The 72,089-nt window shown below is 38.7% G+C and overlaps 2 protein-coding genes and 1 long non-coding RNA gene across 4 annotated transcripts in view; 2 read left to right on the top strand and 1 right to left on the bottom strand.

Moving 5' to 3' along the window:
• Window positions 1-1,281, top strand: part of LOC148416340 (uncharacterized) — a 7,046-nt gene extending 5,765 nt beyond the window's left edge. The window contains exon 4 of the mRNA XM_088428409.1: window positions 1,143-1,281. Coding sequence (XP_088284535.1) covers window positions 1,143-1,147 — 5 coding nt within the window. The 3' untranslated portion in view covers window positions 1,148-1,281. The remainder of the gene's footprint in view (window positions 1-1,142) is intronic.
• An 18,136-nt stretch (window positions 1,282-19,417) lies between these two features.
• On the top strand, window positions 19,418-52,147 carry LOC148416339 (protein c-ets-1-B). The gene is made up of 8 exons (XM_088428407.1): window positions 19,418-19,713; window positions 33,264-33,383; window positions 34,412-34,612; window positions 34,864-34,941; window positions 37,652-37,891; window positions 44,590-44,850; window positions 49,309-49,427; window positions 51,768-52,147. Exons 1-8 carry the CDS (start codon window positions 19,647-19,649, stop codon window positions 51,981-51,983), a joined length of 1,302 nt encoding a protein of 433 aa, XP_088284533.1. The 5' UTR covers window positions 19,418-19,646; the 3' UTR covers window positions 51,984-52,147.
• A 623-nt stretch (window positions 52,148-52,770) lies between these two features.
• Window positions 52,771-58,863, bottom strand: LOC148416338 (uncharacterized). Of its 2 annotated transcripts, XR_015867116.1 has the most exons (4): window positions 58,818-58,847; window positions 58,451-58,497; window positions 55,481-55,604; window positions 52,771-52,887 (listed from the first exon to the last, which is right to left on the bottom strand). It is a non-coding gene; the product is annotated as an uncharacterized LOC148416338 (long non-coding RNA). The 2 variants fall into 2 exon arrangements; XR_015867117.1 differs by lacking the exon at window positions 55,481-55,604 and having other exon boundaries at window positions 58,818-58,863.
• Between the last annotated feature and the right edge of the window lie 13,226 nt (window positions 58,864-72,089).

Genomic DNA, 72,089 nt, shown 5'->3' with positions numbered 1-72,089 from the left:
CCTGGTCCCTTTGCAGAAAAACAGCCCCAAAGCATGATGTTTCCACCCCCATGTTTCACAGTGGGTATGGTGTTCTTGGGATGCAATTCCGTATTCTTTCTCCTCCAAACACGAGAACCTGCATTTCTACCAAAAAGTTCTATTTTGGTTTCATCTGACCATAACACATTCTCCCAGTCCTCTTCTGGATCATCCAAATGCTCTCTAGCGAACCTCAGACGGGCCTGGACGTGTACTGGCTTCAGCAGGGGAACATGTCTGGCAGTGCAGGATTTGAGTCCCTGGCAGCGCATTGTGTTACTGATAGTAGCCTTTGTTACTGTGGTCCCAGCTCTCTGTAGGTCACTCACTAGGTCTCTGGGATTTTTGCTCACCGTTCTTGTTATCATTTTGACGCCACGGGGTGAGAACTTGCATGGAGCCCCAGATCGAGGGAGATTATCAGTGGTCTTGTATGTCTTCCATTTTCTAATAATTGCTACCACAGTTGATTTTTTTACACCAAGCGTTTTACCTATTGCAGATTCAGTCTTCCCAGACAGGTGCAGGTCTACAATTTTGTCTTGTCCTTCGACAGCTCTTTGGTCTTGGCCATAGTGTAGTTTGGAGTGTGACTGACTTGACTTGACTGACTGGTTGTGGACAGGTGTTTTTTATACCGATAATGAGTTAAAACAGGTGCCATTAATACAGGTAACAAGTGAAGCATCATTAGACCTTGTTAGACCTCATTAGAAGAAGTTAGCCCTCTTTCACAGCCATGAATCCTGCTTGTTTGTTGGTGACTAAATACATATTTTCCACCACAATTTGCAAATAAATTCTTTAAAAATCAAACAATGTGACTTTCTGTTTTTTTTTCCACATTCTGTCTCTCATGGTTGAGGTTTACCTATGTTGTCAATTTCAGGCTCTAATCTTTCCAAGTTGGAGAACTTGCACAATCAGTGGTTGACTAAATACTTATTTGCCCCACTTGTATTTGGTGGTACTGATCTGCAGGGCCATGACTTTACTCAAAAACACACATCGCCAACCTCCTCCTCAACCCTATCATTTTTCTGTGTTTTTCCATGTCTTTTTCGTCTTTTGTAATGGCCGTTTTATTTTAAACTGGAACATTTTTCTTTCGCTCATGTGAGGCTGACCTCTTCTCATCTTCAACCATGATTGATGCTGGCAGTCTGGGACACATACCACAGCATCATTGGAGAGCCGCTGGGGTGCTTTCTCCTGTTGCCTCCCCTGGCTAGATGCAGGGGGTAAGACAGAGGAGGGAAGGGAATTTACAGTGGGCTGGGCAAAGGGTGGCCATCTCTTTCCCAAGCCTCTGTTCCGGTCTCTTGAGAGGTGCATGCATGTTTTTGTGTTTGTATGAAAGGCCATCAGGATTTGATGGGATTTGCTCATGTTTGTTGCCAGACACACACTTCTTTGCAGCCTTCACTTCATTGCTCCCAGCACTAAAGTGTTGACATAAACATTGCCAAGTGGAAAAAAATGACCCCGCTGTGAGCTTTTTTTTCTCTCTTTTACTCTTTTTGTTTTTCATCCTGCTCCTAAATCCGCTATCATGTCCGCAGCATATTGAAGAGCTATCTAGCCCCTTGGAGATATAGACTTCTGGTTTTTGGACCAACACTCATTAAATAAGTATTGGGCAAAGTACTACCAAACTGCAATATACTACATATTTCCCGGGAGTTCCTAAGAACATTATCTATATAGTGTAAGATCACTGTCTCTGACTGTCATGTTCTCATGTAGTATGTCCCAAAAATGCTAACTTGACACCAAGTTCAACCTGAGCCAATGAAAACAATGGTGATGCAAGGCATTGCTTCTTCAGTGTTTCACCGTAGATAGCATGTGATTGTGGTCAGAGCATAAACGTGTCAGCCGTGTGTTAGCAATCTATGTGGAAAAGTCCCAAACAGGGAGTGACATTGTGGATATGACATAATTGGGGACAACATCAGTACAATTTTGCTAACAAATTAAACTTTGCATAGTATGTATGCAGTACTATTTTTCTCTTATAATAACTTTTATAAGAGGAAAACCCCTTTCTAGAACAAATATGTAAAAAATATGAACTTTTGCTCTCAGGGAAACACGAACTATTTTAAACAACAGCAACAGTAGAAAATATGGATGCAATAACAACTGCTTATGATTTCTTCAATAGTTACTCATGATCATAAAATGAGTAAAAAGGCTATTAAAATTTGACTGGTAAAATTCAATGATTGCCATCCCCTTGTCATCACCAATATTTTATACTCATTGAAACTCACATATAATCGTTACCTGTCACCAGTCATACTCGGAGTTTGTAGCAGAGGTATGAATATTGGCTGAACAAATGATGCAGAGGCTAAGGGTTCCCCTGGCAATGGGCATCCACATTGCACCCCGCTGACATAAATTTTCAATGCTAGTCCACCAGCAGTTCCAGCATTGTTTCATAGAAACAAGGTCATCCACTTTTGATAGGAGTCTAAAGCTAAAATATCTCCCATTTGCACAAAAACATTTCAGCGCAAACCACACATTTCCCCACTCTTTATGAATACGCATTGAGGATCAATTTTCCCCTATGGTTTTACTCATTGATACTGTAGATCAGGGGTAGGCAACTCCGGTTCTTCGAGAGTTGTCTCATTTCAACACAGCTGATTCAAACTATCAGGATAGTAAACAAGCTTCTAGAGAAACTGCTGATCAGCTGATCATTTGAGTCTGGTGTGTTTTCAAGAACGAGACATCGAAAGCAGGCAGGATGTGGCTTTTGAGATACTGGGGTTCCCTATTCCTTGCTCCCTAAAAAAACATGCCAAAATTGGATATCCTGAAATAAAACCTGCCACACTCATACTTTGTCAGTATTCTACATCAGCTTAGAATATAGAAATGAAACACATGAAAATGTATTTAACATACACAAAATGTTCAAGCTGTTAGAAACCATTCATAATTGGTAAGAAAGATGGTTGGCTATTCCACATTTCCACCACCAGAGACGGCATTAATATTGCACATTACGTTTTTAGAAAATAACATGACTTATACAACCTTCATGCAATGTTCAGGTGGCAGACATCAAGTTGAAGTTACATTATGTAGTAGTACCTGGTTGTAAAAGTGTTTCTTTGCGGTAAGTGAAGAATGGCAGCTACAATACCCTGTTTTTGTCCATTCTCATGCTTTGACATGCACGGCAAGAAAATGTGAAAGTGCTGTAATTTATTTAGTTTTGCTCCCATAGGGCTTTTAATTTTACATTAATGTGATTGACAACAATATACATTAAAATATTGGCTCAGTTTTACAGCAAAGGCTAGTGTACTTCTGATGTGTGAACAAAAATGTGTCACCACTATTCTAAAAGTGAGTGTGGTTAAGTGCCACATTTGCATTACAAAAGTGTTGACTTGAACAATATCAACATACACAGCAAAAAGCAAAGGTTTAAAATTTAACTTCCTAGTGCAGTAGAGAAAAATGTAAAGAGGGGTGAGGTATAATTTCCCGCCAAACTAAATGAGAACCTGTTAACCTGTCATGTTGATTGTATGAGAAAGAGCCCAGAACAGATGTTGGCTGTGTGAGGACAATTGTACATGTTTGGCCCAGAGCCCAATGTCACACACTGTACTTCTTGACAGCCTACAGCCGTGCCATGGTAAGGTTTATACTGGCCCGGTACCATAACACACACTATCAGTGATTTGTGCTCCTGGAAACTTTTCTTGTAAAAGCTCTCAGGGTGAGAGTCACAAAAGGATAGCACCCCCCCCCCCCCCAAAAAAAAATACATTGCCCAAGAAAACAAAAAAAAGTCAAAAAAAGTAAAACACCATTATCTTAAAATTAAAAAAAAAAAAAAAGAACTTCTAGCTTGCATTTCCTGGCTAAGAGCCAATCGGAGTGATATTGTCTCTTTGCCATGTGGTTACTTGATTACTTGAATGTCATCACCTCCCAGGCATTCCAGAACAATGTGCAAGCGATTTAAACATTCAAAATGTATTGACTAAGCAGTAAAACAAAAAAGTATACAAAAAAAATCTTTTACAACTTAATTCTAAACATTGCTTTGAGTATGCATTGCGCAAAATTGTGTACAGTATGCATTTTAGTTCATGAAACCATGACTCTGAAACACAGTGCAAACATTGGCTTTCCAGTCGCGCTGGTTACCTCAATGAAGAGAAAGTGTTGCTCAGTGCAATACATTAAAGAAATTTTTCTCTCTTAATACTAGCTGCTGCGTACTTAAGGCCCAACAGTTATTCCTGGGTGCATGCATGTACTGCATACGTACTGAGTGTTAAGACTTTCGTGCTCCCAAGTATGTCTCGGTTTAAATATTTGTGAGAATTTTTAAAGATTTACCTAGTTGAGGTCAGGTGACATAGGTGATGATTAGTACAATGATGATTAAAATGACAAAATCTACCATTCCGTCGTACTCGATTCCGGCAATTTTAAAATGTTTTTGTCCGTCGACAAAACTTTGGTCTGTAGGTGCTGACGAATCACCCAGTTCTGGCCATCAGCTTTCACAAACGTGTCAGTGAATGGACATACTGTACATACAGTGAACCCTCGCTACTTGGCGCCTCACCTATCACGCCCTCAGAGCGTCATGGATTTTTTTTTTCATTTAAAAAAAATAAAAAAAACTATATTGCAAAGAGACGCATGCATGACCATCATGCTAAAGCTAAAATATCTCAATGATAACGTTCCCTGCACGCCAGATAGACGAGTTAACTGTAAACGCACATGCCACGGCCACTCCCTGGATGCCAACTTACTGCAGTACATATATTTACTTAAATCTTAAATTATTTATCCTTATACATTAACTGTACTATTATCCCTCCTGTTTCCATCCCTTGGCTGGAGTCCCATGGAGAGCCGCAGTTGGCCTTGCATTAGTGGTGACACATTTTTGTTCACACATTAGCCTTTGCTGTAAAACTGAGCTAATAACTTAATATGAAAATAGAGTGAAGCCTGTATCAGACCAAACATGGTAACAAGTGGAGGTTTCATTTGAAATTCAAATTTATTACTAAATACATCTAGGTAAGAGATGACCACCGCTCTGCTGCTGTGCTGCTCTCCCTTTGTGTGTCCTCAACAGTGTTTGTGAGTTTCATGAGGGAGACTGTATAGCTGCTAATCTCTCAATCACATCAGTTCGCGGAAACTCCTACAAGACATGTGATTCACTCCCGGCGTAACTATTGACCAATGAGGGCAAGAGTAGATACAACTAGGCGGGAGTGGATTACAACTCCTGTCATCCCAAGGAGTCTTTGTACTAACTGCAGACATTTGACGCTAAACATGAGAAGACCAGGGATCAATACGTTACAGTAGTGAAGGTGGGACATTACAAAAACATGAAATAAGGTCTTTGCAACACAGTGACTTTCACAGGTACGCTTTTTGTGATGTCAGACTCTTGAATAAATATCCCTCATGTGCACACGTACGGGACTACACAGGCTATTTTCGGAAGCTTTTAAACGTCAATAAACCAGCATCAGCCATTAAAACTTGTCATTAAAAGTGATGCTATCAAAATTTTAAAAAAGTAACAATTCAAAATAAATTTCCACAAAATGTTATGGTCCAAATTATAATTCAGTTTAATATGAGAAAAATATTGTTTTATTTCTTTACTATTAGTTGAATATGAACGAAATAAAACAACACAAACATATTAAAGATGAAAGAAAAACTTAAAGAAAAGGTTTGCACTCACCAAAACAAACGGCGGTCACAATCAATCAGTCTTTTCAATATCTCCCGATTTTTTTCTTGACCTCTTCAATACTCTCTTGGCACTGAGATCGACAGTGTATCCACTCGGGTGTTCCCAAAAGTTTTTTAAAAGCACCATAGTGCATTGAAGAGCTCTCTTCACCGTCGAAGTGAAATGTACAATACTGTATATCCACTGGAGTGTCCCAAGAAGTTTTTAAAAACATGTAGAGCGTGTATCCAGCCGTGCTTTGGTGTCTCGTTGCTGCCTTGGTTAAACAATTGAAGTTGGCAAATCCAGTGTAGCTCCAAACACCTAATCGATCCTCTGCAAACAAAAGGCATTCCAAGCAGAACTATTTGCCAGGGTTAGCTCACACCCCTGGTAGCCCAGTCAGAAATATGGCCAGGTTAGCGAATAGATACGCTACGCCTCTGAGGCAATCAGCCAAAGCCAACAGCGCATAGCTTGGTTGTTGAGCATTTCACCGCCTTCATGTAGTGAGCATCCACTTAGGTTCAACATGAGGCTTCTAGATGGTGGTGTTATGACTCATTTGTTTATTACAGCTGTCTAATAAGTATACGGGTCGCTCACATATCCATCTGCACGTGTGCAGAACCTCGCAACTGTTGAAGCGAATGCCCTAGCGCCTCCGGGAGCAGGCAGTTTACATACAGCCTGGTGACACAAGTTAGTTGAATTCTAATTGACTTAAAACTCCAACTTAAAACTACAACACTAGAAGGAGCATAACGAAATGTAAATAAAATGAATAGAATATGGACAGTAATTTTATAAATTAAAAAATATATATATAATTTATATATTTATTGAAAAATAATTTCAAATGAAATTGGCTGTCATTATAGTAATTTTAATTATTATAGTTTATTACAGTTATGGTAAATATGTCAGGTTATGTTAGGCCAGCAGAGAAGGCCTTGCTGGCCCTGGCCCCTGGCACTGATGCATTATTAGGAGATAGAATAGGGGGAACCTTAGTGATATTGCGAAGGTGAAACAATGCAGTTCTTGTTATGTCATTTATTTCCCCTTGAAGATACTGCTTTAATGATATGTCAATTCTTATTTAATATAAATAACAGTACATGCCCACCACATTAACAGTGCACGTTTCTCACCTACAGCCTGAGTTTTCAGAATTTCATCCTGAAAATTGTTCTAGATATGAACTGGAAGGTAATCTTGCCACTGGTTAATGATAAACGAAAAAAACAATCGCAAGGTGTACATTGGTACTTCGTTGTCTCAATTTGAACACTTCTCATTTCCAATTTTCACTTCCTTCTCATCACCACATTATTTAGGCATCACCCTGCCTTGGCTGGGAGATGTTTTTTAATTTTTTTCCCTTTTTTTTTTATTTTTTTATCCATAAATATTCTAAAATAATCTGTGTTGTGAAACCGCAAAACCTGAGCCACAATGCAGTAATGAATCACAGTATATGAGAAACAGAAAGACTTCGCCCAAAATCACTCTAATTAGTATTAAAAGACAGACATTTTTGCAATGAATGTGACATCAAGTTGTTTGACAGGACCATACCTTGCCCACCTGGGTGATATGCCAGATCGTTGTTGTCATTGCTACGTCTTTTTGAGCCAGAAAAGGTCTTCGATTCAGAATGCAGCAACGATAATGACAGGACTGATTTGTCACGGGAAGAAAATGCATTGAAAGGACGGAGCAGAGCAGAGATGGAGGCTGCTGCCTCTATCAAATTTCAAGGAATGATATTGACTGCTTTTCGTGCCATCAACACCAATTTATAGTGGATAAAATCCAAGAAAATGGACTAAAAAGCTTAACCTTGGAGACATATTTACCCACATATGTCATCCACAAACCACTGGTTTGATCAACAAGTGCGCACATGCTGCTCTCAATCAGCTATCTAATTGTTAAGTTTTTCAACATGATAGGAGACTGTTCTTTCCTGTTGTAAAAATAATACAGACATTGATTGATTGCCCTGCTATTTTGCTTTTCTTCCACTTTAACGCGGTCCAAGCCAGACTTGTGTGATGAGTTAAATCACTCACAAATCGGCAGAGCCCCCCTTTAATGCAATACCCCTGCTATCTTAGCATGGTTGGCTCTCTAACCAATAAAGTTTTCGACAGCACAGAAAATGTTTCTTGTTCTTCAGGCGTGGCCCCTCAGGCTCCCCCTCTGTCTCCGCTAGTGCCTGCATTTGATGCACAGTCAACATAGATTCATTCATTAAATTTTCACCATGTATTGTATTGGGTATTGTATTACAACATCCTCCTTTTCAGCAAAGCACACCCACATTAACTCCTTAGCACCTCTCACTTCTGTGTACATTCAAACATGCCCTTCCATTTAGTCCGCACAGCTGTGATCTGGCACTCAGGGACCATTGGCCTGTGTTTTATTTGATGTGGTTTGACAGCTGGACACTTGTAAGGGCAGGCAGGGGGGTGGGAGTTGGTGGCTTGGGAAAGGGAGCGGGGGTAGGCGTCACATGGTGGGAAGTAAAACATGAGTGGGCGGGATGAAGGTTTGGAGCAAAGACAGATAAGAGGAAGGAAAGTCACAGGAGCGGGATCGGCACTCATGGTGGGAGAAGAGCAGTGAAACGGGCGAATAGCGGGGGGGGGGGCTCGATGTGTGGAGCACTGTGGTGGAAGATTGGGGGGGGGGGGGGGGGGGGCTTTTGAAGCACGTCCACACGGTGCAGGCCTATTTCTTATTTTTCCAAGTAAACAAGGGGCCTGCGGGGGTCTTGTGGGGTTATGGGAAAGAAGGAAACCATGATGCTAATCAGGCCGGAGCACACTTCCCCCCTTCAACAATAAAACAAAACATGAATGCAAACATGGAAAAAAAAGACAGACAAATGTGGAGGAATGTGCTACATACCGGTAGCTGTTGTGCTCCCTGATTATCACTGGTCAGAGGTCACAGGTGTTAAACCAGAAAACACACATAATGTTGCAGGCTAACTGTACTCTGTGCATTGACAAACTGTACCATGAGTGGTGCAATGGCTTGGGGTGGGACCCTCAATTATATGGCTTATGTGCCTTTGTTACATTTACAGCTTGAAAACATACAATACATGCAGTAGATTACTCCTCTGAGTCTCATTACTCCTGTGCATTTGTGAGCTAGACAGAGTTGGACTCAACTGACTTTACTGTATGTGCAATAATTGTGAATAAATGTGAAAATTATTCTTAATCAATATTTTACAAGAACGAACTCACACTGTTATGATTTTTAATTTATTTATTTAGTTATTTATTCATCCATCTTTTAGAATTCATAAGAGTTCAAGATTAGAGTCTGAGTGAAGAAACAAAGAATTTATTTGTTTGGAAAATAAAGTGATGTCATTAAAAACGGGAGAGAAAAAGCCAACATTTCAGGAAATTACGGTATATTGTATTTGCCATTATTCAAGATTTTACAAGAAACCCACATTTAATCATTTTATAAATAGGTTCATTTTGTAAGGTCTTGAAAAATCCTTCTTAATTTTACAATTAATTTTACACTTCAGCATTCATTTAAAATGAAAACAAAATGAATTGATAAAAAAAATGATCCTTTTATAGGAATAAAGTAAAAAATACAATTACTATATTCGCATAACATGTTGACTGTTTGGCTTCTGTGGCTATGTTTGTCTTTACAGTGTAACAGCAATGATCTGATCTATTTAGGGGCATTTTTCAATGTTCATTTTGGTTAAAGTTCAAAATCATTAATATGAGGCAGGATGGTCATGTTTCTCCCTGACAGTCAGTAACAGAAAAAGAAAAAAAAGTAATGACATGACAATGTCTACGTGATAAGTACTTGTAAAATGAGTAAACATTGCATGAAACTGTATAGTAATTGATGCCAATAACTGAGGGTCAGGAGTCAAATTTTTAACTCACGAGGAGTGTCAACCAAAGCGTCGGCCAAATGGCCACTGTTTGAACTTTTCTTTCTTTGAGGTCTGCGGTTTGAATTTAATGAAACGTTTGTCAGATCCTCTTAATAACACAAAGGCTACAGTGCATTGTGCTAAACATTGATTTCTCCATGAAGTAAACTAACAGGGCAAAACAGAAATGCTCCAAAAAGGCTCATTTGGGAGTGTGTGTGTGTGTGTGTGTGTGTGTGTGTGTGGGGGGGGGGGGGGGGGGGGGGGGGGGGGCATCACTTTGTTACTCCGGTGAGTGACATGAATATAATTTTTTTATTGTTGGCAGTAGAAAGTAAGAAGGGAAAATGATGTCTTTTTTGCATCCTGACGTATTGAGAAATGCTATTTCGATTCCTTTGTATGTTAAGCACATGTGAAGAAATTGACAATAAACTTGACTTTGACTTTGACTTTGACTTTGTATTGTGTCCATCCCTTCGCCTGATGCGTCATCGCATGAACTCCATTGACTACAATCCAAAACCGTCCGCTTATACGCCTCAACGCGCTCCATCTGAACGCGGCATTAGGGATAAGGTCACGACCAATCACGGCTCACCTGTTTTCTGAATTTGGTCATGTGAGTGTTTGCAAGCTGAGTTGTGGTGGGTCATTTCTGAAGCAACAATGATGTAATTTTTAATGAACAACTCGTGACCGCTTCAAGATGGGTGGATTTTGCTGCTTAATTTATCTTGTCCATGTTTAGAATAGTGGGACTACATAGTACATAATAATGTTAAGACAATATTGGTGCCAACTCCCCTTGAAATGAAAAAAGTAACAATGATGCAAGTACAAAGTTGGAGTCAAGGATAAATCATTGATTTTACAAAAGAGAAATCATTGCATGGACATGAACTCATTTCATTAAGGAATAAAAACATCTCATAAGAAAAAAAACTACAAGAAATTAATTGGACTGTCTTAAGAAAACAGCAATGAAGTCCAAATATGATGTGAAGCAAATGTCAAGTAACTAACTGAGCACAGACATATAGCTGCTTGACTGTTAGGAATCTTGTCATGAGCTTCTCTCCATTGATCTACCTAGTCTTTGCAAACCAATAAGTGCTTGGAAGAAAAATAGAAATCCAGCTCACAATCCAATGATACTTTTGAAAAGTGTCTTTGTGGTTAAAAGCACATTCTGATCAAAAGATTATTTTTTTTATCGTGTAGCGTTTTCAGCAAGGACTGATAAATACAGCTGGAGCTGCTGTTTTCGTCTTGCATGTGTCTTTTCCCTCCGATCTGCAACCTTCATTCATTCAATGCGAACCAAATTAGAGCCACAGATGATGCATTTTCCCTTCAGCTGCGCCGGCAGAGCTTTATCTGAGAGCATGTCGGCAACATTATGGGCTGGGCGCGGGGAGGGAGAAGGGCAAGACAGCGAGAGGGAGGTCTGGGAGGCAAAAAGACTCAGAGGGAGGTGGGGATAATTGAATTATCTGCACAATGAAGTGATGCAGGACACGTGGTGCCACTAATGGAGGAAGAGATGTCCTTTTTAGCGAAGCTAATTGTTCAGAAAAGCTTCCATTCAGGGGGGCTCCTCTATTTTCCCAGTGCACTTACATTGTGCACACATGTACTCTAACTATGCAATGCTCAGGCACAAGGGAAAGAGGCACAAGAGTGCATTAAACACCATTGGAAAGTCACACATGCACACACAAATAAACCCACTTTAAGTTATGCTGTGAGTCAGCCCGTCAAGCCTTAGATCCCAGTGGGGGGTTGCCTGTGGCACCTTCAGACATCATGAACCACTGATAGAGCTGCCACAGAGCCACTAGACAGCCGCCACAAAGATCCTACTGTTTTAATGTTCCACTGTCTGCGCCATGCGTGTGTTCCTGTATAGCTATACTTGTGAGAACCGTTTTCTACAGACATAGTTAGCACATTTTGGAGGCAAGGACACTAAAGCCGGTCGTCATTTGTTCTTTTTGAGGGTCAGACTTGTTTTGCATAGGTTTGAATTGGGCTAAGGTTAAGATTAGAGTTAGAGGCAACCATTAACCATTTCTGATGGTTAATCTTAGGGTTAGGGGCTAGGAAATGCATTATGTCAAAGTACGTCCTCACAATTATAGACATATAAACGTGTGTATGTGTTTTGTGTTCATGTGTGTCTATCAACCAACTATGCCCGTGTTAAGCTGCCTGGGAATGAGTTACTGATTGATTGCATGCTGAACGGCTATTCACACAAAGTTCACATTGTCACATACGTTTTACGCATCATTTTTTGCGGGGGAGCCATCATCTCAAGATTTCTATGATGAATGCAGACAAAAGCATGCACAGTGTTGCTATAAAATTAAATAAATAAGCGACCCAAGTCAGGCAGGCAGTATTCGTCTGAGACTGCAGGAAAAACATTCAGTCGCCAGCTACATTGCCACAAATTGAATAACCTTTCACTAACGTCTAGGAAACCAGCAGGTGATCCATTTGAAGAATTTAGACATACAGGAGACACAGATGTACTGGAGAAATTGCCACATCAGTGCTGGGGTACATCGTCAATCAACTGTCAAAACCATCCCGACAGCTATAAGCAGGTGAAGAAGAACTTGAACAGTGAACTTTTCAGGTTATTTATAGTGTTGGCCAACTTACAATACCTTTGTCAAAGCAGGATATGACACCATATATTTCAACAATGGCGGTTTCTTCTTTTTTTTTTTTTTTTTACTGTGCTGTTCAATGTTTGACGCTGTTGCTGCAGCTTATAATGTCACTGAATATTTGTTGTTGATCAAATTTCATGGTTATCTTTAACATCATGTGACAATATTCTTTTCATAAAAACAAGCTGGACAGAAGCCATCATTGTCCACATCAGCCATTTTGTAAAACGACCTAGCAGAATAGTTTGGTTACAATCCCCATAGTACAGTTTAATGCTGTTAGCTGCGTGTCAGCAGTGCACGGTTTTGGCCTGTTTTCATCAAACCATGTTAATGAGTAAAGTTTCGGATTATATGTGCGAAGGCTAAGGCCGGGTGACAGTATTCATTGTGTGCTTCTATATGTAACAAATTTAATTAAAAAGGAACGAAAACACACACTTTGTGGGCTGTACCCCATTTCATTTATTCTTTTGCTTTAATTGCATAATTATGAACTGTCTCACAGGTATGCGGTGATGCCACACCATTTAGACACATGCATGCCTACATACCCGCATTTAGGTGTGTAGGCAAGTCTGATCAAGTTATCCGTCTAATCTGTACTGAACTACACAGCTTGGTCAAAACACAATAGTATAGTAACAAGACATAATGCACCAATGAATTTAGCAAAGTAGAGATGCATATTTGAAATTCCTTGGTCTTGACATGAGTTGATTTATTGCAAGACCAAAAATAGATAATAACATGGTTGTCCCTTGTCACCCAAAAAACAGACAATGCTTTTCTGTTTAGCTCCACATCCTAGTTGTACAGCAACAGCTGGAACCCAAAATTAATTCTGTAATTAGTTTTTCTGAGACATTTCACACCAAATTCACCCCAAACTACCCTGATTTTCACTTATGTTCATGTATGTTTTATTCATTTTTTGAATAGATAAAACAAGATAAGATATAATAAGGGAAACAAATAGAGCTATGCCAGTTTTTAGTCGTATTAGTCCAGGTATTAGTCAGCAGCATCGTAAAAATGCAAATTGCCACCCTAAGGCACCAAATGATGTGGGCTGTCTTTTTAAAAGCAGACACAAGGGCGTTCATTTACAAAAAACAAAGATATCCACTCAAAAAGACTCAAAGATAAGGTATCTCCATCCAATCTCATCTCCCAGCCTGTACTCCACCCTCTTTTTCCTCCTGCTGAAGCAGCTCCCCTCACCACAGAACCCACCAGCACCCTTCCCAAACAAGGCTCCTATCAGGGCAGTGAAACCTGACCCAGGCACGCTAATGGAACCGGTGAAGTAGCGCTGGTTTGAAAATCCATCGGTGATCGATACCCACGGCTCCTCTGCTTCCATCTATATCATCACATTTAGAAACACAACACATGCATGCATTGCTTGAAGTGTTCTATTGATGTTCATATGCCTTACAACAAAGTATGAACAAGGCTGTTAATGTTGAGGGGTTTATTTTCAGGGAAGATGTGTTCATGCTATACCACCAGTGTATCAAGACAAAAGATTTTGGTCACAGCACACGAACGAAAAACAGTTTTATTCCATAATCTTTCTTTTGCCATGGAAGGTGTTCAATGCGTTCAAGATCACAGTGTTTCTTCTTCAGCTTATATATATATATATATATATATATATATATATATATATATATATATATATATATATATATATATATATATATATATATATATATATATATATATATGTACACACACACACACACACACACACACACACACACTGTTTATTTGATTTCATGGTTATGAGAAAGCACCCCACCCGCCCAAAAATTCCTGAAAGTTGGAAAATAGATTATTGTCTTTCACAAACTGATTTCGATTGATTAGAGGCCATGCTTTAAATAGTATTAGTATACCAAATCTATTTGGAAAACCATTCATCCGTCACATTTCATGTTCTTGTGCGTAGTTTATATTGCATGCTATACACCAACCTTTTTGAAACTTAGGGCTACTTCTTTGGAGCTGAGTAATATGAAGGCTACCAGTTTGATACATAGTTCTGACTTGACCAAATTGCTATAAGTAGATCCATAATTTCATTGAATGGAATAGGACAGGTTTACTGTCATTACCTGCACAAATATAAGGCAATGATAATCAGTTAAACAGGCTTTAACTGTCCAAGAGACATACAAAAACAATAACTGACTGGAAAAAACAGACCCGTGAGGACTGTCAGCATGCGCCACTTTGAGATTTTAGGTAAGGAAGGCAAAACATAAGGGGAAAAGGAGGGGGAAAAAAAGAGTCTTCTGCCTTTTCCCTAGCGAGGGCTATATCATAAACCGGAAAAAAAACTTCCACATGCATAAACAAATGAACAAATCACCCAAAAATCTCAAGACATACATGTAAGTGGGGAGGGAAGGTGGGGGCAGGGGGGCATGACGCAAGCCACGCTAACTAGTAGCAAGATCGAGGCACATCTGCAACCACCCCATGTCACATGAGCACGTGTAGCTAATACACCAAGCGTACTCTCCCAGTTGGAAATAGTGGAACCGTTGTCTGATTATCAGTCCGAAGGGCACTTGGTAGGAGGAGGGATGCAGATTTCTAATGTCTGAAGAAATCTCATCCAGGATCAAGAGTCTAGATAACAGTTGTTTTGGGAGCAGGACGGCAAAAAATGTGGTCTATCTTAAGTTCATTGCACTGGGCTTACAATTAGTCAAATTAGCAATTAATCACTTTGAGGCAAAACCCCGTGATGACAGCTGTTTCACATGATGATTCTACAACCAAGTTGCAGTTGAATCCATGAGCCACATGAATCTGAGTGTTGTTTGATCGCCAAAACACTTCCAAAGAAGACCGGAAGCTTGTTCGCCAATGCTACGTTAACACCAAACACAAAAAACGTGTTGCTAGGGTAGGCTTTGGATCGCAGGGTGTTAACTGCCGGCATTTAGCCTGTTCACATATTCGCACGAAGGGTGGGGTTGAGGTTGCTATGCACTCTACAGTGGATCCGGAAAGGAGGGCATGGCTGACAAATTTTATTTCTTTTCTGGGATGTAGCAGAGCCATTGCTTCTCGTACAGCACCTTTATTCTTCTTTTTGTATGTTGCATGTCCCTCGCTTTGCGGCAATACTCACCCGATAGCAAAAAAGGTTCAATCAACTGGCCGTTACTGTGCTAAATATTGTGCTGCACTATCACTTTCTTGACACAGTAACTACAGTTCACCAACTGTTAAAAATGGAAGTACATGCATTTATCCAAAGTTCCTCCTACGCAATTCTACAAACCAGTTGTTACAAAAACTCTGTTTTTGTGATAAAAGCTCAGCTGGCCGTGTTGAGTAGCTCTGGGTGACAGCAAACAGGCCGCCATGATTCATTCCTGCCCCCTGTGTGAGACGTTGAATGTTCCTGAAGCTGATTGGCTGTAGCAACGCAATGCACGACAAACGTTAACATTTTTTAACTTCTTCGGGCAGGCAAAATGAGCGGAATTTTGAGTTGCATCTTGCATTGCTTCATAAGGCATCCTTTGCGTCACCCAACGCTCCTTCATAACCTGTTGCACGAACTACACTGACTGCAATACAAAGCCGTCTGCTATTTCTCCGTGTTCATTTTCCGTGTGAATGCAGCATAATCCAGCTGCGCCCATCTGGGAATTTTTGTGATCAAACATCCACCAATCCAATAAAGATGATCTCCGTTATCAAAATTCCAATAGTGTAGATAGATGTTTTTCACGTCTTCTTTGGACAAGATTAATAGGCACACAGTCCTCATTTTGGTGGTGTATCCACCGGCGGATATCGCAGAGGACCAGGAAGGCTCTTCCCAGACTTTTTCATGGTTAGATTTTGGCTTAGAATATTGTAGGAGACTACAATGATAGCGGAGAGAGGACACAGGACAAAGTCAGCAAAGAAGAGGGGTAAGGGACATAGAGGAGTAGAGCAGAAAGCGTCCACCTCGTTCGAGAGCAAAGCCTCTCAATAAATGTAGTAAAGAAATAAGGAAAATGCTTTCAACTACTTCTGATTGGCAAAATGTTTATTGTAATAGTGCATCCATATAAGTATACTATAAATTAAATCCATTAATGTCATTTCCTACAATTAGACTGTTTTATTCATTCAGTAACATTTCAATTAATGAAACAAACAACATCAACAAAACAACAACAAATCTGAGCTGCAGAAGTTGAGAGATTGTTGAGAGATGTTCAGTTACAAAACGAACATTTCGACATTACTTTCTTTTAACCCTTTTACTTCGGTTGGGACAATGTATCCCTGCGCTTTTCAAAAAATGGCAGTGGGTATAGGGATGGTAGCACTCAAACGAAATGGCATCCGGTTCATTAAACACCCATCTACACATTCTAGTGAGATTTAGCAACTTTTCCATCTGCAACAAGCCAGTGCTGGGCCCATTGACAACAAGTTTGAAATTTCTCGTCAATTAACGTTCCAATACTGTGGAAATATATTGACCATATGTGCTATACTGTATATGTGTGTTACTGTCGATTACACTGATTACTATGTATTGCAGAGCATTCAGTGATCATTTTCACTTCTCTGTCGCGTCACGTTTATATTATTATTATTATTATTATTATTATTATTATTATTATTATTATTATTATTGTTATTATTATTATTATCATTATCAGAGGTGGTCCTTGCATTTCACATTTTGGCCTTCAGTGAATGAACCCCTGATGCGCACATACACAGGCTTTTTTTCAGAGCATTTAAACATCAATAAACCCGCATCAGCAATTAAAGCGTATCATTATACATGCCGAAATTTTAAAATAAGTCTTCATAATTTCAAATTACAGTGGGCCCCCGTGTTATGACCTTAATTCATTCAGAGGCTAGGCTCGTAACTTGAATTCGCTGTATGACAGGCATTTTTTTTTTCTTAAACGAGAACTTTTTTTAAACAATGACTTTTTTGTTAAAACAAGAACTTTTTTAAACGAGAACTTATTTTTGAACAAGAATTTTTGTACGATTTCCTTCTCTTTAGTCCATATTAGAAGAAGCCTCTCCATTTTTTTGTTGACCGACGTCCGTCCCCTGGCAAGGAACACTTAGAACACTTGCTTGCTTTAAAGGCTTCCTTGTTCTTGAGAATTGTGCCGATTGTCGAGCGGTTACGGCCATACTCACTAGCAAGGTTAACTATGCCTGCGCCTCCTTTGTATTTTTTTATCATCTCCTGCTTCGTTTCTTTTGTCATCATTCTCTTACTTCTTTCTTTATTGCCACTTGCAATTTTAGAAACCATGTCTAACAGATAAAAGTTTGCAAAGTCTTCATAACACACAGACCAGCTCGTGCCCTCAAGCAAGGTGAGGGAGTTCGGCCAATAGCATATCGGCATTTCTGTGATTGACGTGACGCTGGCCAATAGCATATCGGCATTTCCGTGACATGCGAGAAAAGTTATTTTTGTTGATGCAGCAAAGCGAAAAAAATAGTGCGGACACACTGACGGGTATGTTGGATGGTTCGTAAGACGAAAGGTTTTTGTGTAAGAGGGGGACAAAAAAACGCCGCAGTCCATGTCGTAAGATGAAAAATACGTAAGACGGGATTCGTGAACCGGGGGCCCACTGCATTTGTCTACGAAGTTTTATGAAGTCCACCAAGAGCAGGCAAGCATGAACATTATTGTATGCTAAATTAAAAACGGCAATTCAATATAAGTGTCACATCTGCATGTTGAGTTGAATTGGGAGGAGGAAGGAACAGGACCCCAAAAATGCAGGAAAACTGAGAAATATGTGGCTCAAAAAGGAAGTTTTAACAAGGAAATGAGGCAGGACCGAACGGGAGCAAAACTGGATGGACAAAGGTCAATGGACAGGTGGACGAAATCAAACCAATGAGAACGCAGACAATAAAGGCAGACACGAGTGGAACAGAAACATGAACAAAACCCCACAACACTAAAGCCAACCAAACCAGACGATTGAATATGAATGACAGAAAATGAAACAACATATTAACTCACCAAAAAGGCTATCCCCAAGTTATTTCAGTACAAAATCCCTTCATCTTTTTTTCCTCACAAAGACTTTCATGACTTGCTTGTTTATGAGTTTATCTTCACGTTTCATTTCCTATAATAAATCCGTTGTATTGACATGGACACCAATGCTAAAAGTCGTGTCGGTCATATTTCCGTTTCGCTCTTCTTCAGCCATTGTGGGTTGAAAAAAAAAATGTGGCCGCGAGTTTGGCTTTGATTTACGCTAACGCTAATGTTAGCTGGTTGTTTTTATTTTTTTTGTGAAAACTTTATTTAACTACTCCCACCGTTAAACATGGTGAATCAATATAGCGCCACCTTTACTGCAGTGAGCATCCACTTATGTCATGTTCTACATGAGGCCTTTAGACTGCGATCTTATGACTCGATTGTCTATTGCAGCTGTCTAACAAAACTATGGGCCCGTACACAATACGTCATTGCACACTGCACAGAAGCGAATGCCTGAGCATTTTTTTTTGACTTTTTTTAACCCTAACAAGTAATATATGCCACACGTTACATATAGTTAAAAAAACAAAACGAAACAAAAGCATTGGTCGTGAAAGGGTTAAGGGAAGGTAACAGTTCAAACAGCCACTGATTGTTTTTCCAACTTTTTTTTTTTAATGTCTCTGAAAAATCGGTAACATCATATTTGGGAATGTGGAAACGTTTGTCATGCCATTTTGAATATTTTGAGACTGTGTACTGTACTATGAAGTTAATTTTTACAATCATAATTTGTGCATGCGTGCGTGTCTATGTTTGAACATGTGCGCAGGCGCGCGCGCATGTGCGCGTATGTGCGTGATGCGCTCGTAATTGAATTGTGAATCAACTGGCAGGCCGGTCAGCCACCCCCTCCCTGTCCTGTCCCTCTCAGCCGCGCCAAGCACCGCCCATCTCAGCTGTTGTCGTCTTTTCAATGCAACGCCCCTGCTCAGAGACAGAGCGGAAGGAGTGAGTGTGTGTGAATGTGTGTGAGCGTGTGAGAAAGAACGAGGAAAAGGGAGTGAGGACAGGCCGTGTGCCGGGAGAAAGAAAGCCAAGTTTAGAAGTGACAGAAACCAGAATTTTGGTTGAGTTTTTGAGACTTACAAAGAGGCTCCACAGAAAGTGATCGGCGCGCGTCAGCTCCCCTCCCAGATATTGAGTGATCGGAGCGGCTAGAATAAAAACGGCACTCTAATGATTATGACGGCAGCTGTCGATATGAAACCGACGTTGACAATCATAAAGGCTGAGAAAATGGACGGTGAGTCTTTTCTCCCTTCTTCTATGCGTATCGTCCGGCTACTCGGTAGTTACCGTACATTAGCTATTCGTTGAGCGCCAATTAGACCGGGGACATGACGTTCATTTCAATCTCACGGTTGCTCAATGTGGGACGGCTTGAGAAAAATGCAAAAACGCCTCTTGATTTACTTGACAGTGGTGCAATCCTAGAATAGCCTGCGTGCTTCTGCTTTATGACTGTGCTCATCGTACTGACATCTGTAACCAGGTTGCAACAGTGGGAAAAGTTAGCCCGTCGATTAGACGGCTCCTTCCTTAACTTCTCTTCCATGCCTAATATCTGTTGTTTGATCCTTTGATTTTGAATGTGTTTCCACTCTCGCTTTTATCCCATTCTGTCTCTGTGTTTATCTCCATTTTAACTCACATCCTTGACCCCGCCAAGGCTGCTGACAGCAAGGGGAACTCGACCGTCCGCTCCATCACTGCCCCCCCCCCCCCCCCCCTTTTTTTTTCTCACTCTCTGAGGCAGGCTGAGGTGATGAATCTGCAGTGTTGAGGTTTGCCTCTCTTTTGACCCTGCCTGCCTGGAACTTTTGGCTTACTTCAGAGGCAGTCCAGGGTTCATCTAGGAGAAGGCCACAACTGTCTTGTCTTCAAGCCTTGTGGGTTTCACGAGTTTGTGTGTGTCTGTGTAATTAGACGCTTGCATCATTTGCACTTAGACTGTACCTTAGCGGATTTCGTGCTGTTTTTAAAAGCAGAATTTGTTTTGTGTTCATCATGGAATGTTGCGACTGACCACATTCACCAGTCATTGTCAGCATCTATGCAAAGGTGTCGTTGCATTGATGGTGTTAAAACAGGACACAGTATCTTGCAGAACCATTTTGTTCACATACCGTATGATGAGTTAAAACATACCGTATGATGAGTTCAAATAACATGTTCTGATTGAGACCAACAAGCCTACATTTAGCATGTAAAGGTCAATCAAACAAGGCTGACACACAAACGCTGTCCTCATATTTTCAACAAAGCCCCTAAAAAAAAAAAAAAAATCTCAATGTGGGGGGTAATAACTTGTGTACACTATTTGAGTGCTGTGCCACCTGCATGTACATGCTCCATATATCCATTATTCTAAGAATTTAAAGTGGCTTATTGACCATTATGCTATGGAATAGTTTTGTTCTTTTGAGTCATGACCATCATGCTGTAATTTATTTTTGTGACTTTGTGACAGGCGAGGTAACTAAAACACTGTTGGGGTTAAAGGTTGCACCCAAAGAAGGCTGGCATTCAAGAGTTTTTACTCCTACATTGAGTGTTCATGTAGTAAATTCCTTCTTTTGATCCAGAACAGATTGTGAAATGCTTTACAGTAGGACATTTAAGGGCAAATACAATTTATTGATCTTAATAAAATTCCACTTTGTTGATATAAATGACTAGAAAACAAATTACTGTATTTTTCGGACTATAAGATGCAACTTTTTACTCATGATTTGAGATATGAGGTTTATAGTTCAGTACGGCTTATCTTTTTTGCTGGCCACCAGAAGATGATCGACTGGTAAAGCATATATATATATATATATATATATATATATATATATATATATATATATATATATATATATATATATATATATATACATATAATGTATGTGTGTGTGTTTTTAATCATGAATCCCCCTGCCTTCTCCCCACCACTGTGCAGAAAATAAGCACGTTGCTAATCTTAGAACCAAAATGTTGCCCACATTGCAGAGAGGTTATAGCTCTTGCTTGTTTACACTGTTCAAACACTTGCACGCCAATATATTGTACATTTTAATTTGATTTCAGATGGATTGTGAAGGCCAAACAGTCGATAGGCCAATGTGGTCCGTGGGCCATACTTTGCAGGGATCAGACTTCAATTCTTACGGAGTTGAAAACTTGCATGTTATTATCTGTCTCAAACACTGACATTTACTGCCAATTGTACAGATTGCAAGATTCCCCTCTAGTCAAAGCACAACATAACATATTAAATTCTAAGGAACGGTTGTCCAAACCTGGGGCTGGTCTCCTGCATGTTTTCCAGGTGTCTACTCCGACACACTTGATTCAAATGATCATGAATGATATCAGGGTTCTGCTGAGCTTGCTGATGAGCTGATCATTTGAATCAGGTGTGTCAAGGAAAGAAAACTGGAAAACGTGCTCGATACTGACCCTCGAGGATGGAGTTCAGGCACCCGTTTTAGGAGGTAAAGCGTTCCGTTTTAAACTATAGAAATGTTTTTGATACTGGCCCTCGAGGACTGACTTCGGACACTCCTATTCTAATTCAAAGCATTTCGTTTTTAAATATGGAAGTTTTTTTAAACAAGAAGGTCTTGAATTTCTTTAATGTTTAAGGTCTTTTTTTTTCCTCAAATGTAATTTGGAAGGGTCTTTTTTTTTTCCTCAAATGTAATTTGGAAGAAAACTTATCAAAATGCAGTGTTGTAAGTTGCGTTCGCTCTCATTTATCTTGAGAGCCCTCTTAAGACATCCTGATACTTGTGGTGACGTATGAACATAAAATCATCCGGCACCTTCCACTTGGGTATGGTTGAGAGAGTTTAGCAAGAGTGCTGTGTTGCATAAGATTCCATTTTGTTTGAGTCTTTGTGTCAGCACTTTCTGTAGTGTGGGATGTGGAATATACAGTATGCCATCGTTGGAGAGTACGCGGCCATGTGGCAGCTGTGTAAACATTGTTTGGCCGATCAGGGTTTTGCTTGAATGTGGTCTGTCATTGAATTGAAACAGTTAAAGGTAGCAGGTGCATGTTTTTATTTTTTTTTATTTTATTGTTTCCCCATTATCATGTATGTTACAGCTTGTCAAACGGGCTGCCAAAAGCAATACTGAATTAAAGCCAGTTCTACGTCAGTATACCCATTTTATGCCAATTTATCGATCAGACAGCAAAGTGGGAAAGGTTTTGCATGTCAGAGACCCTTAAATGTCTGTTTCTATTTTCAGATGTTCAGAAGTTGTTTCTAGGCCTGCGCATAGCTAATAATTTGTAAAATTTAGGAATAGAAATGAACACACTTTGCTAATTTAAAGTCACAGATATTCATAAATCTATTCATAAATTCATAAAGACGTTAGTACCAAATCTTTGATACCATAAGGTGCACCAGATTATAAAGCAGCATACAGTAGTCCCAATGAATAGGTTTTGTTATAGAAAATTTCCATAAATAATAAATAAGACACAGCACTGCAAATTAAGAGAAACCAACCAGTACAGCCTCTAAGTCCAACTTTATTCAACTTCAATTCTTAGTTTAGATTTTAAATTTATTAAGGTTGTATCTGTCAAAAGATGCATTGTGAAGTACCATATTTAATGGACCGTAAGGTGAAAGCAAATGAATTAAAAAGATGAACGGAGAAGCCAATATACAGTACATTGCACGTGATTAAAAGGCACACTACTGTATTCATTATGATGAAGAGTGTGAATGACCACGACGGTATTTTTCCAAAATATGCAGATGTGTATCGCAAAATGGAAAATGGTTTTCAGAATTTTTAGAGTTCAATAAAGCTGTTGTGTCACATCAAGTTAGCATTTCCTTCATTGCTTCCTTATTCAGCCTGTCATCTGCTGCGGTGCTCGTATAAACATGTAATCATTATTCTGAGTCGGCCCTATCTTAAAGTTTCCCCCATGACTACAAGCCTTAATCATCGCTTATAAAACTTAGTCATAAAGCAAGCCGTAATACACCAGGAGTGTGGTAAATAGCAGGCATATGGTTGTCAGCCTGGGGAAGGGGTTTCCGGTTGGAACGCGCACAAGACCTTGCAAGGTGTGGCTCACTTATGGTTGTGACAGCTTATTGATGTGTTAAAAGTTGAAATAAGTGCGCCTGGTTTTCAACAATGTCTTTTTACCCATACTTTACACAACTGAGCTTCAAGTAGAAAATATGTGCCACAGTAGGAAAGCAGCTGTTTTTTTGCCACTTGGGCTCACGTTGTTCATTCTGTTTGTATATTTTGTTTGCTTGTTTTCTCTTTCAAATGCACACCACCTGCTTGCACAGTGTACAAGCTTTTTAGTGGAAGGTGATCACATGGGCTACGACTGTAGCGCTTATGCCCCAAACATCGGCAGTCTATTGAATGAATTGCTGGCCAAAGCAAAAAAAAAAGAAGGGTGTGCTTGTGTGGGTGGCTCTGGCAGGTACATAAAACCTTTTAAAAAAAAAATACCAGAAAGTAACTACCAATTCACTAGTTTTTTTTTTTTCCAAACATAAGCTGGATAAATCAAATCATATTGCAATTTTTATACTGGTTGTTCATACTATATCAAGATAGGGAGTATAATTGGCAACACTGTACTCCTATTGTCAATTGCAGGGGTGTCAAACTCATCTTCATCAAGGGGCCACATTGTAGTTGTGGTTTCTGTCTGAGGGCCGGAAAAACTGAGCCGAATAACGGAAGTCAAATCAATTTTCAAGTTCGTCACACACTTAGTTTTGAAATCAAAGGTCAGTGTAAACAACACCTGATTTAAATGATTACAATGATTTTCAAGGTCCTACTTAGTTTCCTGGTGAGCTAATTAATTGAATTAGCTGTATTGGGGAGAGACACCTGCAAAACATGCAGAATGCTGGTCCTCGAGGACTAGAGTTTAACACCGGTGTTCCAGAGCAGGGGTGTCAAATCCAGTTTAATCGTGGGCCAAATTAAACTTCTAGTTCCTGCTGGAGGGCCATTATGACCGTGAAGTCAAACAAATCAATTTTAGATATCATCGTCATATATTTATCTAGTTTTGGCTCTAGTGGCTCTACAAAATGAATAATTGGATGGACGTTTAATGCTTCTTCACATGGTCAGATGGTTACATTGAGTCAACAGGCAACAATTTCACAGGACATGCTCATTTGTTTTCATCATGACCAGTCACATTGATAGTACAAGTATGACGCTAATCTTACCCCCACCCCTAACACACATTTGGCTGGGATGAGTCATAAAGGGACAAGAAGCAGATTTTATCATCAGTGATGAATTCAAACCCCAAACCCACCTCTGATTGCAAAACACTGACTTGTAAATTTCCACTAATCTGGCAGATTTTTTTTTTTAAATGTACTTTTATGAGCTTGCATGGTTAGTTTCAAGGAAACTTAAATGTGTTTTAAAGCAAGGCTAACTTGAAATTCAATTATAATTCAAAGCAACTGTGAGATTCTACCAAACGTTGTGATGCTACACCAAGCCTAAAATAGAAAAGTCATTTATTGATCATCAGGTGCTATAGCAATTTCACCTCTGAAGTTGCAGGTTTTTTTTTGGTCACATTGGAGGAATACAAGTGATATACTGTAAAAAATATTTTTAAGTATAATTTATGAGACGTGTTGAGTTGTTCACTGGGATAAAAGTGCTTCAGCGCCATTGGAACAAATGATCATCCCTTAATGTGTACTATTTTGAAAAATAAATATTCCCAAAATCTTTTATACCTTTTAGTTTCTGCAATGCTGAGAACATCCCATACATCCCTCATTTAAAAAAGCTGGGTGACATACATTAATGATTGTAAAACAACGGAGGAATGTTAAGCATGTGGGATGAAAACACTACTGTGGGGGAGACATTTATTTATCAAGTATCCATAGCCTTGCCTCCTGCACATGCATATTTTCCCACCACTAGGAATCTGGCCTCTGTTTATTCAAGAGGCCAAAAGAAAAAAAACCTTTTGAAGTTGTATTTTTTGGCTATACTATAGACATTTTTGCTGGGGATTTAAATGTAATTATTTTTTTTAATTCATTTTTTGAAGCAATTGTTTATTGATGGCAGAATCTTACTTTGAATGTTCTAGTCTCCTTGAGGAGACTTTCAATTTGATCACGATGCACAACTTTAGAACACACACATTTGAATAGAGCCTCTTTGGATGCAGCCTCAATTGCTTTATGGTACATTTACTCAACAATCAATCCAATTCATCCAATAATCTTACAATTGATACATACATGCCCCCAATTTCCCGGGTCAGCATTTGAATGACAAAATATAGATACAGTAGGTTAAAGAAATCCAACATTTGAACATGTCTGCAACTTGTTTAATTTTCTCGAGCAGTGGTCCATCGACAGTGGGTGAGAAAATGAAGTGCATGCCTCAAATAACACACTGACAAAAGGGACCTGGTTGCAGTATGTATCTGCTTCGATGGGGGGGGGGGGGAGTTTTGTGGAAAAAAATGCAACAAGCTGAGTAAACTGTTTGTCAGATGTGCTGTCTGTTTGGTTTAATGCCCAAACAGTTCCCCAAGAGCATCCCCTGTTTGTTTACAACAGGGATAGAGAATTAACTCCAACCACCTGCATTCTCCAGTGTAACACTTACAGTATATGCTAATTTTGTTTTTTCCTACTTAGTGTTGGGATACGGTAAAATACTAAATACTGAAATCATAGGTGTGGCATGTAGTTTTGTGTGAGGGAGAGTGTGCTCTAATGGGGACAAATTGTTAACGTTACTTTCCAATTATAAGGCACACTAAAAATCTTTTACACCCCTCAGAAATTGTGTCTTATCAGGTGTGACCTATTTATGGTCGTCAAATTGACGTTGAGTAAAGCTGGACTTTTTTGCTTTACTGGATTCTTTCCTTTAATTTGCAGAAAGGGGTTTGCTTTACTGGATTCTTTCTTTTAATTTGCAGAAAGGGCTTTATGCCCCAGTGCGGCCTATAACGCAGTAGGGCCGAAAATTTTCCCAAATGGACCTGTTCATTTAGACTGCGCTTTATAATCTAGTGCGCTTCATAGCCAGGTGTGCTTTATGGTTAAAAAAAATACTGATTCAGACTGTGTTTCACCTTTTTATTATAGCCTTCATTATGACCTTAAAATAACACAATTTAAAGATATCTCCCAATATTGTCATAAAACTATATATTTTTTTTCCCATCTCTAAAGTTTGGCATATAATATGTTTTTTTTTCACCACTTGTTGTAAGTGATACAAATGCACATTTGGGACACAGCTATTTATTTTTAGCTGTTGAGCACCTTAACTGTTGACCCATTAATTTCATCTGTGACACCTGGCAGTGCTTGCACTCTTAAGTTAAAACAAAACAACAACCAACGGAAAGAAGAAAAGAAGGTTTGGGTGACGTACTGTTAAACGCACATTACTGAAACTCAACACACGCCTAAACCACAAGCATTTTCACACATTGGAGACTCAAAACGTTCATAAATAGTTACACAAGCAAATTGGCAACCAAATCATGCCAAAAAAGTTTACCAACCAAAAAAAAAAAAAAAAAAGTACCAGCAAAGTACTGGTGAAAAGAATTTTATCTTCTCTTTGGACTATGGTCTGAAAGTTATTTAAGTGTAGAAACAGTAGCGCTCACATAATCTAATGACGTGTGAGAGACATGACTAGGAACTTGAGGACATGTACAGTATGGCAGTATTACTCTCAATTAATTGTCTTTTTCGGTAGCGTCGCATGTGCGGTGGTGATCCGGGACGACTCCGGTTTCATTGCCAAAGACAGATGTCTGCAGGAATGGCCTCGTGCCGCTCGGGCTCTATACACCACCACAGACTTGTGCGGCAATAGGGCAGCCAAGATACAGTGGTTGCTGTCTAAGAATAAAACTATGCTTTCAGCATCTTGCTCTGTGTAGGGACGATGGTCCTCGTTTGTGTATCAGATGTTGCAAACACTGATCTATGTTAGGAAAAATATAGCTTTCACTTGGGTTTGAGCTGGTTCTACACTTCTATTCCCGGTCTTTAAAACTTAGATGGAGATCAAAAGAGCTGTCTGAACAAGCATCCCTCTCAAAAACAGACTGCCATGCTGCCCCCCTCCTCTTGCTCCACCATCGCTGTGGTGCTGAATGGGCCCCCTTCATATTGGTTGTGTGTGTGAGCCTATGGTCTCAGACCAAGGGTCCTGATAAGATCTCCATCAAAAGTTCTCCCAGATACAATTGGCACCCACAGTCAGCTGAAGTGCCAAATTGTAAGGCTTTGGCATAAAGCCAAGCCATCGCTTCTTTTTTTTTTTTCCTGTTTGAACTGAAACTAGGCTCATATGGGAAACCCAGAAATGCCTTTGAGGCGGATCTTGTGTATCTGACCTTTACCTGAACCCACAGCCTGCCCTACTACCCACAGGAAGTGAACGCTGAGCCACAGGAAATTGATTCTTAAACTGTTTTCTTTTAAGACCAAGGACCATAAAGGAGCAAAGCTAGCCCCCCCCCATCTGCTGCTCAAATCAACCCACATCCATTGACTGAATAAACTCCAAACGGCTAATTATAGCTCACTTGCAAGATAAAAAGCATATTGTTCCATTGTGTTGGGTTTGGTTGCATGAAATACTTGTATCATTGCATCAGTCGAGAGGACGCTGCAGTTTGGGCTTCATGAATGAAGCGAGTCTCCAACAGAGGCTACGAGATGGCACTGATCCCACTGTGATGTCACATCAGACACACTAAAAAGCGAGGCAGCCTTGAGACGCCTCCTGTTCATGGGATCATATTACAAGCTGGTGACTCATCCCCAGTCCTTAGTGGTTCTGAAGGATGTTCCCTGGATATCCTATTCAGCACAGCCATACTCTAATGCCTCTTTGAAACCCAAAGATTACAAAATGTTAACATCAACATCCAAGCTCTGGTGCTCTTGTGTAATTTTCTTCAGGTGTGGATTTGTAGTTTAACAGGTTTATCATACAAGAACGTTTGTCAATTGTTGGAAATTAACTTGGATGGAAAGCCTGTACCTTTAACGGTGCACAGTCAGACTTTCTTTGTGAAAACAGCCCTTTACTCATATTGTTAAGAGAGTTGTGGTTAATCAATGCCAAAACAACCAATTTACTTCTCAGAATAGACAGCATAAAACGAGAGTTCTGTTTTGCAATGTATTTTCCACCCTGAGTGTTGACAAAGCCACACCCACGTTTTGTAAGCTAAGTGGGTCGAACCACAGTCTAATGTGGAAAGTGATGACTTGTGGATGCTTGAACTTGCTTGACCATTGTGTTTCTAATGGGGCTTGCAGGCACTGAAATCCTATCAGGGCATCATTTATGAGATACCGTCGAGAATGATGTGAGCTTTGCCTATTTCGCTAATGGATGCACACTGCACATTATCCCTCTGCCACAGATAAGTTTCATATGGATCATTCTCAGAGATGATAGCGCTATTGCCATCAGTCCTTTTAACATGCTGCATGCTCTGTCTGCACTGGCATGCTTGTCTTTAGTTCTATTTAACCATTGTTATATTATGTTAAAGTCATTTTTAACAATCAGTAAAGTGATGATGACCTTCATCAAGAGTTGACTCGAGCAAATATGGATGACTTTAAAATTGGTCTTCATTTGTGATACCTCAATTTGTATTACACATTTAGAGAATCAATGTTGAAATTTTAATAGAATATGGCATTGTAACATAACGTGTGTTTTATTTATATATTTTTTTTCTGACAGTAATTGAGTAGAATTGCAAGAACGTGGATACAGCTTTGACTTTAATGAGGGATTATTTTCTTCATTATCATTCTACAAAACAAAAAAACAACAAAATGAATGCCTCTAACAGCAGTTTATGGAAAACGCTCTTGTTCCTCCCGTCAAGAATTTAGTGTTGAATGGCTTTTATGGTGGATTTTTTTTGTTTTGCCACCACAGTGGTAGATTCACATATGATGTGCACCAATATTGCAAAAATGTAAGATACAGGAGCATTAAATGTTGAAACACAGATCGTGTGTCCACTGACTCAAATCTGCCTACTTTTGAGGATGCATAGCATAGTGGAACACCATATGAGATTGATAAACTGCAAACTCAAAACTTTTTTCAACATTGTTAAAGATAAACTATCATCAAAGATGATAAACTATCATTATCACTCAAAATACAAACTAAACTGTTTGGATAAGGTGCTACTATTTGTTGTGTACCAGCTATAAAATGACAATAAAGGCATTCCGTGTATTCTACTCAACCCCACCCCACATTTTACTGAAATACATTTTTGGCAAGGAAGTGCAACCTGTCCACTGCTTCTGGCTTGAGGCATGCCTTGCTACATGTGAGTATTTTGCCTTAGTCTTTCCAACTTTATAAGTATGGGTGCTTGATCTTAAGCAGTGTGCAACTTGACCGCTCCTGTGATCACGCTCCATTGTGCACCAATCTTATCCTATGTGCTTTCTTGTGTAAAGGATTCCACAGTAAGCTGGTGTTTAGCGACAGTTTGTTGGTTGATGTAGTCTTTTTTCCACTCCCCTCGCAAAGCTTGACGTTTTACAGTCAGGTAGGTTTCCCTATTTTAGTTGCCAGAATAAGTTTGTTATGCTGCTGCCTGTTGTTACAATGGGCTTAAAAAAAAAGTGGCAGTGGTACTTGCTCCATGACTGTCACCACAAACCCAAACGACTTCCAAACCTCTGATAATACAACTTCTGTTTTTTTTTTAGAAACAAATGATCTGCTTTCTTTAACCGTAGCAATGTTGTCCTGCTGCCTATTGTTGCAATGGGCTTCGAAAAAAATGTGGCAGTGGTACTTGCTCCATGACTGTCACCACAAACCCAAACGACTTCCAAACCTCTGATAATACAACTTCTGTTTTTTTAGAAACAAACAATCTCCTTTCTTTAACCGTAGCAATGTTGCGCTAGCTTTCTGTTTGGCACGAGTGTGAAGGAAACAAGTGGAATGGCGAAAACTTCGGATGTTTAGAGGACAAAACACGCAGCAGCAAACGGGGGGAAATATGAATTTTCTTATTTTTAAAATTGCCCTTTACAAAAATATTCGAATTAATTAATTGAGATTTTTGTTTGGCAAAGGAGTACACAGGACACTGTGCTGCTTGTAAAACTCTGTACTACTGCATGTTCCTGCTTTCTATGAAAGCCAAACATGGTAGTCGGACTGGGCAATACCGTTTTTTTTTTTTTTTTTTTTTTTTTAAGTTTAATTATATTATTCAATTAATTGTGTTTTTTGTGCGCTTGTGTTTGTCTATATACACTACTCTGCTCAGTTAAAAAAACAAAAGAATACTGAAAACTTCATACTGGACATCATTTCATTTTACAAATTTCGCAAAAATTTCCTAGTCTCATTCTCGTTTACTCAAGCTCATGAAACATCTCATCTGCATTGAATGCATGTTTTGTGGGAGTTAAGGGATAGGAAACACGCCCGCCAACTTACAGGACCCAGCAGCATGTGTATTTGCTATATTTGAGGCAGATTATTTATTATATTAAAACTTCAACATGATTGCCAACTTTGCCATTCGACAGTTATATGCTTTTTCAACATACTACTAAATCACATACATCGTGGGGTAAAACTGCTATTATTTTGCTTTTCACACAGAGGATATAATTAAAAAAGAAAAAGTACACAGATAAGTTACATGGACTAAAGGAGTGAAAGTTGCTGTGAATTCCATGAGTGGTCATGGCAAGCATAAAGCATACAGCGCTACAGTCTGCTATGTAGGGAGCTAAAAATACCATTCCAATGGAAATGTTTTAAAATGTGGATTGATGCCATTGTGAAATGACAGGTTGTTTTTTTTCATCACATGCATTTATTTATTTATTCATCTGTATTTTTGTCCGGCCTTCTATGAACCTTGATTCAATAGTCATAGCGCTAACGCTAACACAACACAATAGTAGCTAATTTTGTCTACCTAAGGTAGAAATCACAAATGTCAGTCCTGGTTAAAATCTAGTCCATCATTGAAATAACTGAAACTATAGTTTTTACATGGTTGCTTTATGAGTCCTCAAAGAAAACCAAATACTGTACAAAGTAAGCCTTCTGTTAAATGATGGTGAATCTTCAAACCACTCAAACATTGGTTAAAATTCAACTCATACACTGACTCAAGCTTATCAGATGAGATAATTTTCTTGATGGCAGTAGTAGCACATTGTACCCTTTCGTCATGATTGGTAAATTTACTACGGGCACACTTTTGATATTAATTTGAAATGTTTGTGATTCGTACAGTATTTGTCCAGTTACTTTTTGTAGTCGATCCTAGTTGTCTTGATGGCCTCAGGGTGTCGCCCATTGTTCCTTATCTCACTTGTTGACCTGTGTATCCTACACTCTTTAAGTCTGGTCAACCTAATTAGACCTAAGTCTTCAGGCACTGTTTTAAAGCATCAAAGAGAGTTCTGTTTCCCACTGGGTGCCCACTGGCAGTGAGCAGAAAACAGCGAGGATAGTGTCTGACTGAGACCCTCAAAATAGCCCCTCCTTCAAACTTGGCTATATCTCGCACACAGCCCAGATGACATCATCACCTCAGCTCTTGATCCCTGGCCCTTTTCAGGGTTTGACCCCATGCTTGGTCGGCGACAGTAGGTCCACTGTTTCAGGGCAACATTGTAGGAGGGCTAAGAAGGGGTCATGGTGTCACTGATGGGCACCAGGCATTCACCCCCACCCCAAAATGTGACCGTATGTGCTGTAGAGGTTAGCCTTTGGCGCAATGGCTAAGAAACCTCCATTCCCCCATACATCCATTTTCTATAGCCGTTTACCCTCACTAGGGTCAATGGCTTGCTGGTGCCTATCCCAGCTGGGACACCCTTGAACTGGTTCCCAGCCAATTGCAGGGGCAAAGAAACAGCTTGCGTTTATTTAGTAGTAGAGCCCCGGGTGAAAACATTTTATAGGAGTCATTTAGACATTGTGTGCACTTCCCCAAAACAATGTTTTGTCAAACGGTGTCTTGGTGTCTTTCACGATATTAGTGAGCCAGATTATCCAAAACATTGTTCACTTGATGATATATGACTTTGGCACAGTGGTGATTACATTTCTTAAGAAACAGAGGTTAAATGGTGGCTATATTTCAAACACAGAAGACACCTGGATCCTGTAAACCCTGCCTATCACTGTGTGGAGGAATATGTGTTTTGTTTGCATGGAAAATATGAGGGTTGTACTCAATCAGTTACGTAATACAGTGAGGACTTTGTTGGTTTTGCTGATTGGGTGGGGCTTGTACTGAGAGCACAGCAATGAGCAGTATGCTCAGACGTGTGAAAAGAGAAAGAAAGCATTACAGGGGGTATTTTTGGTGAGGAAATAGAATTCTTTCATAGTTGTTAAAAGCTCCAAAAGTTGAATTTGCGTGATATGACAAGGTAGCTCAAGGTAATTTAATTAAATGCTTATTCAAGTTCATGTCTATTTTGATGCGTGGTATGACTTTCCATGTTTCATGTTGTAGTAAGAGATTCAAAGAGATTTTATTGTCACATGCATAGTACCACACCACACTTATAGGCAGATATATTTTTGCCAATGTTGTCAGAATGTCAGTTTTTTTTTTTTTCCATGGAAAATGCGTGTGAAACTCCATAATTTGCTTTATTGTGTGGTTACAATACTAGTACTATATTTCCAGCTCATTTCAAGCTCATTCCTCTTTGTAATTTGTGATTTTGGCAGATCCGGAGTGTGGAGACGTTCCCTTGCTAACTCCCGGAAGTAAAGAGATGATGTCCCAAGCGCTAAAGGCTACGTTCAGTGGCTTTACCAAAGAACAACAGCGACTTGGTATACCCAAAGGTAAAATTTGCATGTAGACTAGTTCGTTTTAATTGGAGTTTTCCATCCTAACAAAAACTGAGCACTCAAAAGCAATGTGCCATATATAAAACATCAGATCCTGCAGAAGGTAACAGGATATGTAAAAGATGGCCCCACATTGTCTCTTTTCAGGTTGACCGTTGCAACGTTGACAGTAAAGTGGATGGATGCATATCTGTTAGTTAAATAGCAGTTCAAAAATGAAATCCATACTTCAGTAGCATCTTTTTTTGTCTCCCTTTGTTTGATAGTTTATTTTAGTGAACATAACACATTCTACGTAATTCATATACAATTAAAAATACATAAATAAAATCACATATACAGTGCACTGTGTACAAAATTTACACATCACAAATTTGCCCCAAATTTTATAAATTTCCTTATCAAATTTAGACATATTTTTTTAATAATACATTGTTTTAACTCTTTTTGAGCACAGCCCTGGATTCACATCTTTTCAGTTCTGTTTGATAGTTGTTCCATAAACTGACACCTTGAACAGATACACACATTTGCTTGCTGGTGGCTAGCAAAAAAATAAAACAAAACAAAAAAAACAATCATACAAACAAACAAAAACACAGATAAGCCACATTGGACTATAACCCACAGGGCTCAAAACATGAGGAAAAAGTCCCGGTTTATAGTCCAAAAAATACGGTAATTATGTAGCTTGCTAATTGAGGCCAAACTGTACTCTCTTCCTGCCAATGGTAACGTCAGGACTGCTCAATAGTATTTGTCAATGAGATTGTACAGGCACACCTCCCATTAGCTTCTGTTTGTTTACATCCACTAATGACTGTTTGATTTACGTGCACTGATTATTGCAAGTTACATTTAGTGTATTTGTCAAAACATATCATCATGTGAAGCAAGCTAATGCCGGATAAATCAGCTGCTTTTACTGTTCATAGATGTTTTTGTCAAATGTAACACTCATGTATACGTAAGACAAAAACAGTTAACAGTTAATAAAAATTACCATGCCTGATCCTTTCCAGACCCCAAACAATGGACAGAAAACCATGTAGCAGCGTGGCTAACTTGGACTGTGAACGAGTTCAGTCTGAAGAATGTAGACTTTGACAGATTCTGCATAAATGGCGGCAGCCTGTGCGCAATGGGCAAGGAGCGCTTCCTGGACTTAGCACCTGATTTTGTTGGTGACATCCTTTGGGAGCATTTAGAAATGCTTCAAAAAGGTAAGCATCCATTTTCCCGCACAGTGGTTATAGGCTTATAATGCTAAAATTTCACATGTGACAAATCCACACAATTCTTCTTTTCATTTAGTCAATATTTGCTATAGTAACAGGAGTCAAACAGGAAGGCACACGTTAGCTGAGGTCATTAATATTTCATAATGCTGCATGCAGTTACGTGATACATAAAATCAATGTTGAGGCCGGTCACAGACACTCAGCAACTGATTCTTTATCTATTTTTCATGAAGAGGATACAAAGCATTACCCCAACAACGGACTGACCTCCAACTTCCAGGAATCCCGTTACACCTCAGACTACTTTGTCAGTAAGTATTTGCCCTATTCAATCATGTTGTTATATTATAGGATGTAATTTTAAAATAGGACACGCATTGCCCTCTTGGAGACCTGGAGATCTCTCATTCAAATGAATGAACGCAGCGAGCGGTTGGTGTCACTTGCTGTTTATCTATTCATTTCACTGTTTAATGAACTCATACAATAATTAAATACATAATAATCTGATAATACAATTATAATATATTTATAATTTTAATATTTACAATTCAATACGTAATTTAGTGCAAACAAAATTGTAAATATACAAATATACACCAGATATGTGTACTGTATTAACTCTATTTTTAAAACTTTGCGGTGGTCAGCTGTCTTGCATTCTTAAAACCAGAAAGTGTGCATCTGGAGCGAAGTTCCAGACTATTTTGCTTAACCCTTTCGCTCCCGTTGGGACAATGCGTCCCCGCGCTTTTGAAAAAATGGCAGTAGGTATAGAAATGGCAGCAATAAGATTAAATGGCATTCCAGCGATTCGTTCCATACCTATCTACATATGTGCGCTATATCTGTGTTACTATATATTACACTGATTACTACTGTATGTATTGTAGGCATTCTGTGCCCAGTTTCACTTCTCTGGCACGATTATTATTATTATTATAAAATACAATACCGATGGGACAAAAAATCCCAGGGCATGTAACGTAATCTATGGAAGTGGGAATTTTTTAACTAACTTTCCTTGACTTATAAACAAGGAATACAGTGATCCCTCACTTTTCGTGTTTAATTGGGACGAGCACCCCCCCGCGATAAGTGAAAACCACGATAAAGGGGTCCCCCGCTCCCCCTTAGATTTTTTTTTTTATTTGAAATATTTTATTTATTTATTTTTATGTGAAAAGTCTCCATAATTTACAGACAAGTATTTTCAGACAAATATTATTGCAGTACATTACTTGAATTAAATCTGAAATCATTAAACCTTATACAGTGACTGCTCTCATCCCTCCCTATCCATTTTGCTGTCTTAGCTGTGGCCATATTAGCATATTAGCAGTGCCAGAAAGTCAAATTAAAGTGAGCGCCGTTAAAAAACAAAAAACAAAACACGAGTCACAGTTTGCACTTGAAATTCCAATGTATTACAAAAGAAATCTAGGTAAGAGATTTCTAACAGCACGGTGAAGCTGCTTTCCTCCTCCCGCCAGCGTGTGTGTTTTCTGATTACCGGCGCTGCCTTGCTTGGGGCACATAAAATGGTCATAGTAGCGCCGCACGGAAGTCTAATTCGAGTGACAGCTGTAGCAAACGTGATAAGAATCGCAGTTTACATTTGAAATTCCAATTTATTACTAAAGAAATCTAGGTACGCGATTTCCAATGGAAGGGCAAAACCTCTTCTTCTTTAAGAGCCTGTGTATTTTCTGGTTGAGATCGGCGCTGGTCTCTTGGAAAACCAGATGCTGAAGTTGGGGCGGAAGTAGATTACACTCCTGCCCTCATTGGTCGATAGTTGCGCCAGGAGCCAGTCATGTGTCATATAGAAGTGCCAATCTCCCTCCTGAAATCACTTTTGAGTGCCCTGCAAGACACGCGATTGGCTCCCGGCCCAACCATTGACCAAAGAGAGCAGGAGTTGTAATCTACTCCTGCCCCAACTTCCACTTGTTATGTAGACGAAGACAAACAGCTCCATATCAATCACAAAACGCGCAGACTCTTGGGAGGAAGAAAGCGGCTTCACTGTGCCGTTGGAAATATTTCTTTTGTAATAAGTTGGGATTTTAAGTATAAACTGTGATTTTTAATCATGTTTTTTACCGCGTTCATTTTAATTGGACTTCGCCGCTAACATGACACGGCTCTCCGTGAGACCACAGTCACTAAAACTTACATTTACTGTATAAGGTTTAATAATTTAAGATGTAAGTAAATATGTGTGCTGCAGTAGTTGGATGTCCAAGGAGTGTCCGTGGCAAGTGCAATAAGTGCTTTTATAGTCACCATGTTTGTCTGGCATGCAAGAAACCTTCATAGTCGGCAATATATATATATATATATATATATATATATATATATATATATATATATATATATATATATTTTTTTTTTTTTTTAATTAAAAAAAAAATCTGCGATGCACTGAGGCCCGATATAGCGAGGGATCACTGTATATGCCATACATTTTATTAAAATCGGTCGTGAAATGGTTATCTCTGTCGGCCAATCAGATGACAATGATGTCATAGGGTTAGGGTTAGGGTTTGGCCTGTGTTTTAGAACTGGAAAACATGGGAAATGTTTCTGAGAAGCACTTTTATTGTAAATGCACAGTTCTGAGAAAAGTGTAATGAGAAAGTGATTACAAAGGTCAGAACAAGGCAGTTTTTTGTCACCAGAACTGGTACAATGCAAAAGGGTTTTAAAAGGATAGGAACACAAGCAAAATCCTTCTAATTTGAAATGACAATCAGTTGCAGACGCAGCTGTCTTAAAAGTTTAGGGTTTTTTTTTGTTCGTAGAAGTCTGCAGTTTTTTGTTTGTTTGTTTGTTTTGTTTTTCTTGACCTGCTCATCAGTGAAGACCTGACTTGGCCCATGCAGTATTATCTGCCACAGTTGTTGTAGTCTTCACATGAGGGATTATCATTCTCCTTGCTCAAAAGATTAATCACACTCCTCTGTTTTTCACTTCTCTTTCCTGCTCTGCTTTGTCTCCCCTCACTCCCGTCATCAGGCTATGAGCATGCTCAGTGCGTCCCTCCCTCAGAATACTCAGAACCCAGCTTCATCACAGAGTCTTACCAGACACTTCACCCCATCAGCTCAGAGGAATTACTGACGCTCAAGTATGAGAGCGAATACTCCGCTCCCATCCTACGGGACACGCCCCTCAATCCCCTGCAGGGCGACTACTTCTCTGTCAAACAGGAGGTGGTATCCCCTGACAACATGTGTGTGGGACGGTTGAGCAGAGGTGAGTAGGTCGCACATCAAAACATATGGAATAGATTGACGTTCTATATAGCTTGCATGGATTTGTCGTATAAAGATTCCTATTTTGTTTAGGTCGTGTGTTTTCTAAAACCGGGGTTCTCAAAATTTTGGAGTCAGGGACCCCTTTTCGGACGCAAATTTTCCAAGGAGCCACATTGCAAATGTTTGCAGAAACAAAACAAAACAAAGCAAAAAAACATTAAAAGTTATTAAATGTAAAAATTGAATAAGTGCCCCTTTTATTCACCAACAGATTCAATTAGACAACCAAACAGATTCAATTTGACAACAAGTATACTTGTTACTTTTCAGCAATACTGAAGTTTAGAACATAGAAATTGCAAATTGCACGCCTCCAAACTTGGTCAGCATTATAAAATAAAATGCCGCTTTAACTTTGCTGGCTTCATCGCCTCAAAAGCCAGCAATTTCAGACACAAAACACATTTTGACAAATTTCAAAATTATTGCATTATTTTAAAATATATATGAACTCTATACTTAAGTTGTTACATTGATATTTTAGTACATTAAAACATTAATTTCCAGATACTTAAGTTTCAAATCAATACTTCTGATCTGGGATGAATGTCTGGACTCTTAAAAAATGTGAAAATTGCATTGAGTTAAACTGATTGAATTGGTTGCTTTATTGGAGAGTAAATAATACTTTCACGATTTAATATAAAATAACATGAAAATAACACAAATACATATCAATGCTCTTTTTACATCTGAAAAGTGTTGGGTCCGCAGGATTTGCAATACTAAAAAACTATGGGTCCCAACAGAAATGTTTGGAGTCGCACAGTTTTGACAAAATTTCAGATTGTATTTACAAGATATAAGAAAAAAAACAACAGATATTAACAAATGTTGCAGTAAAATGTATTAAAATAATAGAATAAACTTACATGTAGCTGCCGTCATCATCGTCTTCATATCACAACCACTGATATAACATCCAGTTTGGTACAAAAGTCCACTTAGCTTCAACGTGTCAACTTTTGTTCCTCTTCTCGATTTTCCGAAGTGTTTTATTGTTGGTTTTTACTTTCTGACTCATTGTTACCTGATTGTGTATTACTTGACTTGCCACTGATGCTAACAAAATAACCAATTTGATGTTGTTTTGTGTCTAAAGATGGCACTTTTAGGGGGCTTTTTTATTTTCTATAACAAGATTCTGCAGATGGGTGAAAACGAGAAAATGTGTCCTCCAAGATCAACACAAACATGGTGGACTAAGTTGCAAAAAATGTTAGTAAGTGGTCAAGTTTTGCTGAGTAAAAGGGTAAATGGAATATGATTAATATTTTAATGTCAAAATACTACTACTTGACTTCCAAAAATTCGGAGTGGGAGTCTTTGACTCTCACGATTCGATTCTGATTTTGGGGTCTTCGATTCAAAATGATTTGATTTGATAAGAAATTATTTTTGCTTCAATCTATAGATGTGCAAAGAATCATCATCCAACTTCAGTCTGCTTTGCACGACAGAATAAAAAAGGGACGTTTTTTTTTTCCCCCATTTACTAAGTAACGGTTTTGTAAGGAACATCCCCTTTTCCCCAAAATATCATGTGTACAACCTCTATTCTTTGATGTTAGCTATAAATTATTTAGCTTTAATATTATAAAATAAGATTAAACAAAAAATAAAAGGTAGAACAAGACACATTGTCATATCAAAGGAAATTTCAGTACCAAAATATTATGCAAAAAAACTGTTGCCCAAATGAAAAACATTAATACAGTGGGCCCCCGGGTTACGAACTTAATCCGTTCAGCGGCTACGCTCGTATCTCGAATTGCTCGTATAGCGGGCAATCCAAACCCATGTTAATTCGTGAATGCGTGCAACGCGCGCCGAAGCCTTAGGTAAAAACGACACACTGTATACATATATTAAAATTGAGTGACATAATCTGCTGTACACTTGCATTACATAATAAATACAATGGATAAATAGCTTTTACCTTTGAAACGACTAGACTTGAGCTGGGTGTAAGCAGAGGGGTGGCAGAGTCCAACGCTCAAAGTTAACACAGCGATAGATATGCTATTGGTCTTACAGTGTTAGAGTAACTCTTTCAGTCAGGGTGCAAATCACGCAGATACTAAAACATCATCCTCTTATTTCTTTCTTTACCGCTGCTAGTAATTTTCGAAGCTATGTCTAACAGATAAAGTTTGCAAAGTCTTCACAACATTCCGTTTTTCACTAATTTTCTCTCCTACCTTCCATCCTGTCCCATCAAGCTAGATAAAGGCGTTCGGCCAATAGCATATCGGCATTTCTGTGATTGACGTGTGACGCCGGCCAATAGCATCTCCGTGAGTGACACCGGGTGACCTTAATCGACCAATAGCATATTCGCATCTCCGTGACTGACTGATAATTATTCGCACTTTTTTTTAAACGGTTGGAATGTATTGACAATTAATTTAAAAAAAAAACACACATTTAAACCAATGACAATTCTTTGTCCTGCAATCGCACATTTAATTTCATGTCAGCTGTTTTTCCCTTTAGCTGTACAAACACTACACTTAAATGGTAATATATTTAGACACCGTGAGTGAGACAGTCAGTGTGACGTTGTAAGACCAATAGTGTTCACGTTACTGGCACAAGTATCTACTGATGATTGATGATGTCGCTACTGTTGATTTTATTGACACAATTAAACGAGAACATTTCTACATACTCAATGGCTGGCATGTCGAATTGCTCGTAAGGCGAGAGGTTTGTTCGTAAGCGGAGGACAAAAATCTCCCTGATCCACGCTCGTAAGGCGAATTGTTCGTAAATCAGGATGCTCGTAAGCCGGGGGCCGACTGTATTTATCAGTACATTTATGACAAAATGAGAGATGAAAATAAAACATTTTCCAAGTGATTAGCTAAATTGAAAAACGTGAAAAACATGAAATGTGTGCCAGTTTGTTCATCTCTGAGCCTATCGGGAGAATTAGCAGTCACAATTGTAACATTACTGATTTATTTTGAATGTATATGAGTAGGCATGTGACAATATCAGAATCTGACGTTATGATAACCTTGAGCAAAAATATCACAGTATTAAAATTACAGCTCTAAAATATATAATATTAAAACCTTTTTTGTAAATAGCTATGTAGATGATATAAAGTTATATTAATATTCTAAATGCACAACAATATTTTGAAGGATGACTGTTTTGATTTTAACTACCATCGAGTGATAGCGGGTTATTACAAATCAATCATTCAACTACTATGTGTTTATGTAATAGTACAATGAGGATTCTGTCATATCAGGTTGATGAGTCTATTTCCCTTTGCCTTGTTCTCTCAGTCTCGTTTTCGAAAGCAGAAATCCTCCCAGACAACCGACTTTGATTGTTTGGACGTGTACCTATCCCAGTCCAGGAATCAAGTCTCTTACTGATGTTCACAATCGCTTTTATTTTCTCCTCCACATGAAACACGGTGAAAAAAAAAACAAGTATTTACAATATGTACAATTAATATTTACAGCATTGGAACAACACAGTGAACCAATAAACAAAAATAACGTACCGCGTGCGCCCAAAAACCAAAGTAGATAATCAAAAATAGAGTCCGTCTGACAATCGTTTTTTTCGCATTTGACTTCTTTCTCCTATGCTGTCATGCACGGACCTGCACTTCCGGCATAAATGACCTTGAACCGGAAGTAATTGTCCCACAACCTCGCCCGCAAATAACGACTCGACTGAAATGTATAAAACATGGTGAACACAAAACAAAATACAAATACTTAACCAACCCAAATACTTAATCATAATAATAAATTCACATGAATTCCACACTTTGAGTTGTCATGGCAACCGACCAGAACAACACCAGTGCCAGCTACAGGACAGGGGGAAAAGTTCAATTGGTTTGAATTCTTGACCCACACGTTAGCTTGGTAGACTGCTCGGGTCCTACCTTGAATGCTATCCGATAAAATGCTCTGTGAAAGTAGCACCAAAGTAGCAGTTGGCTAAGGCAGCCAAAGAGCCACATGAGTCACATCGAGAGAAAGCCCTCCGCCGCAGGCTATAATTGTCTCGTGTGAAACAATTCTTGAGCAACCCCCCTACAAAAAAAGGTTGTGTCCGGTGGACGCGCGGGGGGGGGGGGGGGGGGTGAACTTTGGTCCTCTTACCAGAGCCCTGAAAGTTTGAGGTTTCTGCAGTACCTTCAATGTTTCTAGGACTGCACTCTTCTGGACTGAGGCTTCAGATGTTGCTCACAGGACTTGCTGGTGCCACTCACTCATTTTTTGTTTTTTTTAAATTAATAACTCAAATTATTCCACAGACCCCCTGTAGTCAGGCCGCGAACTCCGCGAACCCCTGTTTGAGAACCTCTGTTCTATAATGTGCGCCGAGTGTTTGTGACGGTTGTCATTGTGGCTCTGTGCGTGTCATTTCTGTTTCAGTGCGTGGATGTGTGCTGATGCCACCAAAAGAGGTAAAACAAGTCCTCTGGTTGGTTTGTGGTTTCAAACTAACAAACCTACTTTTCACACGATTAGAAGTCGAAGAAAAACATCACAACAACTTTTTTGTGCAAACTGAGACTCAGACAAAGACCAGTATCTGCCTCTGTAGCCCAATATGAAAACATCATTAAATTCTAATTCTTTTTGTCATTCATGTTGTTTTTTTCATAATATTCCATCATGAAGCTTAATAAAATATTTTTAGAGAGTGCGCAATTTGGTGGTTTCAATTTGTTTGTTTCACTGAAGGCTTTACTGAGAGCTATTTGTAGTTAAGAAAAAAAAGAAAAACTTTTTCCATGCATCACGCATGAGATGTGTAAGGTATTTTTTTTTGGCCTTAGCTTTTCTAAATTCATCCTCTCAAGCAACAATGCATTTAGCAATGATGATAGCATTTATGTTATCTATTTTTTATCAATTTGAATTGTTTCCTCAGGTTCCACATATGAACAAATGCCTTGTGTACTATAGGAATTCCCCTTACCCAGTAGAATGTACAAGATCCAATCCTTGTGCATCCCACACACCACATGTTACTTTTCAGCCCCGCATTGTCCTCTCGTGGGAAAGTATTTTTTAGGCTTCACTGACATCCACATGTGTCTCCAATTTGGCCAGTCCAATTTTTCAGCATCAGTCGAGGTGCTGCATTATCTGTCATTTGTTAATGACTCACCAATCAAAGGCAGTCCTTATCTTTCCCAAGACTGAAAATAGCAAGATAATTTGTGTGCTTGTCTACCATTTGAAATCAAATTCAAACGGTGGTTGTACAAGTGAAATGACGTCTGTAATGCAGATGCTAAACCATACAAAGGACTATTGTATATAAAGTGAGGAATGAGGTTTTGCGCTGCTAATATTTCATTGTCACTGACCCAAAAACCATTCATTTGAGTATATTAATTTAAGGTATAGACACTCTACGTAAATACAAACTAGTGCTGCGTATTGTGTCTTAAAAGCATATTGCGATACAGCAAAGGCTTAATGCGATATGCATTGTGATATATTGGGATATGTTTGTATAAAAAAATCTATGGCATATACTGTATAGTAATGACTGAAAGAAATGGGGGAATTATTAGAATAGACAAATTTGATGTATTCTTTTTCTGAAGCCACACACCATTTACATCTATGAGCACACATTAAAACTTGGGTTTTAAAAAAAAGCAGCATGTCCGCTTTCTTTTGTGTCAAGCATGCCCTTGACCTGTGTTAATATGTCCCCCAGCACTTGAGAATACTCTTTCACATGGCACTAATATGGCAGGTATACCCAAGTAGCATTTTGCCACACATGCCACAATAAAATACTGGTGACAGTGCTTTTCACCCGTAAAAGAACCGGAGCTGTAACGTCACTCGCATTGGTGAAAAAAAACTACAAAAATCAAGGAGAAATCTATCGTTATACTGTATCAAATACATAGAAACCTTGAGATACGGTTGCTTCTGATACTATCGCTTTTTTCGTCATATTATGAAAATTACTTAGCATATAAAAGAAACAAATGGAAATAAGTCTTGAAATCTTAAAATTTCCATTTTATCTAAACACAACATGAGACTTTACTGCTGGTTAATATGGCTGCTTGCATAATATTGCCCTTCTTGGGAACACACACAGGAGCTTATGACAGATGACTTGAACGTTTTGCGGACCTCTTAGACATGACTACAACGGCAGCCTAGAAACTATCTTTGTATGTTAAAGTTTTCTTTTCATGCTGTTTGGCCTCCTCCTCTGCTGCCACTTTTGCTTTGGAACATGGCCTCACTCTAAAGGTAATGCATTGTAACATTTAATGTGGTGTTTTTCAAGCACTTGGAACGAGTTACATTGAAAACATGATTCATAATTTGACAAAACTCATGATACGAAAGTCACTCCGGAGTTGATTGATTTAAAAAAATAAATAAATAAATTAGGAAAACGAGGTACTCCAAAACCGATTCGCGATATATTGAAAACTGATCGTCATTTTGCAATATGCGTATTGAGTCATTTTGTTTCGCAATATATTGATATATTGATATTATTACCCAGCACTTATTCAAACTAAACCAAACCACTTGGAGAAAATGACATGAACGAAATAAATTTTTGAGGCATCAAATTGAACATTCTTGAAATCTTGCCCTTTCTATGCAGGTAAGCTTGGTGGCCAGGACTCTTTTGAGAGTATTGAGAGCTTTGAAAGCTGCGATCGGCTGACACAGTCCTGGAGCAGCCAGTCGTCATTCAGCAGTCTACAGCGGGTACCGTCATACGACAGCTTCGACTCAGAGGATTACCCGGCGGCATTGCACAGCCACAAGCCCAAGGGCACCTTTAAAGACTATGTGAGGGAACGTTCGGACCTTAGCAAAGACAAACCCGTCATCCCAGCAGCGGCACTCGCAGGATACACAGGTAAGCGCTTTAAAAGGTAAACTCTATTTTATATTCGCTCAGGATAGCCTGTGGCCTCCACAAATGTGAATCCATCTTCTATAGACGCTTATCCTCACAAGGGTCGCAGGCTTGGTGGTGCCTATCTCAGCTGGCTTCGGGCAGTAGGCGGGGAATTTCCACAAACATGCATTGGAAATTTATTAGAAATAAATTTCTATATATATAGAAATAATTTATTAGAAATTTGAACTGTTTGTGGTAAGGGAAACTTTTATTCTTGCACTATTACTGCCTTCAAAACACTTTAGTTATAATAATAATCGGAAATTTCATTTGCACATGGCCCATTTATTCTTGCCAAAGCAGGCTTCATATGGAGTTCAGTTCCACCTTTTCAACTAAGAAATATAAGTAACCCAACAAATTCATAGTGCTTGTGCAATCATTTTATTTCTACATCTTACTTTGAGTTGTCTCTATTTTTTTCACTTCTAATCTGCTGCTTTATAATCTCTAGCCTGCACCTCAACCTACATTTTCTTGGTTGTTTTAGCAATGCTACTGAAACTGAAATTACTGTATGTCTGCGCTTGCACACAACCAGCCACAGTCAAATTATCACTTCATCTCTCATGGCATTTTCAGACAGCTAATGTAAATCTTCAAACTTCCTCTGATGCAAAATTGCTCAACCATACAAGTTTTAACCAACACTTAGTCATAGGGCCTACGCTTAGCTTTCAATAATATCTAAACCTAAAAAAAAGAGTAATGTAAAAATGTTTTGAGGTTGCATAATTTCTATACTTGAGTTAATAGGGATGTTTGTTAATCACACATTCATCTTAAGTCTATAAATTATGTATTACTTATTTAAATAAGCACCTTTTATGAAACCCTCTAAGAGCAGTTGCTCAGCCAACTCAAGCATTTTCAAGACTGAAACATTTTCAACATTAAAATTGATAAAACATTAAAAGCTTTCCATTGTTAAGTAAATTATACAGTAGTCTAAACACCTTATTACAGCTAGGACAAAACAACTGCATTTAACATTTTAGTGGTAATTATGCAGTTCAATTGTGCAATAGTAAGTCAAGAATAACTTTTGAGGTACACATCAGTTAATAAAGAGTGGGTTCAGTTTAAAACAATACCATGTCAAAAGTGAGGATTAGTCTGCTTTTATTTTAATACAGCACTTATAATGCATGTATGCATGCATATATTTTGTGTGCGTGCATTATATAAAGACAACAATGGGTTAAAGCACAGCCTTACACAGACTCCGTGTTCCGTAGAACTTCTTATCGGAGTTGGTGAAATGATACACATGACACTTGTTTTGTGGGGATGACGTGGCTTCACACAAGAAAACTTCGTCAACATCTCCATGGTTTCCTCTGACTAACCAACATTTAAACATCCATCTGCACTAAAATCTGTCAGCTTGTATCATCTTGAACTTTTGTTTTTCTGATATTCTAATGCTCACAACTGTGGACATGGTTTACGCACATAGCTCCTTTGCAGTTTTTCAAATGCACTAGTTGAGTTGAGCTCAGTTGAGTTTAACATATTGTTTTGGTTTGAGAATAAAATATATAGCTTGCTATAGTTCTAATTTATCATGTAACTGTAATGCTCACCCAGTCACAAGTTTCAATCATTATAAAACCCCACAACTACACTGTATCTTGCAGACAGCAATTTAGATGACAGCCTTTTAAGTTTAATCACAAGAACATTCTGAGAAAAACAAGTACTCAATTTTTTGGCTTGATGGTCCTAGTGTGTAATTCCAATGTTGGCTATTTTGGAGCCTGTTTGCCAGATCGATTTTCATAGATCAAACTTTCCATTTGAGTGGGTCGCATGCTGAGAGTACTAATGTGAGGCCTCACTGTACGCTTATTCAGTACAAGGCTATTGTATGATATTTTTGGAAACATTTTGCCTTTCAAAAAAATGTAGTCTGCGTTTTTTTTGCTTGAGAAAGGCCATTGATGGTGAAGGGCCTCACTGTTGCAGTGGCAGATGTTGGAATGTGAGTCAAAACTGTGAAAGAGAGCCAGTGTAACCACCATATGCGTTCTCGTTTTGACAGCGCTTAAACACAAGTCGCATGCTCGCAAATGTCATGTCAAGTGTGCAACCCACATACCCACACGCTTTGTTTCCCCGAACGCTTTTGGTTTATATGATACAAAACAATTGAAAAAGGTGGCTTCACATATGCATACGTGTGTGTATGTATATATATATATATATATATATATATATATATATATATATATATATATATTATTTTACCTATTTATTTTTTTGCTGTTGGGGCTGTGTGCTACATAAGCAGGTGTAAAACATGCATGGCTCAGCAGCAGGTGGGTTAGTGTGTATGCCGAAAACCAACATCAAAGAGTGCTGCAAGTCAATCCATCAGACATGAACCCAGTCTGTTTTGTATTTTTTTTTTCTTGTTAACTGTGTGTTCTGCTTTCACTCCTTCTTTTCCACTGCAAGCAATGAGGCTTTAACCCCTGGGTGTCCGGGGAATTTTCACTAACCTGGCATTATTATCACCCAATTTGGGCTAAGTTTGAAAGGGTCATAACAGAGTCAAATATAAATATAGTTTTACTTTCTACCCCTCAAAATGTTCAGTGGCATAATCCCTATACATACATATATATATATATATATATATATATATATATATATATATATATATATATATATATATATATATATATATGTGTATGTATGTATATATATGTATATATATGTGTATGTATGTATATATATGTGTATGTATGTATATATATGTGTATGTATGTATATATATGTGTGTATGTATGTATATATATATGTGTATGTATGTATATATATATGTGTGTATGTATGTATGTATGTATGTATATGTATGTATATATATATATGTGTATGTATGTGTATATATGTATGTATATAATATATATATATATATATATATATATATATATATATAATGTTCGCGGTTGGGCTCGTAAGATGAATTCACCGTATGACGGACAATTCAAATCTATGTTAAATAGCAAATGTGTTTAGAAACCCAGGTAAAAACCTAAGCATTGTACATACATATTAAAAATGGGAACCAAAATAGTATAGTAAGTGCTACGTATATATAATATACATGGGCACAATCAGAAAAGATGAAAAAAATAGATATAGAAAGGATTTATTCACCTTTGTGTGGCACTTCGTATACCCATATTCTCTAATAAGGGTTATCGCCAGCATCGTTTCCATGTACCGTATTTTCCGCACTATAAGGCGCAACGGATTATAACTGCACCATCAATGAATGGCCGATTTCCTAAAAAATGTCATATATACGCCGCACCGTATTACAAGGCGCACATAGAGTTGAAACCATAGTACTGGCTGGGGTTGCATTATGCAGCCACTAGATAGAGTTGCGTTATGCAGCCACTAGATGGTGCTTCACTAAATGGAATTTATTAAAAACAATCAGCAAAGTCATCAAACTTTATTAATAGAATATATACTTTATTCATACGATATAAGCATTTGAATGGATATTATACTAAGAAATATTTGTTATTAAAAAAAAAATCTGATAACACAGAGAATGCGTTATTGGCAATTGCTATTTAACTACTAAACAGAAGCCGAAGAGCGCAGAATAGATCCAGATCAAGCCATGCACTCATGAACACGCTGTGCCGCAATCCTTTTGATTTTCCCCTCGGCATGCATTATATATTTTTGACCAGCTATTATACAAATGAACGTCAGGGAAATTTAAATGACAAACATGGCATGCATGATACTAGCCCGCTATTTCGTTATGGACCACAAAGAAGTTACGGATTAACGAAAGTCAGGGAAATTTAAACGAGAAACATGCAAGGTATGAGTGAGGAGTCTTGTGCGGATGAAGGCGTGGCGCCGCCGTCTTTTTATTTTTTTTCTCGGCATGCATGATATGTTTTTGACCCGCTATTTTGATATGGAGCACAACAAAGGTACAAATAAACAAACGTTAGGGAAATTTAAACGACAAACATGAGTGTGGTGCCACACACTCTTAAGTCCTCAAAAAAAAAAAAAAAATTGGGTTGGGCCTGCAAATTGGCCACCAACAGATGAGTAAATACAGAATGGACATTTTTGGGAGGACATTGGTTTCTTTCCGTCAGGTTGGAGCTGCGATAGGTTTACTTTAACACCCTTCTGACAAATATGAGTAGTCAACTGTCATGCATGAAAGAAGCGCAAAGGGCTACATTAACTCCACCTTTTATCACCTATGTTATTGTCTATTCTTTCTCAATGCATATCAGTTGAAATGCACTAGATGTTACTTTTGATTTCGTAATGGTATAAACAGAAATAGTTCAAGGATTAAGTTACTGAAGTGCTCTCTAACAACACTACACAAACACCATGTGTTTTTCATGTGTTTTGCAGGCACGGGCCCCATCCAGCTGTGGCAGTTTCTTCTGGAACTGCTGACCGATAAGTCTTGCCAGTCCTTCATCAGCTGGACAGGCGACGGCTGGGAGTTCAAGCTTGCCGACCCAGATGAGGTGATAGGTTGTGACCCCACTGGTCACTGGCACATGCACTGGGAGGTCTTAAATAGTTAACCACATGAACAAACACCGCTTTTATTTTGCAACAAGTTCTGTCTGGTTCCATGACGGCAATTGTAAGAGATGTGTGTGCCTGATTCCTACCTGTCTCCCAAGACACCTCAAAAGTACAGTGGTATGAAAAAGTTGGGCACCCCTGATCATTTTCAAGATTTTCCTTTATAAATCATTGGTGGTTCGGAACAGTGATTTCAGTAAAATCTATCATATAGCCGATCGTCACTGTGATATTTGAGAAGTGAAATGAAGTTCATAGGATTTACAGAAAGTTTGCAATAAATACTTAAACAAAAGTAGGACCGTGCATAAATTAGAGCACCCTAACATAAAAATGATATCAATATTTAGTAGAGCCTTCTTCTGCAGCAACAGCCTCTAAATGCTTCCTATGGCTTCCAATGAGGATCTGGACTGTGGATTCTGGCTGAATGTAGTTTCTCCTTTACAAAACATCGCCAATTCAGTCTCGTTTGATGGTTTCCGAGCATGGACTGCTCGCCTTAAATCACAGCACATATTTTCAGTAATATTCAGGTCTGGGGACTGAGATGGCCATTCTACTATACTTGTCCTTCTGCATCACTCCCTTAGAAGAATTTGACCACTGTTTAGTGTTGTTCTATTGTTGAAACATCCAGCCCTGGTGCAGCTTCAACTTTGTCACTGATTCTTGAACATTGTTTATCAAGAATCTGTTAATACTGAATCCATGTAACCTTCACTTGAACAAGATGGCAAGTACCCACACAGTGCCCCACAGCATGATGGAACCACTACCAACACATGTTTATGTCCAAATAATTCACTTTCAGTTTCATCAGTCCACACACAGCACCTTATTCCAAAATGAAGCTGGCTTGTCCAAATGTTCTCGAGCATACCTCAAGCTACGCTTCTGCCACATTACTCTCCCAAACAGCATCTCCTTGCACAAATTGTGCTGAATAGTTGAACAATGCACAGTGACACCTTCTCAAGCAAAATCATGTTGTATATCTTTGGAGCTGGTCTGTGGGTTGAGTTTGACAGTTCTCGCCATTTTTTGCCTCTGCTCATCTGAGATTTTTCTTGGCCTGCCACTTCGACTCGAATTGTGCCTGTGGTCTTCCATTTCCTCACTAGGTTCTTTAGCTTAGTCTAAAACATATAGCGAAATGCATCAAAGTGCCTGACACGGAAAAAAAGACATACACATATAATTGATTGCAAGTATACTTCACATGACAACAAGAAGGTATTTTCTCTGCGGTCATCCGCTCAGCCTTTGGCATCACCTTGCGCTCCTCCCAGCGGGCCCCACCCCACTATTTGAGAAGCACTGACGTAAGCCATGGGTCAATGAGCTCCCCCCCCCCCCCCCCCAGGATTAGCACTAAAGGTATTCAAATCAATAAAACAACAAGGGTGCCCAAATGTATGCATTGGCCTACTTTTTAGTAATTATTGCACACATTCTGTAAATACTCTGAACTTAATTTCACTTTTCAAATCTCACTGTATTTATCTGCTATATGATCTATTTTACTGAAATTGATGATCCGATCCACCAATGATATATAAAAGAAAAATGTAAATGATCAGGGATGCCTCAACGTTTTCTTACAACTGTACATTTTCTTCTGAAATTACCAGTTAATCTATCCATATAAACAATACATTTTAGTGGTTGGAGATTGCTAGATCGATAGTGCCTTATAATCTGAAAAAGGTACTTTAATTGTATTATTGGAAGATTGTTTTAAAATTGATAACTGGGAAAAAGTGTTTTTGTAATGCTATGAAAAAACAAGTGGATTGAATAATAATTTAGTAAAGTCACAATTCTACAGTAAATGTTAAGAGAACAAAAACACATTGACCCCATAAATGTATAAAAAAAAAAAAACTAGAAAGGACAGTGGTAAATGAGTGTTCCTTCATGTGGTTCATGAGTATTTGTTTTCCATTTCATTGTCCCCCAGTTGCTTCACTGATCAACAATCATTTCACCACTCAGGAAACAATTCTGAACACTCAATCAAATTCTTGTGTACAATTTTTAAATTAGAAATCAACTGTTTTTTTTCTGTTTTTTTTTTTTTAAATCTTATGCAGATTTACAAGTCTAGTTCTGTGGTGTTAATGCTAATGCACAAAGCATATCATACAATTGCATCATTGCAGATTGTATTCTCTGATGACATTAGCCTGGGTACCAACCATTTGTTGCAATAATTTCATCATTTAAATTGCAGATCCTCATCGATCATTCCGTCTTCTTCCTGTGCTTTTCAGGTTGCTCGCAGGTGGGGAAAGAGGAAAAACAAGCCCAAGATGAACTACGAGAAGCTGAGCCGTGGCCTGCGCTATTACTACGATAAGAACATCATCCACAAGACCTCTGGGAAGCGTTACGTATACCGCTTTGTTTGTGACTTAAAAAGCTTGTTGGGCTACACTCCCGAGGAGCTGCATGCCATGTTGGACGTAAAGCCAGATACGGACGAGTGAACGTCAACAAAAAAGTCAAGGACTGGCACTCATTAAGTGGTCTTAACAAACTGTTATTTGGTGGGGTGGGGGGGCAGAAATGTTTTCAATGACTAACTGGTTTTGTCATCTTAGCGGCTTGAGGTTTTAAGAGATTACAAAGGTTTAAAGCCGGTATTGATACCTTGTTATATATATATATATATATATATATATATATATATATATATATATATATATATATATATATATATATATATATATATATATATATATATATATATATACACACTGCTTGTATTTTTACGGATGTGGGTTCTATAATGCCGTAGGGCCAAGAAGGACTTTTTTTCTTTTTCTTTTTTTTTTTTTTAGCTTGGACCAAAAAGCGTTAAGATGAGTATTATTTTACTGATGCTGACAGCATCCCATGCAATGACAGTATCATGCATATACAGTATGTTATAAAGCGTATCAATAGCATAGGTAAAACAGAGGAACCAAACGTGTAGCTGTGGAAGCCTTTAGGTGCAGCGTGCTCTTGGAAATGGATGTGATGAAACGACAAAAGTAGCCTTTGCTTTTGAAACTTTTTTTTTTTTTTTAATGCTTTCTTGTCGAAAACATTGACTGAAGTATTTGGTTGAAGTTGAAGTTTTTTTTTTTTTTTTTCGTTAAAACCAGCAGTATTAGAAATTATTAGACAATCATTGCGGGAAATTCTATGATTATTTTAAAGTTGTTGTTTTTTTTTTTTTAAATAAGTCATGATTGTTTTAAAGTTTGAAAAAAAAAAAAGTCACTTCACTGTCATTTTCAGCAGTGCTTTATTAATTGTCTTAAAAGTCACAAGTGTGAAGTGCCGTTGAGGGAAGAACGCTCCAAATGTTTGAAGTGTCTTTGGAAATAGGCAATAGAGAGAAATCTGCATGTGAGACGAGAGAGATGACAGAAGGTGAAGGAAATCAACTTGAGCACATCAGAAATTATTTGGAAACAAAGTTAATCACATTCCACAAACAAAATGTGTCACATTTGTTCTAATGCAGTATGTTTTGTCATTAGTTTGTCAGTGTAGTCATTCAATTCCAAAGACATATTTTTATGTGTGTTTGTTTTTTTTATGTTGTTGTTTTTTTTTGTTTGTTTTTTTAAACACAAACTTCAATCCTTGATATTTAAGATTTTTGTATTTTAGATGTGTTGTTTTTTTTAATCGTTTAGCTAAAGGACGGTCTCAAAATGGCTGGTGCCAAATGTATCAAAAGTTCAATAAATTACTTTAGGTAATTGCAAGTAATCTGTTATAAAGTAATTTATTACTTACTCACTCAGTTTATTTAGTACCAGCGAGAGAAAAATACATGGTTTAGAATGTAATGGACTCTTAAAAAAAGACAACATATGTCTTTGGGACTGAATGAGTTTCAGATGGGCATTTGGCAAAAGCTTGACTGAGAAAAATGATCAATTATTTTTTGCAGCTGTCAGTTTGGAAAGTATGTATTCAGTATGTATATATTTACTCGTTGGAATTATTATTGGTGGTCTAAAACATTCTTTTTTTTTCTTTAAACAATCAGATGTCTCATACTGCTCCGCACTCTCGCTTGATGCCTTATTTGAGTCTCCCATTTTTCCTCAGTTATATCAAAACACAATCGCCAATCAATTGCACACAATCACCACTTAATGAGAAGGTTTTTTTTATTTATGTGACAGCTCTAAAGTTATTCTGGCTATCGCTGGATAGCAGTGTATCACTTTTGATAGGAAATCCTGCTAAAATCTTTTTGATAGGAAATCCTGCTAAAATGTCAAGAACATGCTCAGGAAAATGTGGATACTCTTTGATTGACAACATAGATGATGATAAATAAGAGGGAGTGTTTGTTCCATCCATGTAAGTTGGTGCATTAAGCTTCATTGGTACCATATGAGTTTGGCAAATGGGCTGTACACTGGCTTTATGGGAAATGCCAAAGTTGAGCATCATCTTACAAATACGATGTTATTGTTTACAGTAGCTGAATGTTACCCATATTGATAAGAATAGATTTGAAGATGTTTATTTGTACAGATTGTATTTCATAAAGTGTCACAGAGCTCCGGATTACACAAATAAGCACGCGGCAAAGCCGGAATAATAACCAAAAGCCTTCGGAGATCTTGGGACGTCATACTTTGTGTTCGGATACAACAATGGGGACAGTGATTCTCTCATCATTTTGGAAATGGAATGGCACACCCGGCTTTAACACAAAGACTCATTAATTATTCACCTTATAAGGGTCTCCTACGGACTTTCAAATGCCTTTTTTTGGGGGGGGGTCCAGCCATCATCTATAGCACTGACTCATATACCCACACCGGAATTTTGACCTTTAGCTATCTGGTTGTCATTATATATACACTGTTATTATTTTTCCCTAAACACTGTTCGTATTAATTTTAAGAAGAAGAGCTTTGAAAGAGGCAAACTATATATTGTTTTTTTTTTTTTTTTTTTTAAGTTTCATTTGCTGGGAGTAAACGTTTGAAATGTTCATAATTACTCTACAGCAGTTTGTACTGTCACAGATCTACTGTACTTAAAAGAACATTGGCTGGAAAATAACCTTAAGTTTGGCATATGTGTATCACACTCGCCCCTCAAAAATAAGGATTTAGAAGGAAAACCATTTTTGATTTCACATTTTTTTGTAAATATTTTATAGTATTTTTGTTATGAGATCCTTTTTTATTGTATTTAGTTCAGAAACATTTGAATATTTTTTCAATAATTTATATTTTATATATAAAAGAAAAAATGATTTGCAGACATCTGGTGCTTTCATGTGATGTTAAAAGTAGCACAGGATTGAACAATGTAGCGATTTTGTTTTAATGTTGGTTTTCACTTCTATTTTTTTTATTTTGTTTTTGTTTAACATAAACTAAATCTGTCTCCTTGAGAAAAAGGCTGATGCTGGCCCATCAATGATTTCTGCTGGAAAGGTTTTATAAACTGTAGCCTCTATTTCTAAAATGTACTTAATGTACTTCAAAAATGTTATAAAATATATGTGAGCAAACTGTTTGTGTGTATGACTTCTTGAATAGTAACCATAAAATGAGAAAGGCTCATGAGGACAACACACACAGCTGTCCTGGCGCCTAAGTACGAAACAACCATGCTACTGTAAGTGACAAATTACAAGAAAGCTGAATTCACATTTAACCCTTTCACTACTTTTTTTTTTCAACATATGGCATATTTTACTTGTTTATAAATCTATGATAATTGAAGAATTAGTAAAAAGCCTGACCTTCATAGATTACAAACACTGGGATTTTTGTCCCATCTGCATTTTGTAATAATAATACCAATAATACTAATAATATAAGCGTGCCAGAGAGGTGAAAATCACCAAATGCCTACAATACATATTAATCAGTGTCATCTATAGTAACAAATATATAAAACACAATATATTTCCGCAGTAATGGATCGTTATTTGACAACACAAGCTACCTACCTTGTTGACAGTGGGCCAATCACTGGCTTGTGTATGGCATAGTTGCTCAATGCCACTAGAATCTGTAGGTAGGTGTGTAATGAACCGCTGGAATGCCGTTTCAAGATACCATTCTTTATATCCACTGCAATTTTTTGGAAAAGTGCAAGGATGAATTGTTCCAACGGGAGTGAAAGGGTTAAGTGACCAGAGTTTAACTTTTCAGTAAAGATACTCTCCTCACAAAAACTGACGTCACTTGTTACTAATATGATCACACATTTTCTGTACCAAACAAATTAGTTATTAGTTAATAACAATGGATGTATTGCTTCAAACATTTGTATGATGAAGAATATTTGAAATGTTAAACAAAAAAGATACCAATTGATTAAAGATAAATCTATCCATTGTTTGGCTTCTTATCCTTAAATAAGATTTATTTAGTAAAGTTTTATATGTATTTGTGTGTGTGCCTGTGTGTGTGTGTGTGTGTGTGTGTGTGTGTGTGTGTGTGTGTGTGTGTGTGTGTGTGTGTGTGTGTGTGTGTGTGTGTGAAAGTCACGGACCGCCACTGAGATAGAGAGGCGAATCCAAACCTATGTTAAATAGCTAATATGTGTGATACCCCAGTTTTGACCACCATCAAAATTGGTCATACATATTAAAAATTGGTACCAAAATAGTATAGTAAATGCTACGTATATATATCGATCCTTTGCAAACAAAAGGCACTCCCAGCAGAACTTGGGACAGGTTCGCTCTATAGCTACGCTTTTAATGCAAACAGCCAAAGCCGACACTGTGTAGCTTGGTTGTTGAGCATTGCACCGCCTGCCACAAGTGAGCATCCACTCAACGCACTTTCAACGTGAGGCCTCTAGATCACAATCATATGAGTCGATTGGCTATCACAGCCGTCTATTAACTCCAGTACATTATATAGGCCACTCACATATCCATCTGCGCTTGTGCAGAAGCCCACAACTGTTGAAGCGAATGGCCCAGCGCCTCAGGGAGCAAGCAGATCACATCGACTCAAATTAGATGAATTATAATTGGCTAATAACTCCAACTTAAAACTACAACACTAAAAGGAGCGTAACCAAATGGATTTAAGATGACGCGAAAAGATCAGTCGGCCCCCGGTTTAAGAACACCCTCTTTTACGAACATTTCGACTTAGGAGCGTGGACCGCGGAGTTTTTTGTCCCCCGAACGCCTTTATCTAGCTTGATGGCACAGCTGGTCGAGACGGAAGGAAGGAGAGAAAATGAGTGAAAAACGGAAGCAAGGAAGGAATGTTGTGAAGACTTTGCAAACTTTATCTGTTAGACATGGCTTCTAAAATTGCAACTGGCGGTAAAGGAAGAAGTAAGAGGATGATGACAATAGAAACGAAGCAGGAGATAATAAAAAAAAAATACGAAGGAGGCGCACGCATGGTTAAACTTGCTCGTGAGTATGGACGGAACCGCTCTGCAATCTTCTAAGGGCAAGACTTTCCTTGCCGGGGGACGGACCTCGCTCGACAACAAAATCGAGAGGCTTCTTCTACTATAGATTAAAGAGAAGGAAATCGCCGGTGATATGTTTTGGTTTGAGAAAAGTTCTTGTTTAAGAAAATAAATAAATCAATTCTGCGGGTTGGTCTCTGCTCACCTCCGTCTCCACTCAGCTCAAGTCACGTCGCCCCAGGGGAAAATGTCATTCATCCTTTATATATCCATGTTAATTATATTAACTGTATAGTAGATAATGGTGCTAAATTTAAAGATGTGTGTAAATTCGTGGTGGATTAATATATGATTTCACTTCACGGTGCCGTTCAATGTGTACGAACATTTGTCTTCACTTTGCTCCATCAACGAAATCATCTGCTTATGCATGACACGGTAACGCTGATATGCTATTGCCCTTACAATGTCAGTCGCTGTTTCAGTCACGGTGTCAGTCACGGAGATGCCGATATGTTATTGGTGGAACGCCTTCATCTAGCTTGATGGCACAGCTGGTCGAGACGGAAGGAAGGAGAGAAAATGAGTGAAAAATGGAAGGAAGGAATATTGTTAAGACTTAGCAAACTTTATCTGTTAGACATGGCTTCTAAAATTGCTAGTGGCGGTAAAGGAAGAAGTAAGAGGATGATGACAATAGAAACGAAGCAGGAGATAATAAAAAAAAAAAAAAAAACGAAGGAGGCGCACGCATGGTTAACCCTGCTCGTGAGTATGGCCGTAACCGCTCGGCAATCTAAGGGCAAGACTTTCCTTGCCGGGGGACGGACCTCGATCGACAACAAAATGGAGAGGCTTCTTCTATTATGGATTAAAGAGAAGGAAATCACCGGTGATATGTTCTAGTTTGAGAAAAGTTCCCGTTTAAGAAAATAAATAAATAAATTCTGCGGTTTGGTCTCTGCTCCCCTCCGCCTCCACCCAGCTCAAGTCACGTAAATGTCATTTTTCCTTTGTATATGTTATTTAATTTAACTGTACAGTAGATTGTTACTCATTTTTAATATGTGTATAAAGTCGTGATGTTTTTACCTAAGGTTTTTGCACGCGTTGCACGCATTCACTAATTAACATAGGTTTGGATTGCCCGTCATACGAGCAGTTCAAGTTACGAGCGTAGCCGCTGAACGGATTAAGCTCGAAACACGGGGGCCCACTGTGTGTATATATATATATATATATATATATATATATATATATATATATATATATATATATATATATACAGTGATCCCCCTACTTTGCGGTTAATGGGGGCTGTCAACCCCCCCGCGAATTCTGAAACCCGTGAAGTAGGGTATCAGTTCTTAGAGTTCTATGTGCCCCAATATAGCCGCAGTAACCATAAACAATCCTTTTTTTTTTTGTATTTTTTGCATATTTTATTTCCTTTCTCCTTTTATTTAACATTACATTATCCTTATTAACATTATTAACATTATTGTATTTTCATTAAATAACTAATATTACTTACGTTTGTTTAGAATTTGTTCTCAGAACTGGTTATCTGCACCAAGACTCCTGTGAAAGAGTACGCAAGTCATCACGTTGAACTTCACGTTTATTTTGGCTCATGTATGGTGTATCATGTAGTATCTGTTGAATAATAAATCAACAACAATCTTAAAGTCAGCCAACTAACATATACACACTTAATCTATGAATTTACTGTATTTTTAGCCGACATTAGTGGGTTAGCAACAACTAACAACTACTAACTATAAAGTGCAACCTCTACACAAACGAGCACATAAACAGAATAAACACTCATCGCTTACGAAACAAAGGCAGTAGCGTGCGTTATCAACATAAATGATAATAAACTATAAATATGAGCTTACGTTGTCATTCAGTATGTCACCTAAGAGTGGAATGACGCAAAGAGAACGTAAAACAAGAAACGGAAATGCAACGTGACCCGACAAATTAAAAGCATGCATTTCAAAATAAGATACAAAACGTCACGAACTCTAACGCTTGAAGAATTCTTAACATAGTTAATAACTAATATCACTACGTTATTTGCAGAATACAGTACTGTATAATGTACGTTTGTATTTTTTTTTTTTTTTTACATTTTTGCACGTTTTTTTAAATGATTTTTTTTTGTTTTGAAATAGTGTTAATTTTTCCTGGAAAAAAACGCGAAGTACTGAGACTGCGATATGAGACTGCGAAGTAGGAGGGATCACTATATATATATATATATATATATATATATATATATATATATATATAATATATATATATATATATATTTTAAAACTGAATTTGGATTGAATTTGACTGTCATTATAGTTATTATAATTATTATAGTTTATTATGATAATGATGTCAGGTTATGTTAGGCCAGCAGAGAAGGCTTTGCTGGCCCTGATGGCCCACTGCTGATATGTATTAGTGGCGGTCCGTGCGTTCCACAATAAAGCCTTCAGTGCATCAGCCCCCTCAGAAGCACACATACTCATTTTCTGGAGCATTTAAACATCAATAAACCCACATCAGTAATTGAAACATCATTATACGTGATACTGCCAGGATTTAAAATTATTTATAAATTTAAATTATTTGATCACAAAGTTATATGAAGTCCACTAAGTGTTATGTTTATTCGGCATGTTGGAGGCGGATGTGGGAAAGTGGATCCAAAATGCAGGGAGACAGGATGAGATGGGCTCAGTAAAACACTTTATTACTTGCAGAAGCTGGGCAAAACACGAAACACTAGAGCTACACTAGAGCTGGAACACGCTCATGACTGGTGATGCAAATTACGCTAACGACAGATACCAGGGGAAAAACAACCCAAACCCAAAAGCAAAACAAGTCAAACTCCGCAAAATAAAGCCACAACAGGAAAAACACCCAAAAACAGGCAAGCTTCAACAAGATTGTACGCTAAATTGCAAATCACACTTTAATATCCATGACTTTCACGTGTACATACACTGACAGGCCCTCACACAAGCAAGACACTGGATTTGCAAAATTCTTTAACCAAGACAGCAACGAGACACCAAAGCACGGCTGGACACACGTGCTAGAATGATTTGAAAAACTTCTTGGGACACCTGAGTAGAAAAACAGAATTGTACATCTCATTTCAAGTGTAAAGAGAGCTCCTCAATGCGCTACAGTGCTTTTAAAAAAACTATTGAGAACACCCGAATGGATAACACTTGGATATTTATTTTAAATTATTTTTAATTTCTTTGAAATTTTGACAGCATTACGTATGCAGGTTTATTGACATGTAAGAGCACAGGAAAATAGACTGTGTAGCCCAGTCGTACGTGTGTGCATGGGGGTGTTTTTTCGAGCGTCTGATATCAGAGGAGGCTTACATGTAAAAGTCATGGCCCGCCACTGATATATACTGATATATGCATATATGTGTATATATGTGTATATATATATATATATATATATATATATATATATATATATATATATATATATATATACTGTATTACATTACTCCGAGGGCCGGAGTCCTGCATGTTTTCCAGTTTTCTCCCCCTAACACACCTGATTTAAACCATTAGGTCATCAACAAGCTCTGCTGGAGCTTGAAAATAATCCTAATCATTTGAATCATGTGTGTTTGAGAGAGAAAACGGGAATTTGTGGAATAGTTTTTTCGTCCTCTCTTTACGGCATTTTCCCGGCTTCATGACAAAAACAACTGTCATGACCTTAGGGGGTTGGCTTTATTTGTGGTGTTTTGTTTCTATCTGCAGGTGTTTTTTTTTAGGTAATTGCACATATTTTCTGTTGCCGTCACATGACGGAGATTCTGGTCTGCTATTGGTCAGCCTCACTCGTTTCAAAATGGCGGAATGGTGAAGCTTTGTTCTACCGCGAGTGGTTACAAAACTGTAATTATAGTGCATTTTAATGCTTAATTCAAACTTGAAAGGGTAAGCCATGGGTCCCAAGATTGCTATTGATGTTAAAGAGAGAAGTAAGAAGATGATTTATTTGGAAACAGTGCTGGAGATAATCAAGAAATATGAAGCTACCCTCGCCTAGCCTAGGCTACCCTTATTAGGAAATATGGGCATAACAAGCTCCACTCAAAGTTAAATAAATCCTTTCTATGTTTTTTTTTTATGATATTTTCTGATTGTATATTGTGTATTATGTATGTATATTATACATACATAGCCCTTACTATATTATTCTGGTACCAATTTTTAATATGTGTGTACAATTTTGATGTTTTTACCTGGGGTTCTAAACGCATTAGCTATTTAACATAGGTTTGGATTGCCCGCCATACGGTGAATTCGCCTTACGAGCCCAACCGCGGAACGGATTCATCTCGTAACATGGGGGCCCACTGTATATGTATCCCAAAGTCATATTTTAGAGATGAGAATAAGTGGTGGCTATAATTAGCCAGGTGTTTCTTCTCCTGTTGCCTGATCCAAGACAGACATAGATATTCAGCAGGATTGAGAAAAATCCCCAACAACTCTTTACCACTCACTTTGGTCACATTTCACACACAAACCCAATGACACCACCCTAGTTCTCAGGCTATTTCTCACCACTGTTGAGTTTAGTATCTCAACCTACGGTGATTTAAAAGTTGTCTCCTGAAATGAGAAAATTCACACGCTTCAGTTTCAAAATGATGATTTCAGCATCCTACTGACAGGAAAGTATTGCATCTCAAGTCAAAGCTAAATATTTGTCTTAAACGTCTCATGCACTGTGTCTGTCTCCCACCTAATGACTTAAGACTGCTTGATCATTTTCAAGATTTTCCTATTTATATATCATTGGTGTTACGGATCATCAATTTCAGTAAAGTATATCATAAAGCAGATAAAAACAGTGAAATTTGAGAAGTGAAATGAAGTTCATAGGATTTACAGAAATTGTGCAATAATTACTAAACAAAAGTCGTCAGGTGCATAAATGTGGGCACCCTTGTTGTTTTATTGATTTGATTACCTTTAGCGCTAATATTGGGGGGAAAATTTTATTTGGCAAGCTCATTGACCCATGGCCTACATTAGTGCTTCTCAAATAGTGGGGCAAGCCCCAGTAGTGCAAGTTGATGCCAGAGGGGGCGTGGATGACCGCAGAGAAAATATTTGTTTTTGTTTTGTGAAGTATAATTGCAATAAAATACATGTATATGTTTTTTTTTTCTGTGTCAGGCACTTTGATGCATTTGTCTATATTTTTTTATGTTTTAGACTAAGCTAATGAACCTAGTGAGGAAATGGAAGACTCCAGGCATAGTTCGAGTTAAGGCCTGAAGTAGTGAGCCAAGAAAAATAACAGATAAGCAAAGGTGAAAAATGTTGAGAACTGTCAAACTCAAACCACAGGCAAGCTCTAAAGACGTACAACATGATTTTGCTTCAGAATGTGTGACTGTGCATCATTCAACTATTCAATGCATTTTGCGCAAGGAGATGTTGTTTGGGAGAGTAATTGGGCAGAAGCCTTTTCTGCCCACATGCCCTAAACAGAGTTGCTTGAGGTATGCAATAACACATTTGGACAAGCCAGCTTCATTCTGGAATAAGGTGTTGTGGACTGATGAAACTAAAATTGAGTGATTTGGACATAACAAAGGGTTGTGTGCATGGCAGAAAAAGAAGACAGCATTCCAAGACAAACATTTGCTGCCCACAGTAAAATTTGGTAGTGGTTCCATCATGCTGTGGGGCACTGTGTGGGTACTTGCAATCTTGTTCAAGTGAAGGTTACATGGATTCAGTATAAGCAGATTCTTGAAAAACAATGTTCAAGAATCAGTGACAAAGTTGAAATTGTGCCAGGGCTGGATGCTTCATCTACACAACGACACTAAACACTGGTTAAATTCTTCTCAGGCATTTATGCAGAGGAGCAAGTACAACTTTCTGGAATGGCCATCTCAGTCCCCAGACCGGAGTATTACTGAACATCTAAGCCAGGTGTGATTTAAAGCAGGCAGTTGTGCTCGGAAACCATCAAACCTGACTGAACTGGCGATGTTTTGTTAGGAAGAAAATACCTTCAGCCACACCTCATTGGAAGCCATAGAAAACGTTTAGAGGCTGGTTCTGCTGCAAAAGGAGGCTCTACTAAATATTGATGTCATTTTTATGTTGGGGTGCCCACATTTATGCACCTTCCTACTTTTGTTTGACATGTGAGACGTTGCCTGTGTGGGAATGAAAAGAATGATTCAACAGAAATGGAAACTGATTTACATGATTTTCATTCTTGCAAGTTGTGCCTGTGGTTAAATTAGTCATACTTTATTTGTAATCAACCATGACATCAGGTGTCAAAACTGTTTCCAGTTGTGAGACTCATTAACATTGTGTTCCAGACATATACAAACATGCAATACCTCGGCTCAAGCCAGAAATGTGATGATATGAGAACACTGTGGGTGAGCGTCTTCATATCAATTACATTAAATAGCAACACAGTGTCAAAGTATATATAATATAATACTTTATTATGAGTGGTTCACAATGTAATGGAGGCCTGTTGACAAATGTATACTTCTGAGAGAGTATTTTTTTTTTCTAATATCAAACCGCAAACAACAGTGATGCTGACGACGGTTTGGGAACTCGCAAGAACAACAAGAATGGAGGTCGCAATTACAGTATGTCATTCAATCTCTTCATAGCACATCATTTAAGAAAAAAAAAGTGGAACAGTAATCATGGCTGTGACACATTATTTAAGAAAAAAAAGTGGAACAGTAATCATGGATGTGAGGTTTCGTCTTCTCTTCATGTTTGCATGTAATGTGGCACTCTCCCACACTGAGTCAAAACATACATGCTCGATTAAATTAAGACTAGAAATTTGTCCAGAGTTGTTTCCTATACGTGTCTCACCAAAAGTCAACTGGGATGGGCTTCAGATAATCCCCACGAGGATACAATGTGATGTATTGCAGCCCTCACCTCATTTTTTTTTTTTTTTTCTGTAAAAGGGGTTTTGAACTTCTTATCTTAACCAATGCTGAAATGAACATTTGCCAAAGAAAGCTTTCTTAACCATTGTAGCCTAGTTTCCTGTACAGGTATTAAACCTAGTTCTGGATCAATTCACCTGTTTTTGAGAGTTTAAAGGCATAACTTTCTTAGTTATGGATTATGTTAGCCAGACTGGAAAACAGCTTCTATCCACAAGCCGTCCGGGTTCTCAACAAATCCCTGACAAACTAATCTGCCTCTGTCTGCACGCATAAACAATATCTTGCACTAAAAAAAAATTTTATGCACTACATGATATGCTGCACCACATTATTAGCACCATTGTCTCTGTTTGTTGTTCATTGCTATTTATTTATTGCTCAATTATGGAATGTAGGCTGCTGCTCGGGGACATGAACAGAATAAGAATTTCATTGTTTGGTACAACTATACGTATGACAATAAATCTCTTGAAAAGTTATCACAATGGTCTTTGTCTTGAGTTAAACAATCTTGTTTTGAAGAACTAGAACAAAGATATAACTTAATACTGCAATGCCTGGCCAGGGACAGGTTTAGAAACGGAGTGGAGGCTAAATGATGCTGAAACATAATGATTGACACAATGATGCTGAAAGATTTGCACCAAGACCAAAATAGGGATTTTCCAGGGCAAAAATATACCTTAAAGGGTCGCTTAATTGGGTTGAACACTAGCGCTCAAAAAATAGGTCTGTTTCTTAAAAAAAATTGTTTACACTACATTTATCCCTAAATAAAAAGTCAAAGGCAATATATGTTTTTATGTTTTGGCTTCTAATGAATTCTGGGATGCCCCAAATTTGGTAGAGTCGGTGTGATTCTACGCAATGGTTCCAGGCCTGTTTTGTCATGGATAGGCACAATGATTGGAATTTGTTGACAGTCAATGTGAGCTTACGTGAGGAAAAATGTGAGCTTGGATGAGAATAAACCTATATTAGATGCCTTTTCTGGAATTTGTTAATTCACAGATTTTTCACAAAACAAATTAAAAATGCAAACTGATATCATATTGCTGATGATAATATACATAAACTGAGGTTTGTAGAAAATTGGACCAGAGATGCTAGAGCCATCCTAAACCTAATTACTTTTATTACAACACATCTTCATTTCTATTGTTTTTTTTAACAACCCCTGGAACTCTAGAGAAGCACTTTACAGAGCCTATAACGTTTTTAAAAACTAACGACACAATAGAACAGAACATAAATAGTATGATGACATAGATTTCTTTGACTGTTTTCCCATTCACAAAAATAATACAGCTACAAAACTACTTGGTTTTTGTCATGAGGAACCCTCCAGTGTGAAACAGCAGATTTGTGTGATGTGGTTGAATCGACTATCTGCAAAATGCACAAACTATGCAATGTAATATGTGTACTGAAGAAGGGTGACATCAAGTTCTGGGATGTTGTTGACCAGACTAGCTAAAGGATATGCGTCTATTCATATGGGGACTTCCCTGGGGTCATTGGCTACATTGAGGAATGTCATGTTCCTGTTATGGGTCCTTCAAGGGAATCTTCCCTTGAAGATAACTGCACAGATGATTACAATCTGGGATACTTTCCGAAGTTCATTGGCTTTCGGTTATTCTCTTACATTTACATTTTTACATTTTTCTTACATTTTTCCCAAGTCAACGGTGTCTGGTCAAACCTGGTATCCACAACTTGTATTGAAGCACTCCTTTCCAGCAGTAGCAGTGGTTTTCTTGAGGTTTTTCTACGGTAATATGTTAAAGTGTGTGTGTGTGTGTGTGTGTGCGTGTGTGTGTGCGTGTGTGTGTGTGTGTGCGCGTGTGTGCGCGTGTGTGCGTGCGTGCACATGTGAGTGTGTGTGGGTGCCTCACATGAGAAAACATACATTTCATGCTGAATGATACATATATTTATTCATCATTCGGCATGAAATGTATGTTTCATAAAGTTGAATCCTCCCTTAAATTTATGGATACTCTTGTTGGTAACATTTTCATTTGGATTATATTAATTCTTAATCACAGTTAAGAGTCAAACTTGATTTTTGCGTTCACCTGTTGGGTACTTTGAATTTTTTTCCTTTGAAAGCTTCTCCTCTAACTCATGAAATTAAAAAAAAAAAAAAAAATCTCTTTTCCCCAGACTCCGTAGCCTGGAACTACAAAACCCCAAGTTAAATACCATCTCAGATTCTTCCAATCTTTATTCCCACTTTCTCTTGATTTCACACAAGACATTTTAAACAGCATCTGAACTTTAAGATCTAACAGATGTTTCAACAAACTAAAAATAGTCTGTCTTGTTTGGAGATCCTTTCGAACAAAAGAGAATTGCTGTGACGCATGAAGGGCCACGGAAGACGTTCCATTACGCAGAAAATCCTTGAAATATGATCTATGTGCTCCCCGTGGCTGAGAGTGCCTAACTTAGAAACACTCGCTCAAGCACATATGTTCAACTTAATATGTACTCTACTGCATGACCCTTCTCATGGATTTAGAAATTTCGGGTCGATAGAGGTGAAGGATTTCTCTTGTGGTCAACTGCATTACTCCAAATCTAGTAGTGGGTACAGGGGCAATGTAGGGAAGGTAAGAACGTCTTCTGACATTTTATATTTTCTCCCAAGTCATGTTTATCTGCTCAGGTGGGGCCGGTGTCAGAGTGAATAATAAGCAAGGTATGCTGAGAAATGCCTGCAATTGGCTGGCAACCAGTTTAGGGTGTCCGCCGCCTACTGCCCGACGCCAGCTGAGATAGGCGCCGGCAAGCCTGCAACCCCTATGAGGATAAGCAGCTTTAGCAAATGGATGCTTAGAAATGCATCAATGAAGGAATATTTTTGGGTTTACAGTGAGAAATTAACATTGTAAATGCTCCAAAAGCTAACCTTTCATGATAGAGCCCCTTTATGAGAAGATGGTAGCAAATTAGTGCTGGGTATTGTGTTTTAAAAGTGTATTAAAAATAATTTATGGCATATATATTAAAAATGACTGAAAGAAACAACAGAAAGAAATGATTACAATACGTAGACAAATTTATTCTTTTTCAGAAGCCACACATCATTGACATCTATGAGCACACATTAAACATTCTTTTTTAAAAAAGCAGCCTGTTTTTATTTCAAAAATGCCCTTGGCTGTGTTAATATGTCCCCAGCAGTAGAGAATACTCTTTCAGATAGTACTGATGAGACAAGAATACACAGATAGTCCTTTGCCGCATGTGCCTCTTATCGCGCATCACTTCGTTCTGTTCTTCTGACATTTTTGCTCTTCAACCAATAAACAGAAAAGATCTGTGACATTACTCATGCTGGTTAAAAAAAAAAAAGCCAACAAAAAGGTTAGATGAATTGTACATATAATATATATATAATACAACTTTTACATGAAAAAATTCGAAAGGCTCTTCGCAGCACCAAAAAACAAATAAATGTTTGTTTGCTTTGCCATATAGCACATAGCATATCCCATTCATTCCTTTTTAAAGTAAAAAGAAGCTTTACTCACTCATTAGAAGCTCATCTTGTGGGCCTTGTGCTCAGCAAAGTCATTTATGAGGATGTAATAGGTCCAATTGCGAGCATTGACAAATTTGCCAAATTCATCACTTGATGCTGTGCAGGTTTCCACCAATCCGATGACCGAGTCTATCTTGAAGAGGCCGCCGAATTTCGGATCCAATTTTTTGGAGGACCTGGCAAGGTGCAAGTCCTGTGTGGACAACCACACCTCCTGTCCCGGCTGATACCGCAGCGCTTCAGCCCTCCGTCGGTTTGCCAACCACTCGTTCCAGGCGGTGTGCATGAGCACCGCTCTAGTGTCTTTCCAAATCTTGTGGACCTGCAGAAGGTGTCTCTGGAGGTGCGACATCGCAACCTCGTTTTCCTGAGATGGAAACACTGGGGGTTGATATCCAAAAACAACCCATAAAAGGTGATTTGCCTGTGGCGGCCGAAGGACCCGCGTTGTGGGCGTATTCCACCCAGGGAAGGTGAGTGGCCCAGGCAGACGGATTTTGCTGGCATACAGATCTCAAGGTGGCCTCAAGCGGCTGGCGCATTCAACCTATCCATTGGACTGGGAATGGTAGCCCGACGTAAGACTTATGGTCGCCTCCATGGCCCGACCAAAAGTCTTTCACACCTGTGAAACAAACCGAGGACCTCTGTCCGAGACAATGTCCAGAGGTATGCCGTGCAAGCGGGATGACGTGCTGGATGAGTAGGTGCGCGGTGACCAGCGGCGAGGGCAGTCCCTTGAGTGCCACAAAGTGGACCATTTTGGAAAATTGGTCAACCGCAGTCATGATGGCGGACTTTCCTCGTGAGACGGGCATGCCCGTGACAAAGTCCAGTGCAATGTGGGACCGTGGTCGCGACGGAATTGGTAGCGAGTGCAGGAGCTCCGCGTGAGAGTCTGTTGCTCTACTTACCCCAGGCACATTTAGGGCAGGCAGTGATAAAGTCGATGACATCCCTCCGCCAACCGGGCCACCAGAACCGCTGCTGTACTAGGAAAATGGTTCGGCTAGTCACATGGTGCACGGCAGTCTGGAACTATGGCCCCATTCCAACACCATTCGGAGTCCTGAGCACGCCTGGATCCTGCTGCTTGCTGGACGATCAGGTCTCCCGGGATGATCATCTCAGGAGAGCTTTCGCTGCCATTCTTCGATCCTGGGCGAAAAGCAATGATATAGTTGAAGCGGGTGAGGAACAAGGCCCAGCTGGCTTGAAGTGGGTTCAAATGGCGTGCAGTGTGGAGGTAGATGAGATTTTAGAATATAGAAATTGGCAAACCCCAGGAATCTTTGCAGTTGTTTTCTTCATGTTGGAGAAGGGCATTTGACTACAGCCTGGACTCTGGCCGGATCGGCTCTTATCTGGCACTTCTCCACGATGAAACCGAGAAAGGGAACCGAAGTAAGGTGGAACTCGCTTTTTTCGGCTTTGACTAAGAGCCGATTCTCAAGTAGCCACTGCAGAATCAGGCGGACGTGTTGTTGATGATCATGTAGTTTTTTGGAGAAGATCAAGATGTCGTCAAGATAGACGAAACAAAAAAAAACAAATCATGTAGCTCAATATGTCGTTTACTATATTCTGAAACACCAGTGGAGCATTTGTGACACCGAAAGGCATCACCAGGTATTCAAACCGGTCTTCCATTCATCCCCCTCTCTAATGCGTGTGAGGTGGTACGCGCATCGGAGATCCAATTTTGAGAAGACCTGTGCTTGATAAAGAGCCGAGATTGCGTCATCGAGGAGGGGCCGTGGGTATTTATTTTTCACCGTGATTTCATTTAGTCCGCAACAGTCGGCACACGGACGAAAAGTCTTGTACTTTTTCCCCGGTGAAGAAAAACTCTGCCCCAAACGGGGATGTGGATGGGCACATATGCCCGGCGGCTAACGACGAGGAAATATATTCGCGAAGTGTCTCTTGCTCGGAAGGTGAAATCTTATAAAGCTTAGCCGCAGGATAGGAGGACCCCAGCACAATGTTGATGGCGGAGTGTTTTTTTCCGCTTTTTCTTTGGGATGTCTGGGATCTGTCCCTTGAGATGGGGGTTCTGTCGTATTCTGTTTACGTAGTTTCTGTTTACAGCTCCTCTCGTGTCACCCTGCATTAGTCTGATTTGGTCACCTGTCTGCCTTTACCTGTCTCTCGTTTTTCCACCAATACGCTTTCCCTGCTTAATGTCCCCTTCCCAGCTGTTGCAGGTCTGTCATTAGAGTGTGTATTTCAGCCGTTTTTGTTCCAGCCTTTGCCAGATCGCATATACTCTGTGTTTTCCCATGCCACCCCTGTTGTGCCCGCATCTGTGTTTCCCCATGTTTCCTGCCCGCTAGAGGTTCTCCCGTTCCTCCTGCATGCAGGTATTTTGTAATTTTCTGCCATGCTAATTTCAAACTATAGACAATTTCCCAGACTCTTGGCCTAAGAGCCTCTCAGCTTTACAGCCCTCTATCCCAGTGATAACGCCTGCGTATCTTTCTGCCTTGCCCGATCGTGACAAACACATCTATTTTAGAAATTTTCATCCATCTATCCATTTTCTATAGCCGCTTAGCCTTAATTTATTAATTTTAGATCATGTTTCTTTTAATTTTTTCCTTTTTGTGCATTGCTTTTTGGATGAGTTTGATAAGGCTGATGACGATGGCACTTACATCCAATCGTTATCCACTTTTTTTTACATGTCATCATGAAGCATTGTGACGGACAGGTGCCAAGTTCATGCGGTTGGATGAATGACAATTTCCTCCATTTTCTCCTTCCATCATGACTGGTCTGTCTGAAGCTATTTGATTTTTTTTTTTTTTTTATGTGCGCCTCTGCAGTTTCAGCCCTTGTTGATATTTACACCTCTGACATTGTTTCTGGTCTGTTTATGTTTATGTCTGTCCAACATACCATGTGGGCCGGAACCTTTCCCACTTGACTTGAAGCAGGGTAGATGCTATTTTAAGCACCCATCGAGCCACATTTCCACAGTACAATTATCATTACATATGGTAAGCAGAGATCCAGCTTTTGCATGAATAAACAGACTGCTCCATGTTGCCGTTACCTATATTCCTTCCTATGGCCAGTTTTACCACCTTCATTTAAACTAATGTGAATGGGAGGAGGCCAAAGTAAATGCAGAAAACCCAGGAATACGAAAACGCAATTAAAGGTTTGACTTAGTGGTTACATTGATCATGGCTGTCCAATTATAACACAGGGTGTGTGTTAGTAAAATTATAAAATTACGGTACTTTTAGACACATTTCTTCTTTGTACGGTATATCAAGTGGCATACTGTTGCGGTTATGTTGCAGCAACATGCTTTATTTTTTGACACAGCTGAATATTTGTCAAAAAGCCCCATTTTTGCAATATTCTGTGCAAATGCTCTAAAACGGATGCATACTATATCAAATTAGAGATATCTAGAATAATTTTAATACCTTGTAAATGACATATTACTTATTAATTTGCATGCAAATTAATATTATTCAAATGTGGATATGTGGAAAAAAAATGGTCTGTTTTGAGTTACACAGTTATAAATATCCCCCCTATGTGGAGGTTGAAAATGAAGAATTAAAAATGTACTTGCATTCAGAGAAATACAGTAGTTGATACCCAAATGTGAAGGGTAAGGATTTGGGTAGGAAGCAGGTTGCCAAATTGATCAAAAATAATAATGTAATAAGGTGTGGATGAAAAAAAACAGTTTTATAAAAACAGCACACAAGTAACAATCAAAGCCTGAAATAAATTTATGACAAAAGAACTTGGATACAGGACTCAGGACAAACCAAAATATAGTTTATGGTGACTTCTAGGTGGTGACAACAATTGATCTGACAATAAATTAAAGAAAACTGGAAACTAACTGACCTCACGAGGCAAAAATGAACACATGGACTAGACACAAATGGTGTTCACAAAATAAAGTCAAAGCCACCACAAGCCTAAAACCTATCAAAAAGTGACTTTTGTTTTGGCGCATCAACATATTGCCTTACAGGGAAGTCGAACACAAACATTCATATCAAGTACTTTTATGATCTCAAGGTTGGCCTTGTATCTTCCTGCGTTCCTTCCGTCTTTCCTGCGTTCCTTTTATTCATCTTATACTGTGGCTGAGATGTGTTAAAGCACATGTCTTAGTGGGAGTAGCAACTGTATTATACCGTCTTATGAAGGGCAGATCAGGGCCATCCCCCACTTTGACTGTTAATTTGCATTTTTATTGCCACTGTCGCATCCCGAGTTAATACACCATTGACTCCGGCTGCCACCCTGAGACCGGGCGCCATCACCTTTCTATCCCGTCTGAAATGAGTGCCTGCTGGGCCCTGAGGTCTACATTGGCTACAGCTCAGGCCTGGCGGAAATGGAATGTCTTCACAGGCTAATGTGGAGTTTCCATTAAGAATGATGATTGATTTGCGCCATCCTTTTCCTGTGAATAGACAATAGACTTACACAATGAAAGACCAAAATGGGGCATTGTTTGCAGGTGAGGCCATGTGTGAACGGGAGTGTGACAGCGGACGACAAATGGCAGGGAAGGAAGAAAATGAGAAGGTGAAGGGGTGGAAAATGTGGAATACAAGATGAGTGTGTGAGATT

This window comes from Hippichthys cyanospilos, chromosome 11 (genome assembly GCF_059441005.1).
Source record: "Hippichthys cyanospilos isolate Australia breed blue-spotted pipefish chromosome 11, RoL_Hcya_1.0, whole genome shotgun sequence".
NCBI lineage: Eukaryota > Metazoa > Chordata > Actinopteri > Syngnathiformes > Syngnathidae > Hippichthys > Hippichthys cyanospilos.
Note: the sequence above shows the minus strand (reverse complement) of the source record. Positions and strands in the feature narration are given on the sequence as shown.

Coding starts and splice junctions, on each gene's coding strand:
- LOC148416339 (XM_088428407.1), top strand. CDS start 19,647: ATGATTATGACGGCAGCTGTCGATATGAAACCGACGTTGACAATCATA. Junction 19,714..33,263: donor AAAGGCTGAGAAAATGGACG/GTGAGTCTTTTC, acceptor TGATTTTGGCAG/ATCCGGAGTGTGGAGACGTT. Junction 44,851..49,308: donor GGCACTCGCAGGATACACAG/GTAAGCGCTTTA, acceptor TGTGTTTTGCAG/GCACGGGCCCCATCCAGCTG.